The sequence below is a fragment of the Coenobita brevimanus genome, chromosome 81 (genome assembly GCF_032717465.1).
Source record: "Coenobita brevimanus isolate Jiangsu-jjx chromosome 81, ASM3271746v2, whole genome shotgun sequence".
Classification (NCBI taxonomy): Eukaryota; Metazoa; Arthropoda; class Malacostraca; order Decapoda; family Coenobitidae; genus Coenobita; species Coenobita brevimanus.
The window spans coordinates 23290722-23362810 of record NC_137034.1 but is presented as its reverse complement, the minus strand read 5'-3'; the positions used below and the strand labels follow the sequence as shown (position 1 = coordinate 23362810).

The 72089-nt window shown below is 42.5% G+C and overlaps 1 pseudogene; it reads left to right on the top strand.

The window, feature by feature from the left end:
• Window positions 1–27576: 27576 nt before the first annotated feature.
• On the top strand, window positions 27577–29557 carry LOC145409507 (uncharacterized; annotated as a pseudogene).
• The last annotated feature ends 42532 nt before the right edge of the window (window positions 29558–72089 follow it).

The window sequence follows — 72089 nt, the reverse complement described above, 5'->3', positions numbered from 1 at the left end:
TGGTATGACAGCAAACAGTGCTACAGTGTAAGCTGTGTGAACTGTGATTATATCAGGTATGGCGATGAAAGGTGTGTTAGTGTAAGGTATTGTAGTGTAAAGTGTTGTAGTCTAAGATGCGGTAGTGTAAATTGTGGTATTGTAATGTATGAGTGTGTATGTTGTGGTATTGTAATGTATGAGTGTGTATGTTGTGGTATTGTAATGTATGAGTGTGTATGTTGTGGTATTGTAATGTATGAGTGTGTATGTTGTGATATTGAAATGTATGAGTGTGTATGTTGTGATATTGTAATGTATAAGTGTGTATGTTGTGGTATGTAATGTATGAGTGTGTATGTTGTGGTACTGTAATGTATGAGTGTGTATGTTGTGGTATTGTAATGTATGAGTGTGTATGTTGTGGTATGTAATGTATGAGTGTGTATGTTGTGGTATTGTAATGTATGAGTGTGTATGTTGTGGTATGTAATGTATGAGTGTGTATGTTGTGGTACTGTAATGTATGAGTGTGTATGTTGTGGTATTGTAATGTATGAGTGTGTATGTTGTGGTATTGTAATGTATGAGTGTGTATGTTGTGGTATGGTAATGTATGAGTGTGTATGTTGTGGTACATGATTGTGTATGTTGTGGTATTGTAATGTATGAGTGTGTATGTTGTGGTACTGAAATGTATGATTGTATAAGTTGTGGTATTGTATGAGTGTGTATGTTCTGGTATAGTAATGTATGAGTGTGTATGTTGTGGTATGATTATGTAAGGTATGGTAGAGTAATATGTCAGCATATGGTATGGTAATGTAATATGTGGTAGTATTGGGTGGGGCAGTGTAATGTATAGTACTGTAAGGTTTGCTAGTGTTAAGTGTGGTAGTATACACTGTGGTAGGCTCGCTTGCTGCCCTGTGCATGTATAAATAAACAGTATTAACTGTTCATTTGTACCTCCTGTTTTAATAATAATAATGATAATAATAATGATGATAATAATAATAATAATAATAATAATAATAATAATAATAATAATAATAATAATAATAATAATAATAATAATAATAATTTTCATTCTCATCTTAAATGTCGGGATCAACTGCCTAGCCCCGGGCTCTTACGCTCCTCATGGAGCAATGTAGGATTGGATGATGGATGGATGGATGATAATAATAATAATAATAATAATAATAACTAGAAAGCACTAAGAGAGTGCATACCTCCGCCAATGCCATTTCCATTAATAGGCTAAGGATCCGGGTCCGTATCCGCCCCAAATGTAATCAACCACCGGTATTTCTTGGTCCATGGCCCACGTTTCCACAAAATTTCATTGAAATGCATTAAGAACTTTTGGAGATATTGTGCTGGACACTCCAGAGCAGAATCGTCCCCAGAATTCAAATGTTTCTTCTTTGGCCCATGGCCCACCATTCCACAAAATTTCATCAAAATCCATTCATAGTTTTTTGAATAATTCTGCTCACAGATCCGTGGATATCGGATCCGGATCCGGATCCGCCCCCAAATTCATTTTTTCCTTAACCCATGGCCCACCTTTCCACCAAATTTCACCAAAATCTGTTCATAAATTTATGAGTAATCGTGTTAACAGACAGACAGGGAGACAGACAAACCAACCAACGCGGGGTAAACATAACTTCCTTGGCGGGGGTAATAATAACTAGAGGGGCACTCAGTGGAGCGCATCTCTCCGACAAGGGCAAAGTAATCTCTAAACCACTCTTCATAATGGGTTAGGTTTTTTGATTAGGGTTTCACAAAAGGTGTTTTCCGGATTCAGAATCTGTAATATGATCCGGATCGGTCCCAAAAGTTAATCAATTGTTCCCTTGGACATGAGCTATCAACCCACCAAATTTGGTCCAAATGTCTCGTTTAGTTTTTGAGTAATCCTGCTAACAGTTAAACTAACAAATAAACAAATAGGGGAAAAAACATACTCTCCTTGTTGGAAAGAGTAATATTAATGATAACTAGAAAGCGTCAGAGACGCATACCTCCGCAAATGCCATTGCCATTAAAAAGGATCCAGATCCGCGATTACAGGATCCGATTCTGGATCCGCCCCAAAATATAATCAATTCTTTCTTTGTCAATGGGCCACCGATCCAAAAAATTTCATTGAAATTCATTTAGAACCTTTGGAGATATTGAGCGAGTTACTCCGGATCCGGATCCGGATCAGCCCCCAAATTTAATAATTTCTTCCTTGTTCCATGGCTCACGCTTCCACAAAGTTTCATCAAAATCCTTTCATAACTTTTTTTAGTAATCCCGGATCCGGATCCATCCCCAAATTTAATTAATTCTTTCTTGGTCGATGGCCCACCTTTCCATAAAATTTCACTGAAATTCATTGGGAACTTTTGGAGGTACTGTGCGGGACACTCCGGATCCGGATCCAGATCCCCCCCCAAATTGAGTATTTTTTTTTCCTTGGCGTATGACCCATCCTTACACAAAATTTCATCAAAATCTGTTCAAAACTTCTTGAGTAATTCTGGAACAGACAGGAAGACAAACAGACAGACAAACCAAAGCAGGGTAAAACCTAACCTCCTTGGAGGAGGTAATAATAATAATAATTAAAAAGCTGTCAGTGAGTGCATACCTCCGCCACTGACATTGCCATTAAAAGCGATCTGGATCCGCACGCAAATTTAATGTATTCTTTCTTGGTCCATGGCACACCTTTCCACAAAATTTCGTTGAAGTTTATAATGAAAGTTTGGAGATATTGTGCGGGATACTCCACATCCGGATCTGCCACAAAATTTAATCATTTCTTCCTTGGCCCGTGGCCCACCCTTCCACGACATTTCATAAAAACCCGTTTATAACTCTCTGAATCATCCCGGATTTGGATCTGTGGATGTATAATCCAGATCAGGATCTGTATCCTCCCCAAAATTTAATAAATTTTTTCTTGGTACATGGGGCACATTTCCACAAAATTTCATACAGCTTCATGGAGAACTTTTGGAGATATTGTGCGGGATACTCCGGATCCGGAGCTGGATCTAGCCGAAAATTTAATAGTTTCTTCCTTGGCCCATGGCCCACCCTTCCACAAAATTTCATCAAAATCCTCTGATAAAATTTTGAGTAACCCTGTTAACAGACAGACAGACAGACAAATAATCAAACAGACAAACCAGTGCAGGGTAAAACATAACCTACTAAGACGAGGAAATGAATAATATTAATAATAACAATAACAATACTAATACTAATACTAATACTATTATTAATACTAATACTAATACTTCTACTACTACTACTACTACTACTACTACTACTACTACTTTTTTTATGCGAGGAAGAAGGAACCAAAGGCCATGAGCCCGCAATAACAGTTCCCTCCAAGAGAAAAACAAAATACAAGAGAGAGCCAAATTCAAGATCCATTCATTTCGAGATGCCTGGACACACTGCGTTTGAAAGACTGGAGATCATAGGCAGCAGGAAATACAGACAGAGGGAGACAGTTCCAGAGCTGACCTGTTGCATATGTGAAGGACTGGGAGAAACGGTTAACTCTTGCATTAGAGAGTTGGACAGAAAAGGGATGAGAATTTGCTGCCAGACGGCTGCTAAACACCCGTCATAGAGGTGGAGGAATGCAAGCAGACAGTTCAGAGGAGCAGTGACCATTAAAGTAGCGATAGAAAAGAGATAAAGATGCAACAGTGTGGCGAAGAGACAGAGGTTGAAGAGAGTCAGTAAGAGGAGGAGAGTTTATGAGACGAAAAGCCTTTGACTCCACCCTATTGAGAAGAGCTGTATGTGGGGAGCCTCCCCACACATAAGAGTTGTACTCTACACAGGGGCGGATAAAACCCCTGTATGGAGTCAACAATTGTCCAGGGGTAAAGAAAGAACAGAGTCGGCTTAGCACACTCAATCACTTGGAAGCAGATTTTACAAAAGATGTAATATGATCTTTCCAAGATAAGTCCTGAGTAAATGAAACCCAAAGCATGTTCAAGGATGATGCAGGATTAAGCTGAATATTATTAAACATGGGTATACCTGTGAAAGATTTTGACGGGTTGATAGGTGTAAGAACTGAGTCTTAGATGCATTAAAAACAACCAGATTATTTTTACCCCAGTCAGAGATACGAGCCAAGTCAGACATTAGGTGTGCCATAGCCTCATCCCTTGTTTGTTGAAGTAACTGCTGAGATGGGCGTTGCGGGAACCGAATGGAAAGGTGAAGGATGGAGTCATCAGCGTATGAGTGGATAGGGTTAGATGTACAGCTTAGAAGGTCATTGATGAATAAAAGGAAGAGAGTTGGTGATAGGACAGTGCCCTGAGGAACACCACTGTTGATAGATCTAGGAGAAGAACGATGGCCGTCTACAACAGTGGCTATAGAACGACCAGAAAGGAAGCTATAAATGAAGGCACAGATAGAAGGATAGAAACCGTAAGAGGGCAGTTTGGAAATTAAAGATTTATGCCAGACTCGATCGAAAGCCTTTGAGATGTCAAGTGCAATGGCAAAGCTTTCGCCAAAGTCCCGAAAGGAGGATGACCAGGAGTCTGAAAGGTAGGTGAGATAATAATAATAATAATAATAATTATTATTATTATTATTATTATTATTATTATTATTATTATTATTATAACAACTAAAGCAATGATACTACTACTACTACTACTACTACTACTACTAATTATAATAATAATAAATAATAATAATTATTATTATTATAACAACTAAAGCAGCACTCAGACAGCGCATACCTCCGCCAATGCTGGATCCGGATCTGCCCCCAAAGTAAATCAATACTTTCTTGGCCCATGGCCCATCCTTCCACAAAATTTCATTAACGTTCACTGAGAGCTTTTGGAGATACTGTACGGTAGGATCCGGATCCATATCCACCTCAAAATTTAAAGAATTCTTTCTTGGCCTTTGGCCCCCCATTGCACAAAATTTCATTGAAATTCACTGAGGACTTCAAGACACTGGGCGGTAGGATCCGGATTCTCCCCAAAATTTAGTCAATTATTCTTGGCCCATGGCCCACCCTGCTGCAAAATTTCATTGAAAATTTTTGGACATAAGTTGTGAACAAACAAATAATTCCTGATCACAACCAAAATCTAATCAATTGTTCATTGGGCCATACCCTACCCCCCGGAAAATTTTCATGAAAGTCCATTTATAACTTTTTGAGTAATCCTTCTAACAGACACACAAACAAACAAATAAACAAACAAACGCGGAGTAAAACATATACCTCCTGGCGGCGGTAAATAATGGTAAAGTAATTGGGCAAAAGATACTCTGTTGATGAACCTAAACAGGTAAATTCGTTTAACATTAATGAAGGTGTATGTCATTATTGTTTTATTTCACAGGATGGTCCACATAGCCTACCTGTAAAATAACAATTGTATTCCTGCAACTCATGTATAATAATATGACATTTACTGTACGAGAAGACAAATTTATCGGCATAAACATAAACTGGCTTTACACAGTACAAACATGGCTGTTATTGAAGATTTTAAAAAATGTATTAGATGTGACGGACAATTATCACTGTCCATACCTTCATCATTAGCGACTAACTCGTACAAGTATAAAGCTGGCTCATACCACAGACACGCTTATGCAAAAGTTAACCATCACTCCCACCCTCTCATGTATGCAACAGGTCAACTCTGGAACCGTCTTCCTCTGTATTTCCAGCTCCCTATGATCTCCAGTCTTTCAAACGCAGTGTCCAGGCATCTCGAAGTGAATCGATCTTGAATTTGGCTTTCTGTTATCTTTTTTTTTTTTCCTTGGAGGGGAACAAATTGGAGGCTCCTGGCCTTTGGTTCCTCCTTTCTTGCATTAAAAAAAAATCAGAATAAACATAATTTCTTCTGGGTGAGACAGGAGCATGGATATTATAGGTCACTGGGATTGCGGTTCATGTCAGCTAATAAGTGGTTCAGCCTCCCGCTGAGTTTATGACATCGTGGAGACGTCTAAAAATAATGGTAAGCAGATCCAGACACACATCCCTTAGTCAACGGATACCAAACCTTACCCTCCAACACCTTACACTGCTACACATCATACATCCACATTATACACTATGGTCCACACATTACACCGCCGTACTTTACGCTGCCACGCTTACCATACCTTACACTGTCAAACCTGAAAGAACCATGCGTTATACTGCCACAACTTAAGACACCACACCTTACTTCACTGCATCGTTCACTACTATTTCACTACTACAACCTACACTACCACATCTTGCGCTAACACACCTTCCATCCAACAGTTTCCAGTACTAAACCTAACTGGGTTTCACATGTTACTACAGCTCAGATTTTACACCTCACACTGCAAAACTTACACGAAGGCACATAGAGCCACATCTCATAAAGTCAGAACTCATCCCCTATTTAACAAAGAGGGTGGCACATAAGCCCGTCTCTTGTGCCACCTCCTTGGGGGTATCCCATCCCCTTATTTTCCTCCAGGAACCAATTCTCACATTGACCAACTTCAACTCGAGGCCATATTCTTCCCATGGACCTATTTTCAATATTGGCTTAATTTCATAACTTAGACCTGTTTTTGGTATTGACCTATTCTTCCCTTTAGACCTATTTTCCCCTATGAACCCATTGTCTATGGACCTATATTCTGCCATACCTATTTTTCCCAAGGAGCCTATTTGCCTTCCATAGACCCATTATTCTTCATCGACCAATTACTCCCATGGACGTATTTCAAACAGAATAGGTCGTATTACCAAACAAGGCGGTATTCCCAAGCCGGATGGAAAGTTGGTGGCAGGGAGAGCTGGAGAACCCGTTTCCTCATCCCTAGGAACTAGCTTCAGACAATCCCCGTTTGCTGAAACTTCAGTGTTTCAGTGACACAGAAAGTAGGCCAGCATAGTGTTTTACACATATTCCTCTAACTGTGAACATCAAACTACGTGCATATTGCACACCACAGCTCCCGTTCCAAAATTAGCAAAAATAGCATCTGAACACCCAGCCAAAGGAGTCGCTTGAGGGAGGGGGCATAAAAGCTCCCACCAACTACCCACCTCCCAGTGACGAACAAGTAAGATGCATGGAATGATTGTCTGACTAACTTTCAGTTCATTTCTACATTTACCGCGTTTCCTCTAATTTTCTCTCCATTGAACACCATATTTTTATAAACTTTACCTTCTTTACCTTACTGAGGCCCAACTCTCTGAGGGGACTGATGGCAAAACCCTCACTGTATCCTCCTTTAATTTCAAAGCCAAGGGTGGCTGTTGTGTGTATGTACACAAAAACATATCTTGCTCTTGTGTTTCTGAACTAGAATACCCTGAATTCTCAACACTATGGCTTCAACTATCCTGTCATTTTCTGATGAAATGTATTTGTGCTGTATAATTTTCTCCTAATTCTACCGAATATGAAAAATTCTTTGGCTATCTTACTTCTGAGACTGAACACGTTCTATCAGTTCCTCTTTTCTTTGAAATATCAATTCTATGAAATTTCAGTGTTCACAATCACCTTTGGCTCTCCTCTCAAATCTGGTGAACAGTCCTGCATCTATTCTATCTTAAATGACCTAGAGCAGCTTGTGCAACACTCTACCCGTATCCCTGACTGCCTTGGAGAGAGTTCTAACATACTTTACCTCTTTCTTACAACTAATCCTCCTGCTTACTCTGTAAATTTTTCTCTACACTGGGCTCTTCCTATCACAGTATCACCTAAACCTGACCTATCGTCCCAGCAAGGTCTGTGGATCATCCAAAGAAACACCAGCTGTGGCACTTTGGAGCTGTTGATTGCAAGCCTTTCAGACTCATGCTCATCGTCCTTTCGGGACTTTAGCCAAAGTTTTGCCATTGCACTTGACATCTGAAAGGCCTTTGATCGAGTCTGGCATAAATATTGAATTTCCAAGCTGCACGTTTATTTTGTCCATCCTTCAATCTATGCCTGCATCTCTAGCTTCGTTTGTGGTCGTTCTATAGTTGCTGTTACTGGCGGCCGCCATTCATCTCCTAGAGCTATAAACAGTGGTGTTCTTCAGGGTACTGACCTATCACCAACTCTCTTCCTTCTATTCATTAATGGCCTTCTAAGCTGTACATCTAACCTTATCCACTCTTGCACTGATGACCACCCTTCAACTTACCATTCATTTTCCACAGCTTCCATCTGAGCAGTTACTTCAACAAAATGGGGATGAGGCTATGGCACACCTTACGTCTGGTTGGCTCATATATCTGATTGGGATAAAAGAATTCTTGTTTGTAATGAAGCAAAAACTTCATTCTTATAACTTTTAACCCATGAAGATTTCTGAAGGAGTATCCCTTAATTATCTACAATATCCAGCTCAAAACTGCATCATCTTTGAACATTTCCCTCAGGAATCATCTTGGAAATATTATATTACCTCTCTTGCAAAATCCGCCTCTACGAGATCAGGTGTGCTAAGCCGACTCCGTTCTTCTTTACCCCCACACAGTTGCTGAATTTATTAATATATTTATTTAGCTTCTGTGTAGAACTGTAAAATTCTCATGTGTGAGAAGGCTTTCCACATACAGCTCTTCCCAACAATGTGGCATCAAGGGCCTTTTGTATCATTAACTCTCCTCCTCTTAAGGGTTCCCTTCAATCTCTGTCTTTTGCTGCACCATTGGATCGTTATCTCTTTTCTATTTCTACTCAACAACTCTGAATTCTCTGCTTGCATTCCTCCATTAGGATGGTAGGCGCATAGCACCCCTTTGGCAGCAAAGTCTTGTCACTTTTTCGTCCAACTCTACAAGGGTTAACCGATACTTCCACTCCTTCTGTATGCAACAAGTGAACTCTGGATCTGTCTTTCTGTCTGCACTTCGTACTGCCTATGCCCTCCACTCTTTTAAACGCAGTGTCCAGGCATCTTGAAATGAACAGAATGGATCTTGAATCTGGCTGTAAGTCTTTCTTTTTTTCTTGGAGGAAACAATCTTCCATGATTCTAGCTTTTGGTTCCTTCTTCCTTGCATAAACAAGGATGTAATTTCCTTTGTGACCCTATTTGTCCTCATGTTATTTTCATCCAATGGGAAATCACCGAATACCCATAGGGACCTATTTTTTCTCATCGACCTTGTTTCCTCCAATGACCTATTTTGACCCAGTGGAATAAACGTATATTTCCACTTGGGTCAATGTCCTCAAGAGGGTCATGCTGCTGCTGGAGGGGATTGATGGGCGAGTGAGTGGGTGGACACGTCGGATGAGTGGGATAGGTGGGCGCGGTGGTTGGAGAGGGTTGAGGATGAATTTGGGGTGGACAGACTGGGTGGAAGGAGTGGATGGGTGAGTAGGCAGGGTGGTTAGGGAGACTAGGTAGGTGGCTTTCATGGTGAGAGGGAAGGTGGGTGAATGAGGGTAGGTGGGTTGAGCAGAATGGATTGGTGGGTAGGTGAGGTGGACAGGAACGTGCATGGCAAGGTGAGTTGGTGGGTGGCTGGGGAAAAATAAGTTCTGGGGGAATAGTTTCATGGGCTGAGAAGCTTCAAGGATGGAATACATTCATGTAGGTAAACAGGTCCACAAGAAGAGGAGGCTAAAAAACAGAAAAGAGAGTGAGAAAAGAGTGGATTAGAAGTTTTGAAGAACTCTAAATGTAAAGCTGAGAACATAAGAAATTGTTATGGAAACAGGTCAGTAAAATTGAACAATAAGGAAAACACTAGAGGAGAGAATGGCACTAGTGAGAGAATGTTAGTGGAGAGGGAAGAAAAAAAATGAACAGAGTGAATGCTTTAACGAAGTAATGGACGTAGAGAAAGGAAGTAGGCTGAGGAATGGCTGTGAGAAGAGACGCGAATAGGGAGGAAGAGATCAGTAGGATGGAAGTATTTGAAGCAATGAAGATATATAAAAAAAATGGAGAGAGCCCTTAGAATGGATGGAATGTGTGGTGAAATGGTGAAACACGGCGAGAAAAGGGAATAGACTGGATACGGAAGATGTGCGGATTGAAAGAGGAGGAAGGAAGGGTTCTGGAGGACTGGATACAAATGTTCCTATATGCAAAAGAAATGGAGTACGTGGTGTGCGGCGGTCACCTACGCATTTGTCTTCTTAGTGTAACAGGAAAAACTATGGTCGAATAATTATTGATATTATTGGAAATGTACTTTCTTTTTTTTTTAAGCAAAGCAAGTGGATGCCTATATCAGATATTTATTCTTGTATGTTCAATGGAAATGTATCAGGAGAATGGAACCTGTGTCCTGCTTTCATTAATCTGAAGAAACATATTACAGAATAGATAAACAACATAAGTGGAAATTATCTGAAGTAAATGAAGTATAGAGAGGAAGCTGATGAATGCAGTAAAGAGTATGTATGAGGGCGCTAAGGCTGCAGCACTTGTAGATAGTGAATTTAGTGAGTTCTTTGATCTTTTTTTTTATGCGAGGAAGAAGGAACCAAAGGCTGAGACCGCAAAACGTTCCTTCCAAGAAAAAAACAATAACAATACAAAAGAGAGCCAAATTCAAGATCCATTCATTTCAAGATGCCTGGACACACTGCGTTTGATAGACTGGAGATCATAGGAAGTAGGAAATACAGAGGGAGACAGTTCCAGAGCTGACCTGTTGCATAAATGAAGGACTGAGAGTAACGGTTAACTCTTGCACTAGAGAGCTGGAGGGGAAAGGGATGAGAGTTTGTTGCTAGGCTGGTGCTATGCGCCAGTCGTAGAGGTGGAGAGATGCAAGCAGACAGTTCAGAGGAGCAGTGACCATTGAAGTAGCGATAGACAAGAGATAAAGAGGCAACAGTGCGGCGAAAAGACAGAGGTTGAAGGGAGCCAGTAAGAGGAGGAGAGTTGATGAGACGAAAAGCCTTTGACTCCACCCTATTGAGAAGAGCTGTATGTGGGGAGCCTCCCCACACATGAGAGTTGTACTCTAAACAGGGGCGAATAAAACCCCTGTATAGAGTCAACACCTGTGCAGGGGTAAAGGAGGTACAGAGTCGGCAGATTTCACAAGCGATGCATTATGATCTTTTCAAGATAAGTTCCGTGTGAATGAAACCCCAAGCATGTTCAAGGATGATGCAGGATTGAGCTGGGTATTATTAAACATTAGTGGGTATACCTGTGGAAGATTCTGATGGGTTGTTAGATGTAACAACTGAGTCTTTGATGCATTAAAAACAAGATTATTTTTACCCAAGTCGGAGATATGAGCCAAGTCAGACATTAGGTGTGACATAGCCTCATCCCTTGTTTGTTGAAGTAACTGCTGAGATGGGCGTTGCGGGAACAGAATGGAAAGGTGAAGGGTGGAGTCGTCAGCATATGAGTGGATAGGGTTAGATGTATAACTTAGAAGATCATTGATGAATAAAAGGAAGTGAGTTGGTGATAGGACAGTGCCCTGAGGAACACCACTGTTGATAGATCTAGGAGAAGAACGATGGCCGTCTACAACAGCGGCTATAGAACGACCAGAAAGGAAGCTATAGATGAAGGCACATATAGAAGGATAGAAACCATAAGAGGGCAGTTTGAAAATTAAAGATTTATGCCAGACTCGATCGAAAGTCTTGAGATGTCAAGTGCAGTGGCAATGCTTTCGCCAAAGTCCCGAAAGGAGGATAACCAGGAGTCTGAAAGGTAGGTGAGAAGATCGCCAGTGGAGCATCCCTGACGGAACCCATACTAACGATCAGAAAGAAGGTTGTGATAGGAAAGATGCTTTAAAATTTTGCTGTTAAGAATTGACTCAAAAACTTTTGAGACACAGGATGTTAAAGCAACTGGACGATAGTTAGAGGGTTGGGAATGGTCACCCTTCTTTGGGACTGGCTGAATGAGAGCAAACTTCCAGCAAGATGGAAAGGTACAAGTTGAAAGACAAAGGTGAAAGAGTTTACCTAGGCAGGGTGTAAGCACAGAAGCACAGTTCTTGAGGACAACAGGAGGGACTCCATCAGGCCCATATGCCTTGTTAGTATTGAGGCCAGTGATGGCAGAAAATACATCAGCTGAAGAAATTTTAATGTCAGCCATGAGGAAGTCAGAGGGGGGAAGTGATGGAGGAACAGCACCGGAATCATCTAAGGTGGAATTGGAGGAGAAAGTCTGAGCAAAGAGATCTGTTTTATCAGTAGAAGAAATAGCTACAGAGCCATCAGAGTAGAAAAGAGGAGGGAAGGATGATGAGGCAAAGTTGTTAGAAAGGTTTTTGGCAAGGTGCCAGAAGGAGCGGGAAGAATTTGAGTTGGAGAGTTGAGAGCATTTAGTACGGATGAAATTGTTTTTAGCAGAGCGAAGAACAGACTTAGCACGATTCCGGGCAGAAACGTTTTCGTTTTCGTTTTTGAAGGCTCCAACATGCTTGCATGCATCGGCCTTGGTCACCTAATGGCGGCTTTCCATGCTGCATGATCTGTTGCAGCCTCCCTGTTCAGTCCCTTAACCCTGAGGTCACACTTAATGACCTCGTCCCACGTCTTTCTCGGTCTACCCCTCACAGCCCCACCCCCAGTATTAACACTTCTCATCTTCTGCACCTAATTATCATTCCCCATCCTCTCCACATGCCCAAACCATCTCAATCTACCTCTCATCACAACACCAATACACTCCAGTCCCATCCTACCTCTCAACTGTTCCATCGTAACCCCCCCCCAGGCCTTGCACGCAGGGATGCACTGCACATCCACCTAATCATTGTCATTTCTGTACGACTGAGTCTGCAAATATCCTCCTCCTTTACTGCCCAGGTTTCACTACCATACAGCATTACACTCCTAACACATGCTGCATACAAAGACCCCTTAGCACGTAGGGAGAGTCCTCTCAATGTCAGGAGAGGCAACAGCTCCCTGAACTTTTCCAACCACTTCTCACCCTAGCCACAGAGCTTGCTCCAGCCCCACCTCCGACACACATGTCTCCCAAATAATAAAACTCTTCCACACACTCAAGAGATTCACCAGCAAGTTCAATCACTTCACGCCTGGCAATCTCCACCTGCTCTCCCCGACACGCCACACACATAAAATCAGCATTATCTCGTAGTCTACCTCTGATACCACTACATCTCTTGTGCACCCATTTATCACAAACACTACTCAAGATGGAATTACTTCCCATGCCCTTGTGGCAAACTGCACATGGCCACTCTCCCTTGTCTTTGACAGTACCGCCACCAACCCTAGATATCATCACTTTTGTTTTATCTGCATTTACCCTTAAGCCCTTATGCCCCATACCATCTCTCCACTTTCTAAATCTTTCCTCCGCCTCCTTTTCGTTCTCTGCAATCAACACCAAATCATCAGCATTTAACATCCCCCACGGGAGTTCGTTTCTGAAGTCCCGTGAAAGGGCTTCAAGTACCATGATAAACAACAAGGGGCTCAAAACTGACCTCCGATGCACACCAACATTCACGGAAAACTCATCACTCAAATCTCCATTCACTCTTACCTGGGTGTGAGCACCCACATCCACGGCCATAACCACCCTAACCAGCCACTCCTCCAAGCCAAGCTTTCTCACTGCCCACTTCACCACCTCTCTAGGGACTCTGTCAAAGGCCTTTCCCAAATCAACAAAAACAAAATACAGATCCCTTTTCTTCCCGATATATGTTTCTTGAAGCTGTTGAACAATGAATATGGCATCAGTGGTCCTCCTGCCTGGCATAAAAAAGAAACATAAAAAAGATGTGATTCAGGGGTGGGTTGGCTCCAGTACCTTTTATAGGCTCTCTCCTTGTTGCGGACAGCATTAGAACAAGGGTGATTAAACCAAGGCTTTCTTGTATTAGTCAAAGGATATGAGAAAGGAATGTATGCATCCATGCCCGAGAGAATAACCTCCGTAATGCACACTCGGCTCCCGGCCATGGAAGCAATAATCATTCCAGGGAAAATCAAAGAAGTACTGCCTGAGGGCCTCCCAATCCGCAGCTCCAAATTGCCACGGATGACATTTCTTTGGATGGTTCACAGGCCGTACCGGAGCGAGAGGACAGGTTAAAGTAATAAGGTTATGATCAGAGAAGTCCAACGGAAAGACAAGATTAACAATGTAAGCAGAAGGATTAGTTGTAAGGAAGAGGTCAAGTATGTTGGAGCTCTCTCCAAGGCGGTCAGGGATACGGGTAGGGTGCTGTACAAGCTGCTCTAGGTCATTAAGGATAGAAAAGATGTAGGCTTGTTCACCAGGTGAATCAGTGAAAGGAGAGGAGAGCCAAAGGTGGTGGTGAACACTGATATCTCATAGAATGAAGATTTCAGAGAAAGAAGAAATGGATAGAATGTGTTCCATCACAGAAGAAAGATGGTCAAAGAATTTTTAATAGTCAGTAGAATTAGGGAATAAGTAAACAGTGCAGATATATTTAGTCAGAGAATGACAGGAGAGCCAAAGCCAGAGTGTAGAGAATTCAGAAGAAACAAGTTCAGGAACACGAGAGCAAGATAGGTCGCTGGGTATATATACACAAACTCCACCTTCAGCTTTGAAATGAGTATAGAGAAAGTAGAAGGATACAGGAAAGGGTTTGCTGTCAGTTGCCTCAGACAGCTGAGTCTCAGTAAGGAAGAGAAGGTGAGGTTAAGAGGAGGAGAGGTGGTGTTTGACAGGGAGAAAGTTAGAGGAAAAGCTGCAAATGTTGCAGAAATTAAATGAGTCAGACAGTGGATCCAGGCAGCTCAAAGAGTCGTCACCGGGAGAGGGGTGGATGGTGGGGGAATTCATGGTTCCCCCCCCCCCTGGGAAATCCGAGGCATTGTATGGGTGCACCATTTTCCTTTTTTCTTTTAAATTTTGAAAAGGAAGTGTAGTGTGTACTGTGCATGTAGATTGATGTTGACGGTTTGAGAAACTTGTATTGGAGAGCATGCTGGCCTACTCTTTGTGTTACTGAGACATTGAAAAAGTTCAGCAAAGAGGAATGGTCGGGAATTTGTCCCGAGGGCTGATGAAACGGGAGCTCCAGCTCTCCCTGTCATCAGCTTTCCATCCACCTTGGGAGTACTGCCCTGCTCGACTGGTGCTACAGTCTACACCTCAAGGTGCGCAGATTTTTCCTGTGAATGTCTTATTCATGTCTTCCTCCTCCTCACTTTGCTCAAATCATATTTATCCAGCACCTCCTCCACATTGCCCTTGTGTTACCCTCTTTTTATTATCTTCCTGCAAGTTTCTACTCTCACTACAGCACCTGTTTCGTCCCGTCTTTCTCTTTGTTTACCAATTTTTTTTTTTTTTCACGTTTACTTTGGACATGACTATGTAATGATCAGATAATCCACTCCCCCAACCTCCGTGCACTCTCGTGTCCATCTTGTATATTGTCATTCACACATAATAGCTCACTGCCTTCCGTTCATCCAACTCTCCACCCATCCTCCTTATCAGTCGCCATGTATACCTTTGGATCATTTTATGACTAAAGAAGGTAATGTTATTTCTAAGCATTTCCCCGAACCAATGACCACGAGAGGACGACCATTGCCACCCACATCAATGTGTTCAACCCACTCACCGACCACCTCATCTAAGCTGACATTCCCCACTTTTCCATTCATATTTCCAATCCAAAGCTATCTCTGACCCTTCCCAAACTTTTCCAAGCTTGCTTCCACGTCTATGCAAAGCTCATCTTTCACTCGAGTTGCTTGGTCCTCCATTGAGATATATTCACAACCAATCTTCCCACTTTTACCCATAAAATCTGAGATCCATTTGATCCATACTCCCATATATTCTCCTTCCATCCCCGGTATATAGCAATATTTACACCTTCTTTTTCCCTCTCATTCACATCTAATCCTGCATACAATCATTTCTTGCTAAGCAGTAGGGTTGTGCCAAGTGAAAACCTATTGCATATTGATTGAATGCATAGTGAGGTCGATATAATATACGTTCAATAGGGTTAAGGAGAGTGACCTCGACCGCGGAACCTAAAATGCTCTCAAAAATCTCGGCCACCCACCTGAAGCTTGTCCTAGGCCTGTCTGAGTTGTTCCCAAAGGTCCTCCTCCCCAAGCTAGGGAACAGCTGGAGGGCTTGGACTATCACTTCAGGTTCTTTAGAGGAGGTGAAGAGAGATGGGGAGAGCAATGTGGTAATGCAAACGGAGAATGATGCGGTGAGGCCAATGGAGAATGATGCAGTGAGGCCAATGGAAAGTGATGCAGTGATGCCAATGGAAAGTGATGCAGTGATGCCAAAGGAGAGTGGATCAGAAAGGTTGAGGGAGAGTGTGGTGACATGGCGTACGGGTGTGTCAGGCGGTGATGAAGACGAGACACATGATGGAGGCAGATGATGCAGAACATTGCATTAGCACACCACTTGTTGATGGTATTGGTTCTTCCTCGGAGCTGTGGCAGGGAAGATGATAATGGTTCATACCTGCCAGGAGGTCCCTGTGTACACCCTCCCTGCAGGTGTTGCTCAGTGCCATGCATTGATGTGTTAATTCTCGCCAGGTTCGGGTCCTTATTCTTGATGAATGCAATGCCCTTGTCCATTATCGCAAGCAACTCCTTCAATGTCACGAACACAAAAGTGCCTATCCTCGCCACCATCCTCGCGACTTTCCTGTGCTTCTGCCGCTCATATCCTGAGCTCAGCAAGTTCCTCTGTGGACAACTGCTTGGTGTGGGTGTCTAGAACGTCTTGCACATCCTCCTGCTCAACTCTCTCAAAGCCACCCTCGTGCGAGAGGTTCATGGTATATTGACGGATGTTTTCAACTGCCGGGAACCCCGTGAAGGAGTACACACACTTCAACCACACCCTGTGTCACACGGTGTTCAGTGTGCTTCTCTGCACCTCCTTCCATGCCACCCTAATACTGTCAATGGCATGGTTTACATTACATTTCTTCCAAGGGCGCCGCACCACAACGCTCTCTCTAGAGTCACATACATACATAATGTTGAATGGTTATTGCATTCTGCCAAGACTGACGACGCTGGTCTAGAGTGCGAGCTGTTTGCAGAATCGTTTAATCTCACACAACTGGTAAAGCAACCAACCAGAATACCTGATAATCCCGACCATAATGCCCATCTCTTGGATTTATTCTTAACAAATAATTCAGATCAATACAGAATGGAGGTACTCTCACCACTTGGATCCTCTGACCACAATCTCATCAAAGCCTCATTAATTAACCCTCCCACACCTCCCCGTTCTGAACCTGTCAGGGTGACCCGATGGCACTTTGATAGGGCAAACTGGGATGGATTTAGAAATTATCTTGCTGACATTCCATGGCAGTCTTTCTTCTCTAGTGATCCCGATTCTACCCAGTCCCACATTTGCGACTTGATACTAGCTGGTATGGATTTATTCATACCAAGTCAACAGTTCACTAAAAGATCGAACTCTCCAGATCGAACTCTCCAAAATGGTTTGATGGCAACTGTGCCAGAGCAACAGCCCAAAATTCATTAGCAAATAACTCTTACTTAAAATAAAAATAAAAACATCTGAATCACTCTCTAAATTTAAAATCGCTAGAAATCGTGCAAAAGCTGTATTAAATCTAGCTAAATCAAACTTTCTTCAAAAGCAAATATCAAAACTACTTAACTCTATTGACAATAGAATATTCTGGTCAGCTTTAAATTCTTTCAATAATAACTTTAACAAGTCATCTTCCATTCCCCCACTAAAATCTTCAGATGGCGACATTACAAATGACCCACGTGGGAAAGTGGATATTTTTGCCAGTATATTTGCCAGAAACTCTACCATAGACGATACCAGCCAGAATGTCCCAGTACTAGAACTTGACTCTCTCGAAATTGCCCCACTTAAAATACAGACAAGATACGTAAAATCCATCCTAGACAATTTACCTACCAACAAAGCTCCAGGCCCAGATGGAATTCCACCAACTGTTTTGAAAAAGTGTTCCCCTGAACTTGCCTCTGTTCTAGCTAAATTATTCAGACTATGCATACGTAATTCTTTATTCCCAAATTCATGGAAAGAAGCCAATATCCACCCAATTCCGAAGAAAGGAAGTTCCTCTGACCCCTCTGATTACAGACCATTAGCTGTCACGTCTTCTCTTGGTAAGGTATTTGAAACTTTAATTAATAAGTACATTGTTAAACATCTTGAATCCAACAACTTAATTAGTGATAGACAATACGGTTTTCACCACGAAAGATCCACCATTGACATACTCAATCTCTTAACTCATACCATCCATCCATCAATTGATCTTTTTGGAGAAACTCATGCAGTAGCTCTTGATATCTCTAAAGCTTTCGACAGAGTATGGCACCGTTCCCTGCTGTCCAAACTCCCTTGCTATGGACTAAGGTCTTTTGTTCCTTTGATTTCTTCATATCTTAGTGACAGAAGAATAAGAGTAAAAGTAGAAGATGTATATTCCAATTTCCCCTCAATTAACGCCGGCGTGCTGCAGGGGTCAGTTCTGGCCCCAACCCTATTCCTGGTTCATATTAATGATCTCTTATCTGTCACCCACAATCCCATCCACTCATACGCAGATGACTCAACACTACATAGTTCATTCACACTCAGACACCCATTTACAAAGTCTAATATCTCTACCTCTCAACTCACTACAGCCATCTCCATAAATCAAGACCTATCTACGATCAGTGAATGGGGACAAAACAACCTTGTCTCTTTTAATGCTAGTAAAACTAAATATATACAATTTACTAATAGATAGATATTGCCAGATTCGTACATTACCTTTAGTGCCACTAATATTCCCATCTCCAAAAGTATTGAAATTCTTGGCGTCTTATTTAACAATGCCCTCAGCTGGACCTCTCATGTCAGATCACTTGCTAAAACCGCCTCAAAGAAACTTGGATTATTGTACAGAGTCCGTAGCTTCTTTGCTGATGAGCAGTTGGCTATAATTTATAAGAGTCATGTGCGCTCTTAGCCTGAATATTGCTCACTCTTGTGGAATGGTTGTGGAGAGGTTGCATTAAAACAACTAGATAAAATTCAGAACAATGCAGTTAGAATTATTAACAACCTTGCCATTACAAATAAACTACCTCCCCTGCAAGTAAGAAGGAATGTTGCCTCCCTTGCATTATTTTACAGATATTTTTTTGGCAAATGCTCAGACGAAGTTGCGTCCATGGTGCCACCTCTCCATGCCCTCCCTCGTGCTACGCGGGCATCTGGTAGCGCTCATGACTGGAATGTCACTCAGCCATATTGCAGAACTTCTGCCTATCAGAATTCTTCCATTCCCCGAACTGCATCTCTCTGGAACTCGCTTCCCCAGAGTTGTTTCCCTCCAAATTTCAACCCACAACTGTTCAAGTCTAACTGTTACAGATATTTTATGAACAGAGGACACCAGTACTCTAGTGTATGGATTTTTTTTTTTTATTCATTTGTTTTTCCTTCCTCCATTCTGTTAAAAATAAAAATGCCCTCACCATCTGCTCGATGGTGCGATGGATGCAATAAGCTTCAGGTCACAATGACACCCTGGTCCATAGGTTGCTGCAGTGATGTGTTTGGGGGCAGGTGCACCACTTTGATTTTATCAACCCAGTCCTCCATGCACTCGGGGTGCCTTGGGGTGTTGTTCACTAACAGGAGGAAATGGGTTCCAAGGTTGTTCCTGCTGGCATAGTCACACATTCGGGGGACAGGTACGATCTGCAGAGTGTGGTGGTCAACCAGGTCCTGGGATACTTCTCCACATAACCCCAAGTTTCTCCTTTAGAAACTCTGCTAGCACTCAGAGGTTCCCCTAGTGATACACAAAATGTGGCTTAAGCTTCAAGTCTCCCTCTGCATTGACACCAAGGAGGAGGGTGAGGCAGTCCTTTGCGGCCTTGAACCCAGGCTCACGTCATTCATCCTGGCTGGAAAAAAAAAAAAAAAAACTGCCATTGAACTCATCCTTGTCTTCCAAACCTTCCTTTTCCTTAAAATCATTGCACAGAACGAGAGGCTTAGTGCAGATGAAGGAGCGATGAAGAAGCTGCGTTGTTTGGTTCAGGATATTAACTTACAGAGCCAGGATATGCTCCATTTCCTCAACGATAGGCTCCCTTGCTTTAGTTAGTCGTTTTGCAGTCAGGGATGGCACGTTCTGTGACGCCATAATTATAGCCTCAGATTTCTTTATGATTGTTGAAACCACTGACTTGGGCACTTTTAGGGCATCAGTGATTTTGTTTAGTCCCTGCCCCTCCTTATGTTGCTTAATAATGTCTAATTTCACGTCAAGGGATAGGCAATGCCTTGCCCTTTTAACCTGTCATTGGCAGCAGTAGTAGCATCACGCTTTCCACTGGGGGTAGCAGCAGACATGATTGCCAGGGCCAAAGTTTCACTTATTTCACATTCAAAGTTCTCTCTCCACATCTGATTGCACGCAGCACTAATCAAAGCGTACTTGCACTGTCAATTCGTGTTACCAATTGCTTTGTGAGTGTCTTACACAACCAAGAAGTTTAGGTAACTCGAAGAGCGTGAGGGAGACAATCGCTGGCACAGAACACGTGAGTGAGTGGGCGAACAAGACTTAAATGGTTCATGTGAAGGCTGCTGTCTTCACACACCCGAGATGGGGGTTCTGCTCAGATAAACGATGGGCGGCCATCTTGGCTTTGGCAGTTGACCGTCGACTTGTGTGTGTGTCACTGAAACCACGTGAGATTCCCGGAGACGGCTTTCGAAAATATCGTTCTAGAGATATCGCAACCAATATTTAGTTGTTATTCCAAAAAAGATATAACTTTTGAATTACCAGTCTTGCAATTTATCACATAGCAAACAGTCGTATACAGAGACCAGACTGATATGTGACTGATATGTTCACTCCATACTCTCACTCCCTCACATACTCACCTCGCCATCTGTTCTTGGTTAGCTGAAAACTGTCCACTTTTCCTTCCTCAAGCACTAAAATAACCTCATTCACCTCTTCGTTTGTATCTATAATATTCCAATTTGCCATCCTTATGTCCTCTGTCTACTTCATGATGTCAATTATAGATCTGTCTAGGTCTGAGCTTTGATGTATTTTTAGTTAGCATGTCAATATCCCTCACCCACGCAGTTTACTGACACGTCAGGAAGACGAGTGAGGAATGTATAAAAAATATATGACGCTGATTTGTTTAACAGAGAAGAATATCAGGGGAAGGAAAAACAAATTTTAAAAATCCTTATACAGACTCCAGCTGTCCTTCATTCAACAGAAGCCTGTGGCAGTTCGACTTGAAAGGCTGTAGGTTGAGGTATGGGGGAAAATTATTCTGGGGAAGCGAGTTCCAAAGAGAAGTAGTTCGGGGAATAAAGGAATTCTAATAGGTTAGATGTTCTGCAATATGGCAGTGTTATAGTCCAGTCATGAACACTACCATTTGCCTGTGTAGCATGGGCAACGGTGGGGAGATGCCACAGTGGATGCAACTTCGTCTGAGCTTTTGCCATTAAAGTATCAGCAAAAAATTCCAAGGGAGGCAACATTCAGTCTGACTTGTAACGGAGGTAGTTCACTTGTAATTGCTGGGTTATTAAATATTTTTACAGCTTTGTTCTGAAGTATGATCCAGTTATTTTAGTGCAACCTCTCCACATCCACTCCATAAGGGTGAGCAATATTCGAGCTGAGAGCGCACAAGACTCCTGGAAATTATAGCTAACTGGTCATCAGTGAAGAAGTTATGGATTCTGTTTCTTTGAGGTGGTTTTAGCAAACGAACGAAAATGAGAGTTCCAAGTGAGGGTACTGTTAAGTGAAACACAGAGAATTAAAATACTTTTAGAGATGTAAATATTGCTTGCACTGAAGGTAATATAGGAATTAGGCAATATCTGTCCATTAGTGAAAATGGATTTATTTGGTTTTCCAACCATTAAATGGACAATATTATTTTGTTACCTGTCAGCAATCTTAGCTAAGTCTTTATTTACTGAGATTACTCTGCTGAGTTTGGAGTCAGAGATGTCATACTTTGTGAAAAGATGTATATGTGTGAAAGAACTGTGAAGCGTTGAGTCATCGACGTGTGAGTGAATTGGTTATGTGTGACAGACTAGGGATCATTAATATGAATGAGGAACAGGGTTGGAGCCACAACTGATCCTTGCGGTACGCTGGCATCAATGGAGTGGATGTTGGAATATACAACATCTACCTTTACTCTTATCATTCTGATACTGAGATATGAGGAAATCAGTGGGCGAAAAGATGATAGGCCGTAGCAAGGGAGTTTGGGGAGCAGGGAATGGTGCCCCACATTGTCAAAAGTTTTCGAAATCTCAAGGGCTACTGTATGGGTTTCTCCATGTAGGTCAGTTGACTGATGGATGGTATGAGTAAAGAGGTTGAGTATGTCACCAATGGATCTTTCGTGGTGAAAGCCATACTGTTTGTCACTAATCACGTTGTAAGATTCCATATTTCTTACTTTGCTCAGTAATGACAGTTTCAAATACTTTACGAAAAGATCATGCGATAGCTAGTGGTTTATAATAAAAAAAGATCAGACGAGCTTCCTCTCGTTGGAACTGGGTGGTTGTTGGCTTCTGTTCAAGAAATAGGGAATGAAAGACGACGTGCACATAGTCTGAATAATTTAGCTAGAAGAGGAGCAAGTTCTGGGGAAGACCATTTCAAAACTGTTGAAGGAATTTCATCTGGACTGGAGCTTTGTTGGTTGGAAAATTGTATAGAACACATATTAAGCATCTAGTCTGCGTCTTTAGTGGAGCAATTTCAGAAGAGTTGAGTGCTAGTACAAGAACATTCTGACTGACATCATCTACGGTAAACTTTCTGGCAAATATACAGGCAAGAAAGTTAGCTTTTCCACGAGGATCATTTACAATGTTTCGTTCTGAAGATTTTAGTGGAGGAATGGATGATGTCTTGCTAAAGTTACTATTAAAGGAACTGAGAGGTGGCCAGAATATTCTACTGTCACTCGGATTGCTTAACAGTTTCGTTGCTGGGTTGTGAAGAATATTTGATTTGGCGGGACTTATTACTGTTTTTACGTGGGTTCCAGCAAATTTAGGGGATTGAGGGATTCGGTACTTTATTACTTTAAGTCTTAATTATATGCTAAAGACTCTTGGCTAAATGCTCTGGCACAATTGCAGTCGAACCAGTTTAGTAAGTCTGATCTGTTAGTAAATTGTAGACGGGTATGAATAATTCCACATCACGTTGTATTAAGTTATTTATGAAGGACTGGATAGAACCGATGTCAGTCTGCCCTATCAAAGTGCCATCTGGTCGCCCTGACTGGTTTAGAATGGGGAGGTTTGAGAAGCTGTTAAGGGCTGTCAAGAGTATGTATGAGGGAGGTATAGCTGTGGTGCATGTGGACAGTAAATTCAGTGAGTTCTTTTATATGAATGTTGGACTGAAACATGGATGTGTTATGTCACCATGGTTGCTCAATTTATGTATGGATGGAGTTACAGAAGTCATAACGACGTAGGGCACTGGACGTTGCAGTGCTGCTAGTGGGAGTGGGTACGGTTTGAAAGTTCCTGTAATACTGTTTGCTGACGATACTCTGTCAGGTAAAGATGAATGGGAGCTTGAAGGGTTGGTGGACGAGTTCGGAAGTGTAAGAAAGGAAATCTGAAAGTGAATGTAAATAAGAGTAAAGTTATGGTCTTTGAGGGAAATTCAGTTTCCTAATGCACAGTGGAGCTGGATAATGAGGAACTGAAGAATATGATGGCATTCAAGCACTAAGGTAGCGTGGTGAGTAGGGATGGAAGTTTCGAGGATGATGTACTTGAAAGGGCACAGCTGGGAAGAAAGGTTGCTGGTTCACTGAAACAGTGAAGATTAATAGGGAAGTAAGCATGGACGTATAACACTGTGGAAGCGAAGTTTGAATCATGTTGGAAGAACACAAGACAATATTGACAGCAGTGGAAATGAGTTAGTTATAGGAGCATGTGGCCTTACACAGAAAGGCAGAGAGACAAATGAGAATACAGAGGAGTGAAATGATATTGATGTAGATGTGATGAAAAGTGTTAAAAGAAATTAATCATCTTTGGTGTTTTAGCCATGTGTAGAGAATGGAGAGTGAGGAAGTAGTAAGAAAGTGTATGTGGCTGGGGTGTTAAGGAAGACCAAGGATGAGAAGGAGGGGAGAGATATATGACAATGTGAGTTGTGAGTTGGAAAAAAGGCAGGCAAATGGCAGACGACAGGGCGACATGGAAGAGAATTTTGCTGCTGGCCATCCCTTAAGGAAGTAAAGGCTAAGGATATAGATACATAGGCAGCAAAGTTCCATGACAGAAAATGATGCGTTTAATTGTACACGACCAGGAATTAAGTGCCTTTGGTGTGTCACATTTATCCCATGGGAAAGCTTGTTTTTTATTTCAGCAATTTACAAAGGAAAAATTTATTTGGTTCCCATGTAAATTATGCCTATTCCTGTTAAAGACATTAACATATTCCGTGATATACTATGGAATAAAGTGTTGTGGAGCTGTCTTTTTCGCAGTGATAAGAAGTTCCAGGAAAATTTTAGTATGATAGGGGAAAAGGTAGTATGCAAAGCGACTGTTACGGGGCACAGTTATGTATCAATTGGTGGTGAAGGAACATCGCCTTTGATGTGTTCAGTGAGGGTGGGGGACACTGAGCGTGATGTATTTAGTGTGGTGGACACTGAGGGTGATGTGTACTGAGGGTGTTGTGTTCAGTGAGGTGGGGGACACTGACCACAATGCATTCAGAGGGTTTGTGGAAACTGACCGTGATGCTGGCCAGACTAGAGCGGCAGCGAGTGATGGTGAGGGTGTAGCCATTCCGTGTGACGCCCTTCAGCAGCTGGTCGACCACCAGAGGAGAACGCATGTTGCTTGGGTGCTTGGGAGCAAAAATTTCTGTTGGAAAAAAAAAAAAAAGTCAAGATCTGAGGCTTACTGTTACGGAAAATTATTGATCGCCACCTATTACCATATGTGGAGATCTTTGCATCTATCATTAGTAAAAACTGCACATTCTGAGGAGTTCTAATTAATGCTGTAGATATTGTTTCTTTTTTGGGGGGGAGATGATCTAGTAGGCTGGCATTCCAACACCGAGATAGAGACATGAAATTTTCAGAAATGATGTATCTTGGTTGCAGGCTTCTTTTGGCAGAACATTTTTTTCTCCCTAGCATTAGCACCCTCAGTGTTATTTTTTTCAATTTTTGTTCTCCTGCACAGAAAAAACTACCGAATCCATGTTCCAGTACGTATTAAACATATTCTAGTGCAAATACTTTTTGAGATATTGAGGAAAATCAAAATGGCCACCTCATGCCTGAAAGTGCTAAATCGGGAAGAATTTGGCCGATTTTGACCAAACGTGGTAGAATTGTAGTGGGTCAAGAGTGAAAATGATTTGCCTAGTATGATTGGCTTGACCTTGATGTCAGGGTCACAGGTCAAAATCCGTAAAAAAAAACTGAATCATACCAAAAGTATTAGGTCAACAGTGATAAAAGTATTTCCAGAATCTTAAGAGTGTCCACTTTTTAAGATTTCATAACAGCAGTTATGGCAAATCAGTATTTTTTGACACATTCTGACGATTTTTGGATTGTAGAGTTCATTGAATACTACTTCAGAAATGTCAGAATTTTAGTTTTTATTACTGATCTCCACCTATTACCCTTGGTGGAGATCTTTGTATCCGTCATTATTATTGTTACGTCCCCGTCCCACATTGCCACAGGCTCCAACAGCAGTAGCTCAGTACAGGAAGGACGTTGCCCAGTGGGTTGTTCTTCCTATGGTCAGCCTTTAGGTGTACAGAGCACAAGATCAGCTGAGACGAAAATAAATACTGGCCTCTTAAGTTCACTGTCTTTATTTTCCAAATAATTATACTTAATGCTTTCCAACTTCACTATTTTCACAAGCACCGAAGATACACAAACTGCAATAACACTTCACTGTTTGCCAACAACACTTCACTGTTTTCACAAGGACCAAAAATATACAAACTGCACTGACACTGAACTACACACAAACTGAACTGAAACCTGACTGAACTGCTCTTGTCTCTTCTTCATCCTTATATAAGCCTGCATTGTTCGAGAATTATCTACATTGTAGGAGACGCAACAGTTGCCAACTCGGAGATATCCAAAACATACCAGAGTTTTCTTACATTACATAACACTGTACATTACTTAGCATACAAACTTAAATTACATAATTTAACAAGCAGTCACATAAATAAAACATCATTGAGAAAAAACCATCAGAATTAATGTACAGCTTACGAAATAACTACGCTCACAATAGTAGGCTAACTGACAACTGACTCGTAATGGAACTACGGAACGAAAACCATCGGGAAACAGAGGAAAACTTCTTGACTACCTAACTACCAAATTCCGCTTCTCAACATTATTATTTTTTTCTTTTGATCGCCTAATACCTTCCGTGGACATATTTGTATCTGTCATTGGTTTTCTTAATGAGCTCCATTTATTACCATAAGTGTAGATCTTTGTTTCCATTATTATTATTATTATTATTATTATCATCATTTTTCTTATTATTATTATTATTATTATTATTATTATCATCATCATCATCATTTTTCTTATTATTATTATTATTATTATTATTATTATTATTATCATTATTCCGTCACTTTTCGCCTCAGATTTTCATCATACTTATAGAGGATGTACAGTCGTCAGCACAAATTCGCTGCAAGCCTGCTCGTGTGATGTGGTTGTTTTGTCTGGCAACAATGTATAGGAACTACTATCCATTTCAGAGGCGGAGTTGCGCTGTTTTTCGCAAATATCTCCTAAGCGAATCGTTGGATCAGTATGATATTTCAACACAGTACTTTTGACATCCGGGCCTAATTTATGACCCTTAAACCATACTGCTACATATGTTACATTAGGAGTTTACTGAAGGATATTAAGCCTAATCCAGTCATCAAATCTAAGGTGTTATACAAAATCGGACGAGTGCGACTGTGTGGGGTAGCTCCTCCACTAACACCCTGAACAACCCTCTGACCATTCCTTCCCTACCCCCCAATATCGCGTTCACCCCCTCCCCGTTTCCCTCTTCACTCCCAGTCACACCATCCCTCTCCCATCTTTGCACTTCCGTTTTCTTTTTTCATTCTAATTGCATACATAATATTTGAATATGACAGTATGTATATACTTATCATACATTAGTAATATTATTTAACACAGTTACCTACTGTTGTGCGTGGCCATGAAAACCAGAGTGGGTCAAACGACCATAAAATCATTGGCTAATTACGTTGTTATGGCCGTATCATTACCGATGTGTCTACGGTTACCAAAAATATGGCCAGTTTTGTTTTTGGGCAACCAAATAAAATCGTTCATGGTTGCTTTATTTGTTCATCTTTTATTTTTAATAAGCAATTTATGCTTTCACTGAATATCCTCAGTCTCCCGTATCACTTCCCCCCTCTCTGAGGTACCCCCCCTTCCCCTTCCCCTTCCCGAGGTTATGACATCAGCAGGTACAGGGGATAGATCATTGACTGTCGAGGCACGCCCACTAACAACAGTATCTACAATGTCTTCCCGTTGCCCCCGTGGATGCAGGACAGCTTTTATCATTCGTCTTGCCACTTTGTTCAAGAGGGAAAGCACCCGTGGTCGAACTTACATAAGTTTGAATAGGTGAGTACATAGTTTTGTCCATGTTTATAGTATATGTGCTGTGTTTCTTTGAATACGGCGGGCATAATAACCACCCACTTCACTTTATTTTGTTCGAGCATTTGCTAGACAATGGTATAAAAAGTAAAAATTACACAAAAAAAAATTCAATCGGTACTGTTGCTATATAAGTGTATAATAATGTTGGCAGAATCACTGAAAAAAAAATCATAATGATCTCATGGATAACAATTATACCAATAATCTTGGAGTCAATTATTTATAGGGGAGAACGAGGTCTCTGGCTGTGAAAGCAAAGTAAGATGCTGCTGGTTCATAAGGCTCTGGGTAAAGATTGAGCCACAAGACCCTTTTCCTTCAAGTCTTTATGTCTATAACAACCTACCATCTTTTGCATTATGCGAGTATTGATGTAATAGACTTTCCTGTGTAAGTGAACTTGCTATCTATATCAAATTTTTTTCTGTTTTATGTTATGTGTACACGTTTCTTAACATATATAACAGTAAGGCAGACTGTATTATGTCGCAATGTCATATTATAGAAGAAATGCAAAATATAACAACACTGATCTTTATGCACACAGGCCTTAAGAGCGAGTTGCGAACATCATGGGCACGAGTGTGTCAACAGTGAGGAGCATTGTCAGCAAAGCCGCCACATCCTCCCCTTCCACACCAGCACCACCGTCCACAACCTACACGGGATGCTTCGATAACTTTACTGTCGGTGCAATACGCCGCCACATCCACAGAAAGTTTTCAGAAAGACAACATTTCACACTCAGTGTCATATCAGCTGATCTGAAAACAGCTGGTATTATCCCCAAGGATACCTCTGAAACAACAGTTTGGCGGATCATGCACACCATGGGATTCCAATAGAGAGTGTCACAACGCAAGATGTATGTGAGGAGGGAATCGCTGGAGGTGGTGTGTCGTCGGATAGCCGCTCTCCGGGCTCTACAACGCCACCGGAAGGAGAGAAGAACGGTGGTGTATGTGGATGAGACATGGTTTACCACCAGGATGGGCCACAGTAGAGAGTGGGTGGATACCACTCAGGCTCCCATCAGCACCACCTACAGTCGTCAGGTACCACCTGGTGAAGGGGAGCGATTTGTGGTGGTCGCAGCTGGCACGGACGAAGGTTTTGTTGACGGTTCCTACCTGTGCTACCCAGCCAAAAGTAACCAGGGTGACTATCATGGGGAAATGAACTGAGAACTGTTCCAGCGATGGCTAACAACGCAGCTCCTTCCGTCACTGCCAAACCCATCGGTGCTTGTACTGGATAATGCACCTTACCACAGTCAGCTAACAGAGGAGAGTCGATGCCCTACCACAGCCACCAGGAAGGCGGACCTCATCAGATGGCTGGAGCAGCACAAAATTTCCATCCCACCTGCTGCCACTCGCCCTGAGCTGCTGCTCCTTTGCCAGCAGAACCGCCCACAACCCCAGTATAAAATCGACAACACCATCCGTATGTGGGGCCACGAGGTCATACGGTTGCCACCTGGCCACACCGAACTCAACGCCATCGAGCAAGTATGGGGCTGTATGAAGCGCCATGTGCGCTCCACACTACAACGGTTTACCCGGACGGACCTACAGGATAGATTGGAGGAAGCCAGGCATATGGTACACAAGGACGTGTGGACGGGGGCTGTTCAGCACTCCCGAAAATTTGAAGAAGAATACTGGAAGACTGACAACATACACGAGGGAGTGGAACCCATTATTATCAACATCGCCAGTGATGATGAAGATGATGACGTCTTCTTTGAAAGTGATGTTGAATAAATTTTGTTATATTGTTTACATAGTTTTATTCCTACAATATGATATATTGCTCCAACTTAATAAATGTAATGGAATGTATGTAATAGTATTTACAATAAAATGACGATGTATGTATGTATATATTAATGAATATTACGCATCATATACAATAGAGCATTGGAGTTTATAATTTTGTAATAATATAAATAGAGACAGGTAAAACAATATATATCAACTGGACCATGTTCACATTTTAGAATGAATACACAGTATTGTAATAATAGTAATAACTTCTCCGAGAAGGTTCAGGCAACAAGTGATACAATTCGTAGTTCGTGAATTTCAATGGTTGACCATAAACACTGCAAACATATAGGCATAGCTTCTATTACATGTACGTAATCATCCTGATGTACAGTACTTTCTACGCGAAATACGACTTGCATCCATTGCAAATAATCATATCAATACGTCTACAACTACATAACATTCTTACATTATAATACAGTGCTGGGATAATGAGGGAGGGACACAAGAGTGATGAAGGAGGCGAGGAGCTCGGGGAGAATAGGAGGGATAACGAGGACGAGAAGGGGGAGAAGTAGGGGTAGTTAAGGAATAGTTTGGGAGGGTGTTGGGGGGGCAACACTTTCCTTCGAATGCGTCAACATGACTAGTCGACTTTGTTATTTTTCACGAGTAAACTCCTCACATAACATAAATAGCAATATGGTTTAAGGGTCATAAATTAGGCCCGGATGTCGAAAGTAGTGTGTTCAAATACCATACTGATACAACGATTCGTTTAGGAGATATTTGCGATAAACAGCGCAACTCCGCCTCTGAAATGGATAGTAGTTGCCACACAGGCTTTTATACGCTTTAAAGACGTGTTTGTAAGAATTAGTGCTATAAATCGCCCAGAATGCAGTAGTCTTTATATCTGATTAGCATAAAAATGAGCAAAAGACAACAGAAGAATGTTGTAGAGTGATAAAACTTCTGCTCTCTCCCTCGTACCCACCCCATGTCCCTCCCCACCCTACCTCTCCCCCCCCCCATGCTCCTTCATTTCCACTCCCCTCTCTCCGCACCCTGTCTACCTTAACCACGGCGCAGATCTAGGTAATGAACTGCACTCTTCTCCATTTCTTGTCTATTCCTGTAACCTTTTAGCTCCTTACATTCGAGAGTATCTTGCCATGCCTCAGTCTTTTACACCCACTCTACTCCAAACGTGATACAGTAGTTCGAAACATGATGGGTTCTGATCCTGCTTCATGAATCAGTGAACAGTATGAGCAGGATGGGAACATTTTCCTTGGAACGAGAGAGAGAGAGAAAGAGAGAGAGAGAGAGAGAGAGAGAGAGAGGAAGTACGAGGAATGGGCACAAATGTTTGTTTAATTTCGCCTGCTGAAATAATAGCCACCAACTGCCAGGCTCACTAAACACACACACACACACACACACACACACACACACACACACACACACACACACACACACACACACACACATACAGTAAAGATTACATCACAAGAACGAGACCTCAAACGTTTCTGTATCTAGCGGCTGTTGGTAGTGACAAGGGGTAGAGAAAAGAATGACAACTGGAATAAAACGAGTGGGAATCAGACGGGGAGGGTGAGAATGGGATTAGAACAGGAAGGAATATTGGTAATTAGCCTTGGATACATTTTATTAAAACTTTTCGAGCAATTGAGAACAGGACAATATTGGTTTAGTAAACAGTCAAGAGAGAATTGTGATGCACCAGTCGGGTTAGTGCCGTCGATAAATGAATGAAGGTAGAGAGAGCGGGGTGAGGAGAAAGTGGAGAGGCATGAACGTGAGTGGGGAGTAGGAGAGGGAAGGAAGGGTGGGGGGACATCAGAAGGAGAAAGGGGGAGAGAGGGGAAGGGAGTTTAGACACGGTTATGAGGAATGTATGAGTATTACACTCATACGTCATTTCATAACATTCTGTCAGCTTTTGCGCTTTTTTTATACTAATTAAATACGGTATTCATAATATTGTATTCTAGTCAGCCTCTAGTACCAGGTTTAAAAAACACGTCGTTAAAGCGTATAAAAGTCTACGTGGCAACTAGTCGCCTTACACTGTTGCCAGGCAAAAGGACTCACAACACACGAGGGACTTGCAGCGAATTTATGCTGACGACTGTACATCACCATGATCCTATTATACTGACCCTGTTGCACTGACCTTGACCTAGTTTTCAAGGTCACAGGTCCAAAAATGTAAATAAAATAATGACTTCAACCTCAGTTTACTCTGAAACTATTATAGATACATGAATATGAAAGGAAGTACAGCCATAACTATTTTACTGAAAAAAAAAAAAAAAAAAGAACTTCATTTATGAGTGACATTACGATATTTCATACACCCCATTTTCGCCACTTGTCAATCGCTGTCCCATACAGGAAAACCAAAACATAAATGATGCATATCTTTAAGTTTTATCTTGTCCTGGACCAGGTCTGTATACTTTTGGTGGCAGTTTGACAATCGGTTTTTGAGTTACTACAAAAAAAGTAAGTTGTTTCTGTCTAAAACTTGACCTAGATCGCATTTCCAGCAATTCAGCAATATTCTCATAGGTGACCAGTAACTGTCTGTGACATAGTCCTCTCTCTCTCTCTCTCTCTCTCTCTCTCTCTCTCTCTCTCTCTCTCTCTCTCTCTCTCTCTCTCATTGGTGCCTGACCTAGTTATTGTATGTATATAAGTAGCATAACACTGCCACGGATGATGACCCAATGAAGAGGACAATTTAATGTTGTTTAAACAGTACTGTGGGTAAATTAAAAAATACTTTTGGTTTTCATCACCACAAACACGAGTTAGATAATTACTGCTATGAATTTTTTAGGATATGCAACCTTGTATATAAATATTCCCGAGATTTTAGTGGTGTACGGTATTGATTCTGAAAGCTATCATACTGACATAGTACAATATTATTTAGTTCTGTTTTGTTGTTTCTATAATCGTATTTTTGTTTGGTTTGTGGTCATTTATTGTGTAGCCATTCCCTTTGTTTTATGCCATTGCCCTCTTTGTGTTATCGTTCAGACAGCATCAGACAGAAAAGATAAGGCAGAACAAGGATACTGAAAGCAAGACTAACAATTAGAGCACCACAATTTTGTGGGGCCTTGCCGCCAAGTCAAAATGAAGGAGGGGCACAGAAGAATTGGACAGAGAGGAAGGAATATTTAAGTGGAGCAACAAGTGTTCTTAGCCCAACATGTGAAGCAATATTTCCACAACAGGGGAGACTCAGAAACATAAAAGCATGACTGAGAAGGTGGGGAGCCAACATTCCTACAGAATATGGAAGACAATTGTCACTTTACAATCTGGGTTCTGGATTCACAGAACTCTCCCCAGTTTACCCCGTTCAGGTTGATTTATCTGAGTTCTGATGCTATTGCCCACGGTTAGGGCAAGACACCACATCCCTAAGTTGTGGCCACTGTAACTCCTGTACAGCAGCAGCTGACACTGGGTGCTTGTTTAGCTATGCAAATCACAGTGCTAGCACACGGCAAAGGAAGGGGTTACAGTAACGAGTTAAGCCGTGTTTACCTACAACTGTGAAAAGGCCCTATGTGATACTCTTCATTTCTCTCATAGAGAAATTTGAGTGTTCCAGAGGCAGTGCAACAAACAAGTTGTAAAAGACACAGATACTGTGCATGGGAACACCTGCCGAGTCACTAATCACTCAAAAATGCAATTGCTATATAAGAACTTGTGAATCACTTGTAGGTGAATGTGTTTAGAGATGACTTGAGCCCTATATGATGCTAGTTTCACGTATATACTAAAAACTTCATTATGCGGAATTGCATTGAATCTTAACAGATGTTCATCATTGACTCGAAGATGATCTACATTGATCTCTTTATATTCTCTTATTGTTTATAAACTGACGCCCATAGAGATAAGCTACCATATATGCCATCATTTCCTGGCCTAAAAGCCGGACTGTACTGGGGGGCTTGTTACCTTCCATCCTTGTTTGGCTTCTCAATAATTTGGTGCTGCTCCTCAGTATAATTCTTTATTTCATGTAAGGCTTCTTGTATAGTACTTCCAACGCAAATGAAAAACAAATCTTATAACATACTCCTTTTTTATTATTGTTAATACTTTAGATGGTTCATGTGGATTAATCAGTTACGGACAACCTAACTCTTCTAGGGACCCACAAACCTATCAAACATGAAAGGTATATATCTTTGGATTGTCTGTGCAATACAAGAATTCTCTGGAGGCAGCGGGCAGAGATAACTATGATATTTTGGCTGGCGTCAGCTGAATACACAAGACAATACTGCACTGAAAATAAAATATAAGGAGGGTCACACTTCCTCACACTCGAATGTGTTTTTTGGTTACCAGTTCATAAGCGTACTGTAGCACAATACGATAACTAATACCTAATAGAAATTAATATTAGCCATCCCAGGTATGCTCTTGGTGATTGACCTTCAGGTGGACAAAAATGGGTTGGCTGTTGTTCCTCACCTGGAAAAGTTTTAATGCAATGCATAGAATATCACAGTAGAGATATTTTTTAGACAACCTATAATCTTATACAGTCAACTCCCTGGTATCCAGCTTAAAGCAAGCTGCCAGTGAGGTGGCGGTAGTTCACGAAATGACGGATAGTGACATAATACCCTCTCCAACCCCCATTACCAAAGCTTTTGATGCCATCCTGCGCCATAACCTCACAAACAAAATATTCGACACAAACATGCACAATAACACAAAAAGATGACTGGCAAACTACTTAGCAGGCAGATGTGCACATGTAACATTTGCCGGTCAATCATCGAACATCAGAAACTTCCCAAACGGCGTTCCTCAAGGATCTTTGTCCCCTACACTCTTTAACCTATACTGTACATGCACGACATACGCACACCCCACACACCACAGATACACATAGCTTCCTACACAGATGACATAACACATGTACACAACAAAATGAAAACACAGGCGCACCAGTCGAGCAGGGCAGTACTCCCGAGGTGGATGGAAAGCTGATGACAGGGAGTGCTGGAGCTCCCGTTTCACCAGCCCTCAGGACTAGTTCCTGACCATCCCCCTTTGCTGAACTTTTTCAGTGTCTCAGTTACACAGAGAGTAGGCCAGCATGCTCTCCAGTACAAATTTCTCTATCTATCTTCACCAAACTACATGCACAGTACACACTACACTTCCTATTCAAAATTAACCAAAAATGGCGTTGATTCACCCAGCCTCGGAGTCCCCAGGGGGGGGGACCATAAATGCCCCCGCCATCTGCCCCTCTCCCGGTGACGACTCGAGGTGCCCGGAACCACTGTCTGACTCTCTTCTTCTTCATTTCTGCAACAGTCGCGGCCTTTCATCTAACTTTCGCTCTGTTGAGCACCACCTCTCCTCCTCTAAACCTCACCTTCTTTTTCTAACGGAGACTCAGCTGTCTGAGGCAACTGACAGCAAACCCTTTTCTGTATCCTCCTACTTTCTCTATACTCATTTCAAAGCCAAAGGTGGCTGTTGTGTATACATACGCAACGACTTATCTTGCTCTCGTGTTCCTGAACTTGATTCTTCTGAATTCTCCACTCTCTGGCTTCGGCTTTCCTGTCATTCTCTGACTAAATATATCTGTGCTGTTTACTTATCCCCTAATTCTACTGACTATCAAAAATTCTTCGACTATCTTACTTCTACGATGGAACACATTCTGTCCATTTCTCCTTTCTCTGAAATCTCCATTCTTGGAGATTTCAATGTTCACCACCACCTTTGGCTCTCCTCTCCTCTCACGGATCCACCTGGTGAACAAGCCTACATCTTTTCTATCCTTAATGACCTAGAGCAGCTTGTACAGCACCCTACCCATATCCCTGACCGCCTTGGAGAGAGCTCCAACATACTTGACCTCTTCCTCACAACCAATCCTTCTGCTTACTCTGTTAATCTTTTCTCTCCGTTGGGCTCCTCCGATCACAACCTTATTACCTTAACCTGTCCTATCGCTCCAGTACGGCCTGCGGACCCTCCAGGGAAACGTCGTCTCTGGCATTTTGGAGCTGCGGACTGGGAGGCCCTCAGGCAGTATTTCTTTGATTTTCCCTGGAATGATTATTGCTTCCATGGCCGTGAGCCATCTGAGTGTGCCTTGCGCATTACGGAGGTTATTCTCTCGGGCATGGAAGCATACATTCCTTTCTCATATCCTTTGACTAACGCAAGAAAGCCTTGGTTTAATCACGCTTGTTCTAATGCTGTCCGCAACAAGGAGAGGGCCTACAAAAGGTACCGGAGCCAACCCACCCCTGAATCACATAATCTTTACGTTTCTGCCCGGAATCGTGCTAAGTCTGTTCTTCGCTCTACTAAAAATAATTTCATACATACTAAATGCTCTCAACTCTCCAACTCGAATTCTTCTCGCTCCTTCTGGCACCTTGCCAAAAATCTTTCTAACAACTTTACCTCATCATCCTTCCCTCCTCTTTTCTACTCTGATGGTTCTGTAGCTATTTCTTCTACTGATAAAGCAGATCTCTTGGCACAGACTTTCTCCTCCAGTTCCACCTTAGACGATTCCGGTGCTGTTCCTCCATCACTTCCCCCCTCTGACTTCCTCATGGCTGACATTAAAATTTCTTCAGTTGATGTATTTTCTGCCATTACTGGCCTCAGTACTAACAAGGCATATGGGCCTGATGGAGTCCCTCCTGTTGTTCTCAAAAACTGTGCTTCTGTGCTTACACCCTGCCTAGGCAAACTATTTCGCCTTTGTCTGTCAACTTGTACCTTTCCTTCTTGCTGGAAGTTTGCTTTCATTCAGCCAGTCCCAAAGAAGGGTGACCACTCCCAACCCTCCAACTATCGTCCAATTGCTTTAACGTCCTGTATTTCAAAAGTTTTCGAGTCAATTCTTAATAAAAAAATTTTAAGGCATCTTTCCTATCACAACCTTCTTTCCGATCGTCAGTATGGGTTCCGTCAGGGACGCTCCACTGGCGATCTTCTCACCTACCTTTCAGACTCCTGGTCATCCTCCTTTCGGGACTTTGGCGAAAGCTTTGCCATTGCACTTGACATCTCAAAGGCTTTCGATCGAGTCTGGCATAAATCTTTAATTTCCAAACTGCCCTCCTACGGTTTCTATCCTTCTATCTGTGCCTTCATCGCTAGCTTCCTTTCTGGTCGTTCTATAGCCGCTGTTGTAGACGGCCATCGTTCTTCTCCTAGATCTATCAACAGTGGTGTTCCTCAGGGCTCTGTCCTATCACCAACTCTCTTCCTTTTATTCATCAATGATCTTCTAAGCTGTACATCTAACCCTATCCACTCATACGCTGATGACTCCACCCTTCATCTTTCCATTCGGTTCCCGCAACGCCCATCTCAACAGTTACTTCAAGAAACAAGGGATGAGGCTATGGCACACCTAATGTCTGACTTGGCTCATATCTCTGACTGGGGTAAAAATAATATGGTTGTCTTTAATGCATCTAAGACTCAGTTCTTACACCTATCAACCCGACAAAATCTTCCACAGGTATACCCACTAATGTTTAATAATATTCAAATTAATCCTGCATCATCCTTGAACATGCTTGGGGTTTCATTTACTCGGGACTTATCTTGGAAAGATCATATTACATCTCTTGTAAAATCTGCTTCCAAGAGATTGGGTGTGCTAAGCCGACTACGCTCTTTCTTTACCCTGCACAATTGTTGACTCTATACAGGGGTTTTATCCGCCCCTGTGTGGAGTACAACTCTCATGTGTGGGGAGGCTCCCCACATACAGCTCTTCTCAATAGGGTGGAGTCAAAGGCTTTTCGTCTCATTAACTCTCCTCCTCTTACTGACTCCCTTCAACCTCTGTCTCTTCGCCGCACTGTTGCATCTTTATCTCTTTTCTATCGCTACTTTAATGGTCACTGCTCCTCTGAACTGTCTGCTTGCATTCCTCCACCTCTACGACGGGCGCGTAGCACCCGTCTGGCAGCAAACTCTCATCCCTTTTCTGTCCAACTCTCTAATGCAAGAGTTAACCGTTACTCCCAGTCTTTCATTTATGCAACAGGTCAGCTCTGGAACTGTCTCCCTCTGTCTGTATTTCCTCCTGCCTATGATCTCCAGTCTTTCAAACGTAGTGTGTCCAGGCATCTCAAAATGATCGGATCTTGAATTTGGCTCTCTATTGTATTTTGTTTTTCTCTTGGAGGGAACTGTTACTGCGGGCTCATGGCCTTTGGTTCCTTCTTCCTCGCATAAAAAAAAAAAAAAAACTTACCTCAACACACTACACAAATGGTTCACCACACACTCAATATAGCCCCAGCCAGATCTACAGTGACCCTTCTCACAAAGTGGACAGCAAAACATAGTCACACTCCACACCTCACCATAAACAGCACCCTCCTACAACACACACACACACACACACACACACACACACACACACACACACACACACACACACACACACACACACACACACACACACACACACACACACACACACACACACACACACACACACACACAATCCTTGGTGTAACATACAATACATCAATGTCACTTAAACAACACATTCCAAACATTAAAAATAAATTAACACCAAGACTCAACGCCTTAAGGTCACTTGCCCATACAACATTCGGACACAACAAAGAAACCACCACCACAGTATGTAAATAATATACAGGATATGTTTAGTGATGAATTATGCAAGCCCTGCTTGTGCTTCTAACCTCACTAAAACACACTACAACACCCTGCGGACCATACAGAAGAAGGCCCTAAAAATAATCACAGGCTGTATAGCTACTACACCTACAGACCACCTACACCAAGGAAACCAAAGTCCTCAAAGTCAAGGATCATCTACACGAGAGGTACAAAAATTCTTGCCGCAGCCTCCACAAACCCGCACCATCCACTACACTACATGGCAGCACATCCACACACACCAAGGAACATCAAAACAACACCCAGCACACGATATCTTACACAAATACTGTCATCTCCCCTCCTTCGCCCACCTTAAACTAGCTTCCAGAAGTATAGCCATCCTCAAATCACTCGCCGCTCCATTCAGTCACACAAAGACAACACACAGCTGCATCCAAGGCCTCTTATTATCCACCCTTTTCAATCCTACCTCCCTCGTGAGGACAGGGTTCACCTGGCCAGGCTGAGATGTGGGCATCATCCAGTCCTCTTGAGTTATCAGAAGAGGCTGGATGACTCCGTCGCTGATGCCTGTCCAGGATGCAACACAGCGCCCCATACTATTAAGCACATAATGGAAGACTACATTGCACACAATCACCTGCACCAATAACAACATACACTCCTTCAGAGCTCAGTGGGAAAGCCAGGTCTTGGCTGTGGCCTTCCTTATGGACTCGGGGCTGTTCGGCCAGACTGCCTAGGGAACAACTACTACTACCCCCCATGGGGGTTTAACCCCCTTTAAAACCCTATACCTCTATTAAAATTATATAGACATAGGAAAACAACCTTAAATACTGTAATAACCATTATAAAATGCCACTGTACCGTACAGGGGGTTCCTGATCGTACAAAGGGGGTTCAATGTCTGAACACCACCAACATATACATGTAATTCTATGTAAAGTGATTATAAACAAGATAGGTTAGTTGCATCTAAAACACACATACTGTAAGCCTTCCATGCTTACCCGGTATGGGACAGTACAGTAGCCAATTTACGTGGTCAGCTGAAGCATGCAAACCAGTCCTGTGTATGCAGGGATACGGTTTTCCCTGGAAAAGCTCACATTAACAGACCACAAACATCATCTGTGTCTCCTCGCTCCCCTCTATTTTCCCCCAACTTTTCCTCGCCCTTTTTTCTCCTTTGTTACCTCTTTCCTTCCTCTTTCTTTACATTCCTCCTCCTGTTACTTCTATCCCTCTCTCTCTCATTCATTTTGTAGTCACATCCACTGGTTGTAAAAGAAAGTAATGGAAAGAGAAAATAAATACATAAACGAGAGATATAACAACTTGCGTTCCCATGTCAGTGGCTGAGACAATGGTTACTTAGGCTGACACAGGCGATTATGACTCCAGCATAAACTTCAACTCTCTCTCTCTCTCTCTCTCTCTCTCTCTCTCTCTCTCTCTCTCTCTCTCTCTCTAGGTAAGTGAAAATGAGGGCTAATTCTCTCTCTCTCTCTCGCTCTCTCTCTCTCTCTCTCTCTCTCTCTCTCTCTCTCTCTCTCTCTCTCTCTCTCTCTCTCTCTCCAGTGATGAAGGCGCATGTGGGATGAAATTTTTGCTATTTTCTCGAAGAATTACAGTGATGATGATGCAGGGGAGTCACTGAATGGTGATCCTGCGAACACTTTGTTTTTCCAGGTAGGAAATATTCGTGAATTAAACTCAGTATGTTTGTTCATTCGTTTCAGTAATAATAATGCCCAATAAAAGTAATATTGTCGATCCTCAAATCACATGTTTGGATTCACAGTATTAGCACTGCAACATGAGAAAAAAAGAAAGCAATATCAACCATATGCAAACTAAGACATATTCTGCTTGCATCTGTCTGATTCATTTCGTCGGGGAGGAAGAACGAAATGAAGCCATCTGTTGTGAGACAGAATTTAAAGCTTTAAGTAAAAAATGCCAGGATTATTGTTTTTTTTTAGGGTGATGGGACGAATGGCGCGAATTTCGATTTTTGGGCTTCCCAGGGAATTTTATGAAATTCAGTCATCTGCTGTGGCGGATAATGAGGCAGGAGATCCCAAGGAAGTTGACTAAATTCAGCCCGTTGCTGTGCTGGATGATGACTCATCCCCGGTTATGTGCTAACGTGTACGGAGTTTGGTAAGTGTGTGTGTGTGTGTGTGTGTGTGTGTGTGTGTGTGTGTGTGTGTAGCCAAAACTGGAAAAAGACTTTTGATGAAACTTGGCAGGAAGGTTGGATTTGGGTCGCAGATGAGCCAATTTCAATTTTAGGTTGATTAAATTCGTCTAAAGAGGCGCTTTGCACCCTACTAATTGTTCCCATTGGGTTTACAATATGCCCAGGTGGGAGAGGCGGCGCGGCATTTCCCTACAGTTTCATGCGTCTTTGGAGAGAGAGAGAGAGAGAGAGAGAGACTGAATGTACTACTGGCAACATATAAACCTTGTACAGTATAAGAGTGTGGCTTGGGTCTGGCAGTTGGTACCCCTGCAGTCCGTGACGTATTCACACATTGTTGTGTCTGGGAGGATGAATGAATGGGTTGCCAGTCTCTGGTTAAAACTGACATGTAGCTACAAATCATATATTTAGAGGACTGTTAGTAACCACACGTCTTCTGTTAATGTCATTGCCCATTTTGACGATAGAGTAAACGTCAACTGCAATGATATTCAAATAGTATTCAAAGGTTTCGTATAATAAACTTATCCAGTGGGTACTAACCTTAAAATCGCTCCTGCCTTCCGTTGCCAGATGGTGGAGCGCAGTCTGTATTAATGCTCTGTTTCATACAAAATGTCAGATCATTTCCATAAATTGTATAATGGTAAAATCTGTAAAATAATAAGTCATATGCAGATGTGGTTACTGGCTGTTACCACCTTTACAAAACACAGTCCTCCTTTTCCTTTCTGTCAGTTCTTTCAGTGTTGGAAACTCACTCCCATCTTCCCCTCCCCCACTTCTTCCCCTGACCCCCCTACCCCTCTCACTCTCCTCTTCCCCCCTCTAAACAACCAGTTCCCCTCCCCCCCAACCCCGCATTTCCTCTGACTGAGGGAGGTGGAGGCTACAGACTCTGCTTTCCTCACAGCTGAAACCCATAGTGCTTATATGCCTTAAGGACCCCTTGTGCCGTCGATAAGCTATTATGACTCTCTCTCTCTCTCTCTCTCTCTCTCTCTCTCTCTCTCAGGCCACCTCACTTCAGCTCTAACCCGAACTGTGTGTCGCCAGTCTGTAGTGGCACAGGGCACTCTGAGGAAAGGCGAGGATAGCGGGGAAGCCACTAACCTCTAAGTCGCTGTGTCTCTCACAGGTATTTGTTTATGTGTAATTAGAGCCACATTGATCTTAATCTAGTATGAATCCTGTTTTCAAGTAGTTTTATTGGCTACATGAGGCCTTTGCGGACTGGTAGGTTAGATATAGGTTTATAATTCTCCTCGTTGCTCGAGGTTCTCTGTCAATAACAACGTCTGGAAGTAAGAAAATTAAATATTATTGACATCACCTGTCAGAATGGGTTTGCAGACGTTGTGTAGTCGACAGGTATAAATTGGTTTCGATTAACCAGTTAATTTGTTTATACAGTATAACAACCTCCCACTGTCTCCTTCATTTCTTTCCGTCAGTTAGGTCACCTCACACCAGGGCCCCGGCTAAAGCCATGTGCTGTCCGCGCGTCTTCACAGGGGCCTTGTCAAATAATGGCCCTTCACCAGAACCCCAAGACTTCCTAAAACGCAATATATCTCTAATGGCGAATGCGGCCTCGAACTGCGACCCTACAGACGTGTCCACAAAGGTCCTCACTTCGCACGAGTTACCTAGTTAAACTCCCTACCAGTAATTTGTGATAAAGTTCTCTGACTTATATCTGTAATGACAGTGAATAAGCCAATCACCAAATGCTGAGACAATTCGTCTGCTGATGGCAGTGCCGAATAAAATCATCTGCCGGCTGCAAGAATATATAAAACGCCAAAGAGCTGGGGGTGTTACGGAGATTGCTTTAAATTTGATACACTGCCTGGAACGGCATACTTGGTGCTGTGGACAATATACCGTATTTAACACTACCAGTAACCTCGTAGAACCTCTGATATTTTGTTCTGGCCTATTCCAAGCGATTTTGATAAGAAAAAAGGCCCTGCTCAATAAAGTAGTTGAACAGTGTTTCACTGTGATGGTAGAAATTGGTCATTGTTCTGACTACCTCATGATAATTATATACCGAGAGAGACCAATATCTACCAAAAGGTAGGACAAGATGGTGTATTCTGGTGCAAGTACATCTGTCCGAAACAGGTTTATTGACTAGGGACACCAAGCCTTAGAGCTTCAGTCATGGTTACGACTTCGTCTGCCCGACAATACAAATCCTGGGCTATCCAGTGTCTCGAACAAGCTTGATTGCACCCGTGCATAATAGCCTATCTGAGACGTCTATACCATATTATATAAACTGCTAACATAATCTCGTTTCTAACATAATTACGAGTATATCATCAAATGAATACCAGTAGGCATTATCTAACATTTGCCAACAGACATGAAGCATTATACAAACAATTACTTGCTTTACAAGAACGCTCTCAATAGGCGAACCTCGCTCTTATGGCAGACCACATTGTAGATGGTTAGGTCTGACAAATAGGATGTTCTATATTACAAACAATAATATACGTGTAATATAATGCTAGACACACTACATGGATAACAGCCACCAGTATAATCTATAAATGACAAAGAATATTGTTTATCTTTATCAATGGGAGGATAATATTTTTCACGTAGGTTAATGACCGTTTGAAGTAACCTCTGTTGCCATTTTAAGACGTTACCAGTATTTATGACAAACCAAGATGTCGAGGCAACTTACAAACCTAGAACGGTGCAGAAATATAAAGGATGAACCGGCAGCAAGACACTCTCGTTCTTCGAGGTCGAATTATTGGCATGCGAGAGAGTGGAAAATCTATAAGAGAGATTGCCAATACCTTAGGCATCTCGAAGACAAGTTTCATTATGGCTACCGCGCTGGCCAGAAAGTGGAGACCTAAACAACAGAGGGGACGACCACCAAGGAAGACAACGGCTGAAGACGATCGACTGATAAGAGAAGCAGCAGAGAATAATCCCTTTACCAACGCAGTTGCCATACGAGAAGAACTACAGCTGGAGGTGACTGCTCAGACTATGCGATGAAGATTGCATGCCGAGGGCAATCATTGTCACGAATTCGCGCGAGTGTATTTATACAAATTCGTGACTCTGTATTTTGGTGAGAAAACCACGAACTCTAGTGGAATTCCCACTGGGCATCACTCAGTTCAACCTTCCTTGTAGGCACTTCGGTCGGGATGGTTTTCAGAACATTTGTCACTGTTTCATAAGTGACCATTCTTCTGCACGACATTGGTGCTTTCACTGAGTGATTTTACTGTGTGTCTATATCGTTCGCCCTCTCTCCATTGACTGCTGAAGTTAGGCCACGCCTACTTCTGGCGAACATGGCCATCTCGTACCCCCCTTCCTAGTTTGAACTTAGCAAGCTTTGGGTCGCCTCGAGGATAGGATCGTTTGTGTCCAGCGTAGAGCAGCGTCTCCGTTGTACAGCGAATTCCTGGATCTTCACCTAGACGGTGATCGGCAAAGTGATCTTGCAGCGAATAGCAGCGCTTGGTGTTCATCACGCTTACGCCCAGTCTTTCGTTCGGCTCCGTCCCTCCACTGACCAGTATTTCTGTTCGTTTCTCTAAGCTTAAGCTCGATTAGCTTTTGAATGAGCGAGTGAGTGCATTTCCTTTGATATTTGAATTCATGAGTCCCTCAGTGACCGTGAATTCCCCTTTTGAATTCATTTTGAGATTCATGTAACGTAAATTTATTCTATTGTAATCAATAAATTTACAGTTCCTTTCTTTGAGCTTAATGTAATTAGAATCGTGTTTTATTTCTCCACATTAAGCTTACTTTAGTTGCCACTCCTAGTTTGCACAAACTCCTTACATTATTCATAACTGGTATTTAGGCCAGTTCTTTTGTATCAAACTTAAATCCGTTGTGCCAGCCAGGAGTTAAGCACCGGCAAGAACCTGTCTATTATTGTTAGCATTAGTTATTGATTGTCAGGGGTGGAGTCACTTTCTCAAGAGGCTAACAGTACTAACAATCAGCATTCGTGAGCCATTGGTCTCTGCTGTGTACTGTTGAGAAAGTTTATAAAATTCTCGTCCTTAGAGAATCGGCGAAGTAAGCCGGAATAAAGTAAAACTTACTACTTGATTTTCACAAGTCAATTCCTTGTCTCTACTTTCAAGTAATATTTAGCATTTCTAATTCTTAAATTCACATCCCCCCGTGACATTCATCACAGGACACCGGCTAAAAAACACTTAGGCATCGTGAGGGTAGACGTAGATTTGCTGAGAACCACGTGCATGAAGATCTTAATTACTGGGCTCGAGTTATATTCACCGGCGAGAAAACATTCTCCTCTACAACACACGGGCAGATAAACTGCTGGAGGAGAAATAACAACAGGTTTAGTATTACAGAAGGCATTACTGGCCTGTTTATACACAAGTAAATATAATATGTGCATTCCACTTACGTATAAAATAACATTTGAAACTTGAGTAAATCAGAACATATTACAGGTGCATGCAAAAATGGTTTCAAAGTAAACAATAAGGTGAGTTCAGAGTGCAGCATCTGCGCCACACAACTTGTCTATGGTCGTAACTTTTAACCCTACCTTGTAACCTTTACCTTCGACCGAGTACCATAAAATCCAGTTACTATACGTATGGGTGACCCTCAGCTATTGTACGAATATTGATTTGAAATTAATTAAATCTAGTTAGGTTTATCTTGCCTTGTGACACTAGCCATTTAATCATTGTAATCGAAAGAGAACTACTTCATCCTTGTGTGATCTTAACCCCTCTAAAGCTCTGTCCAAATCGAATAGCTAGCTGAGACAAAAGACCGAATAACTGCCATTCCCCTGTGTCTCTTACCATTGTCCAACAGTTCTAAAATATTATTCACTTCATCCCATCCTGACCCTCAACTTTATTACCACATTCGGTCTATATTTGAAAGAAAAAGCCATGCCCTTGAAATATGACCTTGTTAGACCATAATTCAATACTTGTTCTGCTTAGTCTCCGATATATTCCTAAATTATGATATTCTCTGCAGTAGACTTTTCATAATATTGTCCCAGCAGAAGGACTGATAAGCACACACCAATCATTTGCTCTGTTTTCCCAATAACAGATACGACGCCCAAAACATCATTGAGGAAGCACGTAGTGGGCACGTCACGTGTAACGTGTTGGGCTGGGTATGTTTCCATGGTGTGGGTTGCCTCTCACACATAAACGGACGCTTCACAGCTGCGAAGTATCTTGAAATTCTTGAAAAGGAATTTCTACCTTCACTCCGGGCTCGCGTCAACCAGGCCTCAACAGGACAAATACCCCTGCGGCAAGTGATTTCGGTGGATGGAGGACAAATTCCCCTAACTGGATTCTCCGTCGTAATGCAGGTAGGCTTTCTACTGTATGTCTTATTGCGTTGTTGAGTCATAATATCCCACTCACATCCACGTAAAAATGGCAAAAATGAGGCAGCGACATTGCACCGTCTCGTCTACAGCACCCCGAGTGTGAATGGTGTATACATGATGAGTGGCACTAGGCTTGTTTGTGTTGAAACTTCTCAAGTGGAGCATTTACACGAATCTTCGATCCCAGTTTTCCCATACTGGTAAATTATATAGTGTTCCAGCATTGTCCGATTCATGCCAACATCAGGACATTTATTTAATAGTAGGTATAGTGAAGTTTCATAATTGCCTCTTTAGGCAATTGTAAGCCTCTAGTTATACCTGTGTTATGACTTATTCAATATTCATGGTCAAGGTGAATGACGGAGCTCAAAATAATCTTATCAGTCAAGGCCACAGCTCAGCATATTGTCCATTACCAAGGACAGACGAAATTTTGCTGATAGCAGACCGAAATGGCCAGCGAGCAGCACCAACGATCAACTTGCTGCGAGAAATACGCCTAGTTTGACTCCGCCTTTAGCTTGTTTGGAGGGATCACGAAATGTTGCCAATCACACATCAGGGAGAAGTTTCAAGTCAGCCAATCATAAGTGGAGCGAGGTGATGTTTGCACCCATGATATTATCGTTGTCAGTCTACCACCACTTTTATGCATGGTCGTGGAGAGTGAGGTTGTGTGCTGCTGACCTCTCCTCTAGCTTTCTAGGGCTGCCTCACCGGCAAATAGCTTTTTTTTTTTCACCTTTCTGGTGTGCGTTAGGCTAGCTAGTTTCTCACTTTCCTCCCCTCCCTGTTAGTTTGGAACAGTAGGTGTCTGTTCCTGTATACTGAGATTGCCTTTGCTTGCTGCTCACGGAGGGTCCCCCCCACTGATCGCTCTGGGGCGTGAATTAACACGGTCGGGCCTCCCTGGAGTGGTTTGAGAGGGCAATTTCAGCCTTAGGTGTTTGGTCCCTGTGTGTTTTGTCCCTTGCTCGTTTTCGTCCTTCTTCCCACTTCCCCCGTTAGGGGGGGGTGGTTACTATGTCGGACGCCCCTGCCGCCTCCCCCCCCTTTAGGGGGGGAGGTGGTCCTGACGAACCTAGGACTGTACCACGGACTGACCGCCCCCTGACTGAACGGCCCCAGACTCGTACCGATCTGGACATTAATGTAAATAATGTACAGTTTGTAACGCTCCATGCTCTCGGTTCCACTCCCTTGAGCAGTATCAATCCTTTCATCATCAAGAAAGTGATTGATTACTGTGCTGGGGAGGTGGAACAGGTGAAAAAACTTGCAAATGGAGACCTCCTCATCAAAACCTTCAACTCCCCCCAGGTAAAAGATTTGATGAAACTCCGTAAGTTCCATGAATATGATGTCGAGCCGAAGATCCCGCACGCCATGAATTCCTGCAAAGGTGTTATCACCTGCAGGGATCTTATGGTTATGGAAGAGGACGAGATCATACGGGAACTTGCTCAACAGGACGTAATCAATGCCCGATTTATAACCAGATTTTCTGAAGGCATGAGGACGAAGACTGCCACTATTGTCTTGACTTTTGGAAAAGTTTCACTCCCAGACCATGTCAAAGTTGGATACGAAATTGTTAACGTAAGAACTTATATCCCTAATCCACTTCGTTGTCTAAGGTGTCAATTGTACGGGCACGGCGATAAGACTTGTCAGGCTTCCCAGTCAGTGTGTGGCAAATGTGGAACACAGGGACATGATGCTGAACACTGCACATCGGAGATGGTACGTTGTTTTCACTGCAAGGGCGCACACTCCACTTCCTCTAGGGATTGTCCCAAGTGGAAGGAGGAGAAGGAGGTCTGCGTAGTGAAAGCAACTGAGGGCATTTCCTACTACGAAGCTAGGAAAAAGGTGAAGGAGTTGCATGCAACTCCCACGCCGAATAGGTCCTATGCTTCGGCGGTAATGTCCCGTCCCGTGATGTGTTCTGTTGAAACACAGACTGACCCTGAACCCGTTCCTCTTACCACACACTCTACCTCTCCATCTGAGCCTCCTATCCAATCCACCTCTCAAACTGACACCCCTGTTGCACCTTGCTACTCTCAGGCTGCTGCTGCCTCTCAGTCAGTAAAGCCTAAACAGAAGTCTGACAACTCAAGTAAGAGTAATATGACCACCCTTACGAAACAGCCACGTCCTCATGTCCTTCCTGCTCCTGGTCCAGCGAGGGAGAGAAGAGTTAGCTCTTCCTCGGGGGGCTCTGGGAGCCTAGTTATTGATGAGCAACATATGGTGGTTTTCGTTAGTAAGCACCGGGATAGGTTCCCCGGTAGCCACTTGTCCGGCGGTGGGTGGCATAAAAAAGCTAAGCACACTGGCCCCTCTCGTAAATCTTAAACCACCACATTCACTGTGTTACAATGGAATTGTAGGACTCTTGGGAATAAATTCCACAATATAGCAATTTTGCTATCTATACACAGGCCAGACGTTGTTTGTTTACAGGAGACGCGCTGGGTGGATCACCCAGATCCTCCACAGTTCAAACACTACCATTCGTATAGAAGATATGATGGTCACGGAGTCGCCATATACACCCATAAATCACACCCACAAACGGAAGTGATTCTAAGCTCTACTCTGGAAGCTGTCGCGTGCAGAGTAAAATTTAATAACACGTATCTGTCTATTTGTTCTATCTACTGTCCTCCCCGTGGTCCCATTGATGGTGATGCTTTCACTTCACTAACCCATCAACTTCCGGGTCATAAGTTAATTTTAGGCGATTTTAATGCCCATCACTGTCAATGGGGAAGCTTGAGGAGTGATAGCAGGGGGGAGCAAGTAGCCGACCTCATACTGCAGTCAAACCTCTGTCTTCTAAACAATGGTAGAGCGACTCGTGTAGATGACCGCACTGGTAACATGTCATGTATAGATCTATCCTTGTCATCTCCCGATATACACACTAACATCTCTTGGGACCCATATGACGACTAGATGGGTAGCGATCATTTTCCAATCTGTCTTTCTTATGCACGCGACGATTCTCGGCCTCCTCCACACCCTAATTTTACTTTTAAGAAAGCAGATTGGGGTACTACTCACGGGTCGCCAATCTAGATATATCGGGAGATAACATTGACGAGAAAGTTTCACACCTACAGACTTCCATTATACACGCAGCTGAGGCTGCTATTCCCAAGACATCTACAATTCCAAACAAGCGTAGAGTTTCGTGGTGGACACCAGATTGCCGACAAGCACTCACAAAGCGCAATAGGAGATACAGGATTTTTGAGAAACAGCCAACAGAATCAAACTTTATTGCTTACAAAGCAGCTAAGGCTGAGGCAAGGAGGACAATTAAAGCGGCAAAACGGACTAACTGGCGTAGTTTTGTGTCCACGGTGAATCGCTCCACCCCACTAAGTCAGGTCTGGTCCACCATAAATGTACTAAACAACAAGTACACCCGGTCACCAATCACCACACTTGAGGTGGCCGGGAATGTAATTGACGATCCCGTGGATATTGCCAATACTATTGCCGACCATTTTGCCCAGGTAAGCAGCTCAGCAAACTATGATCCTCGCTTTCTCCGCCATAAGCATACGGCTGAGCTGCAATACTTAGACTTTGCCACGGAAGATGGAGAGACCAGCTACAACTCCGAATTTACGTTAGATGAACTTCTCCTTGCCCTTAAATCCTGTAAAGGCTCCAGTCCCGGTCCATCCACCATTACGTACGGTATGATCCAGCATCTTACTCAGGCCAACCTGAGTAAGCTGTTAGCGGTGTACAATGAGATTTGGGCGTCTCGCACGTCCCAAACTCATGGCACTACGCACACATCATACCGATACCTCGCCGAGACGGTCGCCTTACGAGTCCCAGCTCGTTTCGACCTATTGCTCTAACTGACTGTCTGTGTAAGGTCTTTGAACGTATGGTTAATAAAAGGTTACTTTTTGTTTTAGAGTCGAAGGGTGTGTTAAATGATCAACAGAGTGGATTCCGTATATACAGGTCCACTCTGGATCATTTAGTGCACCTGGAGCATTGCATAGCCGAGGCTTTTGCCAATCGCGAATTCATGATAGGAATTTTTCTGGATATTCATGAGGCTTATGATATGACCTGGCGAAACGGAATACTACGTAAACTCCACGCTTATGGTTTAAGAGGTAATTTGCCCATTTTTCTTCAGAACTTCCTTACTGACAGAATGTTTTCTGTCAGGTTACCCTGTAACGTAACTTCGGACATATTTGTCCAAGAGAACGGGGTACCACAAGGAAGTGTGCTTAGCCCTACTTTGTTCAGCATTGCCATTAATGACATTCTGTCGTCCGCTTCCGTCCCCAGGACGATTAGATACTCACTCTATGCTGATGATTGTGCAGTGTGGCAATCTTCCCGCAATGCACAATCCTCGGCACAGCAGATTCAACTGGCACTTGAATCTGTTCAGCGTTGGGCCCTGGAGTGGGGATTTAAATTTTCCGTCCTGAAGTGTGTCGGTGTTGTTTTTACTCGTAAACTTAACGTACCTCCTTTGCATTTAACTTTAGATAATCAGCCGATACCTTTTCAAAATTCAGTCAGATTCCTGTGTCTACATTTTGGCAGTAGGCTCAGTTGGAGAACACACATTAATCATTTGCTTGCTTCTTGTAGTAAAAAAGTAAACGTCCTTAAGTTTCTTTCCGGTAAATCGTGGGGAGCAGGCAGAACGTCTTTATTGATGGTGTATAAGTCCCTTATCCGTTCCAAGCTTGACTATGGCTCACAGGTGTATGGGTCGGCATCGGATGCTGTCCTCCGTAGACTGGATGTGCTTCAGAACGTATGCTTGCGTATATGTCTCGGAGCCCTTCGGTGTACTCGTGTGGAGCAGTTGGAAGTGGAGGCTAATGTGCCTCCCCTTCGTCTACGACGTGACCACCTGTTATTTTCTTATGGTATCACCACCCACCGTAAACGCTCACTTGGTCTTCCGACCTGTCGGATCCTCCTATGTGGGAATATTTGCTGTATGCGGCCCTCAAGCCGGTGGCTGTGAGGCTTCACTTCCTCTGTGAGGCGTTAGGGTACGACCTTTCTAATGGGGATCAGGTTTTAACGTCAAAAATAGCGCCCTGGGAGTCACTTGCCACCACATTCAACAATGACTGGCTCCCCGTCGCAAAGTACAAGGCGCCGGAGGTGGAGGTACGACAGTTGTTCCGGATGATCCTCATTAGACACCTAGCGTCATTCCACTTGTACACTGATGGCTCTAAGATGGATGAATGTGTGGGTGCGAGTGTGTGGTCTATGGAGTGCCGCATCCGTTTTCGCTTGCCCCCCCATACGTTTGTATTCACTGCTGAATTATTTGCCATAGATCAAGCTATAGACTTTGCTTTGCGTTCAGATCACAACAGTTTTGTCATATTTTCGGACTTTAAGTCAGCCCTTCAGGCAATTCATTCATGTAGGACTGATTCACATGAGGTCCTGGGCCGCATTATCAATAAGCTGCATACATGTGCTAAATCCTTCACTCTGATCTGGGTGCCTGGTCATTGCGGTATTTACGGCAATGAGCAGGCTGACATACTAGCTAAATCAGCTGTAGAACTCGAGGAGACTTGGGACGTTCCTCGTGAGCTATAGTCTGGTCTCTCTTTCGGAAAGAAATCAATTAATCTTCTGTGGCAAAGTCAGTGGACCGACCTGGCAATTCCATCTGTCAAAAGGACCATATGTGATTGGTCCAGTTCCTCTCGAGGAAACAGACGGGAGGAGGTTGCTTTAGCCCGCCTCCGCATGAATTCCACCCTAATAACACATATGTTACCATCTATTAACAGACAATTTCCACCGCGTTGTACCACCTGTGACGCGGTGTTATCTATTAGTCACATCCTTTTGTACTGCAGTAGGTATGCTGGGGAACGTACCTCTCTGGCTGCCTACTGTAGGACAAATGCGCTCCCTTTCACACTTGATTCTGTCTTGGGTGATGGGGACGTTGGTGTGACTAATAAATTGATGACTTTCCTGAAAGAGACCAGATTACTCAGAGAGTTGTGATTTATTTTATGAACTTGGTTGTGGTTTCCTTATTTATTATATATATCTTTTTTTTCTCTCTCTCTTTTTTTTTTTTGTGTATATAGGGATATGGTTTTTGTTCATATGTAAATACGTCAATACACTTTTATATATTTGTGAACCGCAGGAGGAGGTTACATTTATATAAATGTGTATTTTTTTTTCCCCTTTTGTTCAGGACCAGTAAATTTGATTTTGTTTATTTTATTTTTTATTTATTTATTTATTTGTTTATTTATTTTTTTTTCGTATATATATAAATTTGATAAGTATTTGATTATTTTGTAGTAGAATAGTAATGAGTCTACATATGATGTATAGATGGAAGTATTTGTCCTGGTACTATCCATATATACTGATGTATTCTTTATTGCTTATTATGTTTCATAATCATGAATAATAACTTAATATTGGTATGAAATAGATGCAAATATTTCATATCATTATTTTGGCTTTCATGATTATCGATTCTTGCTGGCCTAATGCCCCTTCAGGGTGATGGCCAAAAAAAAAAAAAAAGTCTACCATCCAATTCAAGATAAACAGGCAGCAGAGAGAAATGATTAAACGCGCACAGATCATCATTCTTCACGAGGCCGATCATTCAACACGGGTGATAGCGCAGAGACTTGCCGTGTCCCGCACAACAGTTCAAAAGTGGATACATCGACATGAGGAAACTGGAAGTGTGGCTGACGCTGGTATGCAGATTCATTTGTTGCGATAGTTACTAATGAAGTTACCAAATAATAACATATAGCAATGAATTACAATAAGTACTTAGTTTTGAGGCTGCCGTTGACCAAAAAGGAAAATGAAATTTAAAAAAAACTCGACGCTTTAATCATCCAAGGTTCCTGGTAGCTAACGTCAGTAATTCGTAGTAGAGTTAAAACTTAAAGTATTAATTATGGGTAGTGGATCTCCCTGTATTTGTTTTATATCCGGAATGTTATAAAAACGAGTATGCTTTTAGAACGAAGACCTCTACCTCGATCAACGACCCGTGAAGAAGACGAAAACATCCGACGAGAGGTGGAGGATGCCCCTTTCACGAACGCTGTCGCCATAAGGGAACGTCTGCAGCTGAATGTGACCGCGTAAACTGTGCGGAGGCGTTTAAGGGAGGTGGGTTTCCAGAATTCCAGCCAAAAAAGGAGCGCCTCACAGACGAACATCGGGCACGCAGACTAACCTTCGCCCGTCAGTATGTGGACAAAGGAATTGACTTCTGGTCCAGGGTCGTCTTCACAGATGAGAAGACTTACAACAGCACAAACCACGGAGTAATCCACAACTGGAGACCTGATAACACACGGTAATAAAAACGTAATGAATATTCAATCATAAATGCACCGACATTGTGGTAGGTAACGACCAAGTAATATAAATAACTCGTGTCTTATATCTCATCAGTGTAAACAGTACAATAGGTATTCGTAAAAATACAGGTAATACTTTTATTATTTACCTCTCTATTTTAGTGTATATTCATATTAAAACAATAAAGCACTACGACGAAATTTATCAACACTAAAGTCTGCCCAGTGATCTTTGTTTATAACTTTTTACTGGTGTTTAAAATAATTAAAGGTATATAGGCCTATACCTTTAAGTATGAAAATGTCCAAACGGTGAGCACCAGACCCTACCACTGTAACAGCCTTAATGATGAAATTGCAGTGCAATATTTTTTATTCATCAGATACGACCGTAGAAACATATATGAGGAGGCCAGGAGTGGACACGTCACCGTGAACGTTTGGGGGTGGATCTCTGTTCACGGTATGGGTGACATCTTCAGGATAGAGGGGAGATTCACTGCCGCAAAATATCTTCACATACTCCAGAACGTTTTCCTTCCCTCGCTACAGCAGCATAACTATCCATTCCCTCCTGGCCCTATCATTTTTGTTCAGGACCGCTGCTCCATACATACAGCCCACACAGTACAGGAGTGGTTCAGACGTAGAGAGGACCTGGAACTGTTAGACTGGCCGTCTAAGGGTGCAGACATGAACCCCATCGATAATGTGTGGGCCAATATGGTAAACAGTTGGGAGCCAGGGATGGAGCAGACGCCGGAGACACTCGTGGCTCACCCCCAGGCCCAGTGGGATATGTTCCGGAACAACCCACAGCTCATCCGGAATCATGTTGCCTCCATGCCCGACAGGTTAAGGGCTGTCATAGAAAATGAGGGTGGATGGACGCGCTATTAGTTCTGCATTCATCATCATGCATCATAAATCGGCTTTCATTATTCATCATTCATCATAATCATCATCCATCTCATCATTCATCATCATTCATCATCCATCCATAATCCATCATCATCGTGCATCATTCATCTCATTCATCATCCATCGTCAATCATCCATCATCATCATCCTGACCTCCCCCCGCTAGGGCAATGTGAGGAGTTACGTTGCCAAGAGAGCCACAGTTTGCCAATTTCATACTTGGCCACGCTTCCATTCACTCATAGTTCAAGCCCACGGGATCCTGACTCCTGACTCCATCTGTAAGGTTGATACTAGGGAATATTTGTTTCAATAAATATTATGGGATTATCAGTGATAATTATATTATTTAATACCTTGGTTATATTGTGTTAGCAGAAAAAATGTATTGTTTTCTCGTCCGTAATGGAATATTTGAACCTACCTGGTAATTGGCCCATGTGCTACAAATGCTTAAAAACATTATATCTACAGATACCTAAATGCATTACATAAATATGTGAAACACTACTTTTCCGATTGCAACAGAATAGGCTTACTCAAGAACATATTCCGACAACCATCGAGTAATTTCCAACATCAGAAACGGTAGTCACAGTACTGTCCTTATCATCACAGTATCTTTAACCAGTCTTTAGCCTATAGGTCTCTACATCCGGTATAGATTTCTAATCAAGACAAAGACACGATACAGTATCTAGCAACTTAGCATTGTATAACCATTTAACGAATGGCGGCCTACTTAAGGATTTTACTCTGGCAAACGCCAGACGCTTTTACTCGTCTCATGAACATCCCTGGTCTTCTAAAGTGTTAACTGTTATAAATTTATGTAATGATAGTTTTTGGTGATGTCGAGGGAAATCTATTCACGAGCACTGATACGTATACGGTAAGATTGAAATCCTTATTAGTAAGCTATGATATAATCGGTGCCATCTTTTATCTTCATTCATCGCGATGTTCAATAGCAGGTATACTGCGGTTAGTACAGATATATTTGTTTAGCTAGTGTCCATAACATGGGCTGGCGGACGTATGCCTAAGTGTAGAACCAGTCATGAGTAGGTCTATGTATTGCACCTGTTAATATATTTTTAAAATAAATAGGTCTGTTACTTATTAATACATGCATCGTAAGAAAACTGGTGCATTCAGTCATGTAAATGATGAGAACCATTATCATAATGGAAAAGCAGATGCAAAAACGTCAGTAACTATGTAAATGTGTGTTGTAGACGCGTGTGTGTGGGAGGGGGCAGGGCGTGATAAGTTTCATGGATGGTGGGATCGATGTTTTATAGATTATGGTTATGGGTGAAGATGGGGGGAATTGAGAAATAATGGCCACATATCTATCCCATAGACACTCTCACTCCGTTAATAACATTCACATTTTTTTGTTTAAATATGAAATTTAAGATTGTAAAGGCAATAGCCTACATGCCAGTATTGACTTGTGAGCACTTGCCAACCTGGTTTAAGGCAAATGAAACCAAACTCTTCGATAACGTCTTAATAATATACAAGGCTCCAAATTTTCATCATTTACTAATGCTTCATAACATTATAAAGGGTATGGACTTTGGGCCTGTCTTAACTGGACATTCATCAGCACTGCTTATACATATGGTAAGGCAGACCCTTGACTCAGCCTGCAGAAATAGCCTCTGCCTTTGTTGCCAGTGCATTGTGGACGTCTTTGGTTTCCACATCATCTGCTCTCCGCCTCTTCGGAAATGTCACAAACAGAATTACTATTGATTCTGAAACATTTGACGTATCATGTTCACCGGTTTGTCTTTTGATCAGTCCTTAATGTATATATGCCACTTGCACTTACAACTTGTCAGCAGTTTTAATTAAAAGACAAATCCTCTTTAATCTGTGCTGATAATGCTATCTACTGATTACTTAATGACCTGAGAGAGAGAGAGAGAGAGAGAGAGAGAGAGAGAGAGAGAGAGAGAGAGAGGGGGGGATAAGTTATGGAGGATATCCAATCATCGTGGAATATATTGTAACGGGTAGCAATGCAACAATATTTCATTTTTTTTATTGTTGTCAGGAATACAAAGTGTCAGTAACCTGAAACGATCCACAATAATGACTGGGAAAACTATTATCATGTCCAGTACAAACAACCTAGCTGTTGTTCCCCCCAACTCCGACCCACCTCCCGTCTCTCCCCATAACCACACACCGCCATCTATGGAGTGAACTCAAAGGCCGATTCACGTTCACAATGGAGTGAGAGAGTTGACGATCCGAACATTTTTCGAGCATGTACAAACGAACATACACACACACTTCTGCCACATCTACTATATCTCGCTACTGGGGGGCCCAGGCGGAACTGTTGCCGGCTGTAGTACAAGAGGCCGCCTACCATAATCATGAACGCAACACCCATGCTGGTATCGTTAATCGAATTCTCCTCAGTTCTCAAGAAGATTCGACCCCCAGCACAAGGATGAGGGCTACATTTTCAATTGCTGTTCTAGATCATAGAGTGATCGGTCCCACGTCAGGTAGGGTGCGTTGGACTGATCCCCTTTGGACATTGGCCAAGCAGCTAAGTGCCGCGGTGAGGTGGAGGGTGAGTGGCAGGCTCTCGTTACCGTGTGTAGATGGTGCACTTGTTTTCAGTGGGACGCAGCAGCGACTGATTACAAGCAGGAGTCATGAGCAGTGTAGTTAATGAACTGACAGTATTGCTTATATCTATCTATATATATATTATCTATCTATCTATCATCTATCTATCTATCTATCTATCTATAGTGGTTTATTATTATTGAGTATATTACACACTTTAAACCTGGAGTTGTCTCTTCACTGAAATATATTGTTGAAATGTCTCATCATAAATGTACATTATCATTATTGCATAATGAACGTGGTAGGTGGTGGCCACCATTATCCTCTCAATTGATGAAGTGCTGCTTACTTCGAACTTCACCTTAATCATTCTTTTTCTGAGTCTTCCCTCCTCTCTTCCTATTTCCCCTATCATTCCAATCGCTTCTTATTCCTCTTCTTTCTTTTTCGGGTGGCTTTACACTGAGTGACAAGCCTAATGGTTTCCTGTAAGACACGAAACCATTTACAAAGCTGAGTGGTAACCATGTAACCAACCCTCACGTGTTTTCTACGTGTCAACGAGTGGGGTGGCGGAGGGTTAGTGCCCCACCTCGTAAAATTACTAACTCAACGACAAACGGCCACCCTATACGGGATTATCACGTCTGGCTATACACAGATAGCCAGCATAATGAACATATACCTCCTGTGAATATATATTGCCCTTGAATCTCTTCTGCTAATGGATACCTAATGTCTGTTCTCATTTATTTAACCATATCGATAACCTTGGGTGAAATTTCGTCACATCCAGTAAATTATATCCGTTTGATTACACATATAAGCAAATAGCTTTCAGAGAAACGACTTAGAGGTTAGTGGCTTCTCCGCTATCCTCGCCTTTCCTCAGAGTGCCCTGTGACACTACAGACTGGCGACACACAGTTCGGGTTAGATCTGAAGTGAGGTGGCCTGAGAGAGAGAGAGAGAGAGAGAGAGAGAGAGAGAGTCATAATAGCTTATCGACGGCACAAGGGGTCCTTAAGGCATACAAGCACTATGGGTTTCAGCTGTAAAGAAAGCAGAGTCTGTAGCCTCCACCTCCCTCAGTCAAAGGAAGTGCGGGGTTGGGGGGGAGGGGAACTGGTTGTTTAGAGGGGGGAAGAGGAGAGTGAGAGGGGTAGGGGGGTCAGGGGAAGAAGTGGGGGAGGGGAAGATGGGAGTGAGTTTCCAACACTGAAAGAACTGACAGAAAGGAAAAGGAGCACTGTGTTTTGTAAAGGTGGTAACAGCCAGTAACCACATCTACATATGACTTATTATTTTACAGATTTTACCATTATACAATTTATGGAAATGATCTGACATTTTGTATGAAACAGAGCATTAATACAGACTGCGCTCCACCATCTGGCAACGGAAGGCAGGAGCCATTTTAAGGTTAGTACCCACTGGATAAGTTTATCATACGAAACCTTTGAATACTATTTGACTATCATTGCAGTTGATGTTTACTCTATCGTCAAAATGGGCAATGACATTAACTGAAGACGTGTGGTTACTAACAGTCCTCTAAATATATGATTTGTAGCTACAAGTCAGTTTTAACCAGAGACTGGCAACCCATTCATTCATCCTCCCAGACACAACAATGTGTGAATACGTCACGGACTGCAGGGGTACCAACTGCCAGACCCAAGCCACACTCTTATACTGTACAAGGTTCTTATATTGTCAATAGTACATCCACAGTCTGCTGCCTGTAGCTTCAATGAAGCAACAAACAGATGGTTTTATTCAACAGAATATTTTACTAGCTGTGGTGGTGATGGTGGTGGTAACTGTGATGCTGGTGGTTTTTGCGGTGTTATTTGTGGTGGTGGTGCTGGTAATGGTAGCTGATATGGTGGTTGTGGTAGCTGTGGTGATCAAGGTGGTGCTGGTGGTAGCTGTGTTGATGATGGTGGTGTTGGTAGTACTTCTGGTGATGATGGTGGTGGTGTTGGCGGTTGCTGCGATGGTGGTGGTGGTTGTGGTAGCCATGTTGATGATGACTGTGATAGCTGTGGTGGTGTTGATGGTAGTTGTGGTACAACTTAGACTACCTCCGCTCACAAATGCATCAAAGACTCAGTTTTACACCTATCAACCCGTCAAAATCTTCCACAGGAGTACCCACTAATGTTTAGTAATATTCAGCTCAATCCTTCATCATCCTTGAACATGCTTGGGGTTTCATTCACACGGGACTTATCTTGGAAAGATCATATTCCATCTCTTGTAAAATCTGCTTCCAAGAGATTAGGTGTGCTAAGCTGACTTCATGCCTTCTTTACTCCTGCACAGTTGTTGACTCTATACAGGGATTTTATTCGTCCCTGTTTAGAGTACAACTCTCATGTGTGGGGAGGCTGCCCACATACAGGTCTTCTCAATAGGGTGGAGTCAAAGGCTTTTCGTCTCATCAACTCTCCTCCTCTTACTGGCTCCCTTCAACCTTTGTCTCTTTGCCGCACTGTTGCCTCTTTATCTCTTTTCTATCGCTACTTCCATCGTCACTGCTCCTCTGAACTGTCTGCTTGCATCCCTCCACCTGTACGACAGGCGCATAGCACCCGTCTAGCAACAAACTCTCACCCCTTTTCTGTCCAGCTCTCTAATGCAAGAGTTAACCGTTACTCCCAGTCCTTCATTTATGCAACAGGTCAACCCTGGAACTGTCTCCCTCTGTCTGTATTTCCTACTTCCTATAATCTCCAGTCTTTCAAAGGCAGTGTGTCCAGGCATCTCGAAATGAACAGATCTTGAATTTGGCTCACTTTTGTATTTTTTTTTTCTTCTTGGAAGAAAATGTTTATGGGCTCCTGGCCTTTGGTTCCTTCTCACTCGCATAAAAAAAAAAAAAAATTGCCTGCAAACTTTTCTATCTCATCTCTCCCCCTCCTGTCTGGCCTTTCTCTGCTATCAAAGAAATTACCAATATGCCGGGAATCGAACCCGGGACTCTCAGGTAAGAGCCAGGCAGCATACCACTACACCACTTGCCCGAGTGCTAGGGGGTTGACTCACCCTCTTCATGCCCACAGTGGGGGGCGGAGGGACGTTGGTTACAAGATTATGACAACGTTAATAAACTTTTATCCGGTCGTGGTGTAGTGGTATGCTGCCTGGCTCTCACTTGAGAGTCCCGGGTTCGATTCCTAGCATATTGGTAATTTCTCTGATGATTTTTCCTGTGTAAAAAATACAGGTTCTCTCTTCTTTTTTCTCTGCTATGCTTACAATCCCTTGGAGCCCAGTCAGTCAGCCTCTTCTTCATAAGTTATCCCTTATTTCTGATACATGGCCTGCCCACCTACATTTCTGTTCTTTTGCAAATTCTATAATGTATTTGATTTTAGTCTGCTACCCAAGTTGATCTTTTCCTGTTTTTCAAAGATATCCCCAACACTGACCTTTCCATTGCTCTTTGAGAATGGATTAGTTGATTTTCCACGGAGTTTTGTTAGTTTCCAGGTCTCTCTTAGCTGTGATTCCATATTCATTATATACTTTTTGTTCCATACGTCTTGACATGCTACTTTTCACGATGTCCCTATGTTTAGCGAAAGCTTACCATCCAATTGCAATGAGTTTTTTTGTTTCGGTGTCATGGTCTGTCCTCAGTTGTAATATTTGCCCTTAGCCTAGTAGTTGTTCTCCTCGACTTCTTCAAGAATTTCTTCTTTTATTCAGATGACATCTTTGGTGTATTTGTATTAATCCAGTTCATCTTTAGCCCTAATTTGAGACGTCCTCTCTTTAGGTCGTTAAACATCTCTTGCAATGTCTCTGCTGTTTCTGAGATTAGGACACTGTCATCTGCAAATCTTAAATGGTTTAGGTTTTCCCCATCTATGTTTACTTTCGTTTTCCCAGTTTTCTGAAAATACTTTCGGGTCATGCTGTGAATAATTTTGGAGAAACTGTATCTCCCTGATGCATGCCCTTCTCGGTCTTAATTTTTTTCATAGTCCCTTGCGTACAAGGGGGATTGCGTACTCGGAACTCGTGTACTGTGGGGATGTACTGTATATACATAAGTAAGCCTGCTTGCCCAAACACACTCCACACTTTCAGGTGTAGCTGTGGATGCCTATAACATTACTGTTTATCATGTACAGCATTTTGTATGCACTGAATGCAAGAACATATTTCAAATGAACATGTTGAAATAAATCTGGATAATAAAAAAGAAAGGTGACCAGAAAATGGTAATGACTGGATGTAATTTCAATATTCACCGTCACTTATTTCGCGTGCTGGTGTCTGTTTATAGTTTAAGAAGAATACATTAATGATACTGTGATCAAGACAGTGGCTATGGAAACACTCACTATGATAAGGACCTGGCTCCCTGAGGATAAAGTGGCCTCCAGGCCGTAACCAGTCCAACACTCGCTCGGTCATCACTGTAGCTTCACAATGACTTAAGTTGCAGTACATGCAGCTAGAGAACACCATGTCAAAGCTCTCTTTGGGCAACTCCATCCTGTAGACAGCCAAACATGAAATGTAAGTACTTATATTTTGGCTCATAATATACACACAGAATTTTAGGCACATATACACATATATATATGCTGTACATGCAGAAATATTCATAGATATATTAAACACACACACACACACACACACACACACACACACACACATTCACATCAACATCATCGTCATTATCCTCACTCCAGCGCATTAATTTATAAGAGTCACGTGCGCTCTCAGCTTGAATATTGCTCACCCTCGTGGAGTGGATGTGGAGAGGTTGCATTAAAACAACTAGACAAAATTCAGAATAAAGCTGCTGTAATTATTAATAACCCTGCTATTATAAATAAACTACTTCCCCCACAAGTAAAAAGGAATGCTGCCTCCCTTGCATTATTTTACAGATATTTTTATGGCAAATGCTCAGCCGATGTTGTGTCCATTGTGCCACCTCTCCATGCCTTCCCTCGTGCTACATGAGCATCTGGTAGCATTCATGACTGGAACGTCACTCAGCCATATTGCAGAACTTCTGCCTATCAGAATTCTTTCATTCCCCGAACTGCATCTCTCTGGAACTCGCTTCCCCAGAGTTGTTTCCCTCCAAACTTCAACCTGCAGCTGTTCAAGTCCAACTGTTACAGATATTTTATGAACGGAGGACACCAGTAATCTGGTGTATGGATTTTTTTGAATTGATTTGCTTTTCCTTCCTGTGTTCTGTTATTAAAAAAAAATATATATATATATATATATATATATATATATATATATATATATATATATATATATATATATATATATATATATATATATATATATATATATATATATATATATATATATATATATATATATATATATATATATATATATATATATATATATATATATATATATATATATATATATATATATATATATATATGCCACTGGGATTCGTAGGCCCCCCTCTTTGCAGAGTAGTAGCCCCTCTCTGGTGGGGGTATCATGGGAACCCTACTCCCACTCATTGTTACCTAGTTTTATGGCTTGTAATTGCTGCCAGCTGTATCCTTCTTCGCATCTAGATACACTTGCCTGTTGTTTTCAGTGACCTTGAGAAGATACTGCCGTCGATTGTCGTTCTTGGTCAACACTGGATTAACCCCCACATGCCGGGCAACATTTAACGCAGTTGTCATCTCACTATGGGCAATTTATCAAAAAACACTGAAAGTTGCTTGTTTTCAAACCTTAATATCTCAGAAAGTATAGTGCTTAGGGAAACACATTAACAACCATTTTACTCATCAACTCTTCTTCTTGCAAATGAAAACATCCCTAGGTCTGTAGGTCCTTGCATTGAGTAATGACGTGAGGAAGAGAAAAAATCTTCGGCACGAGAGCGGCGTGAATGCAAGACATGTTCGTGCATCTGCTCACGGCGCCGATTATGGCTTTGCTCTCAACATGATAACTTACTCTTCTACTAGATAAACTAGAAACTGTTGCATCCAAGGCATGCCTTATGGCACTATTACTGATCCCTTTTCTTGTATCTTTAGAAAGAGGTTTAACAGGGGTGGATGATGCAATTTGCTACAGTCAGCGCAAATGGTATCAGACAAAGGGGAACCTGAAGAAAGCATTGTACACCTGGCAGAGGCAAGGGACGGACTGACTCTCACCTGTGTGGTACACAGAGACTCCTTCCCTTCCCTTTGGTGGCAAGATGAAATGGCAGCCATTTCAAACAGTGCTAGGAAGACACTTGCATGTATACCGGTAGCTGCTACCCGGCAGACCCCTGGAAGCCAGACTATGATGTGTACAGATGTTATCCGGCGGATGAGGGTTAAATTCTTGAATCAGTCCTACCCCTCTTTCAGCAAAGTCACTTGTTACCTGTGGCTCCTGGACGATGTGCTCATCTTCCTTGTAATCCTCACGACTTTCCCATGTGGATGGCTCAAATTCTAGGAATTAATGAGGAAGGCCAAGCAGTGTTAAGATCATCTTGGTGCTATGGTAAAAAAAACTTGAAATTGTTTTCTGATTCAGTGCTGTTGCCTCAAGTTCAACTGTTGCTCTCCCTAGTTGATCTTTGCTTCCTTCTTCGTAAAGAGCTTTCACAATTTTTTGCTTCTCTTTAGGGTCAATAGTTGGATCAAAAATGGCCAGTCCAGCTAATTGCTCTGACAAATACCACAAGTGACAACCACATGCTCTCAAGCAGACTTGTGAGATGTCCTTGTCAGGATAAAATGAAAATTCCTGCAGAAGCCTCAGATCATTTTGCTGGAGCTAGAGCTGCTTTTGTTGCCATGAACCATGATTTTGGGTACTGCTTCATGACACACAACAAACTGCTTTAATCCTCGGTCTTGCTTCAGTGTGATGCTTGTCTGATGATGGAAAAGGTAGACTTTGATGCTGTATATAACTTTAGCCATCCATCTGGCATGGTGGCAAGCACCAGGGCACTGGAACCGTGTTCCACGGGGCGTCCCAGGACAACAACGGACAGTTTTAGCATTCTCGATAATCATCTCGAGGTTGGCTTACTTGCAACTGTTTCATACAAAATGCTATGAGCTCATCACATTGCTCACTATCAGTCACCGGCATTTCCTCATTGTCATTCATGGTCTGAAAGCATTTTGTGTCAATAGTATTCCACTTGGCTTTGAACTGCTTGAATATGTGAAAGTTGAGACCAGAGGACGGTCGAAGGCAAATAGTGAAGGCCTTTTAAACAAGCATCTCAGTAATGTGATGCCGACAAGCCAGGTGGAGGAGGTCCTTGTAGGACTGTTGTATATGGGAGCATCCCCCTGCCCACCACCCGGTATTGCTGGCAGTGGTGTCGAATGTCATTCATACCACACGTTCAGATATACCCCAGTCATTCAAGATTTCAGTGATGACATTGGTCATGACCTTTCCTGTCCCTAATTCCAAACTGCATACATTCAAAAGCTTTGAAACTCCATCACCTGAGACGGGAATTGGAAGGCGTTCAGTGACATTTGCTCCTGTTACATCGGGAATTATTTTTCCATCCCAGTGCACTACAAGTGGCACAGTTGGATGGAATGATTTCTTCATTCATTCTGCAGATTCCCTCCGACTCTTGATTCGATCTCGGCGGATACTTTGCCAGTTGATAATATACATTGTTGGATCTTGTCCACAGACAGAAAGGGTAGCAGATGGACTGAAGCACGGTCTGAAGTCTTGGTCCCATCTAAATCAGCAGCAACTGGAGAAGTGACAACTGTTTTTTGTGCTCGTTGGCGTTTCAGAGGAGGAGCTGCAGCCGAAAATGAAGGACCTGCTATGTCTGTGTAATCGTTACCAGTTTCGTCTTCATCACTTTGGGCTTTCCTGCAGCTTCACTGTTTCATCTCTTGCTGCTCTATGACATTCCTTACACTCTCTCCTCTCCTGTTCAGTGATCTCTCTCTCTCTCTCTCTCTCTCTCTCTCTCTCTCTCTCTCTCTCTCTCTCTCTCTCTCTCTCTCTCTCTCTCTCTCTCCACTATATATGGCGGAACTTGTTGAGTCATCCTGCTGCAGCTGAGACACATTGCATTACATAGAAAGGAGGTGAGTTGTAGGGTGAGTGGATGGTTTGATGGGTGTGTGTCTGATGGTGGAGGTGAAATAGGTCCTGTGAAGAATAAGTCAGTGGAGAAAGTTGGTCCATGGAGGTCCTAGGTATGGTAACCCGCTGGGGAAAATAGGCTCATCAGAGCAATAGATAAGTCTTCCCGTGGGAGTAAAATAGTCCCTTGGAAAAACAGATAAGTTACCATGAGGGATTTCCAACGTTACCATGAGGGATTTCCAAAGAAAGTTCATGGAGAAAGTGGTATATACCCCTCATTCTAAATATAATAGCCCATGTTCAGGGTAAGTCATCACTTGTTTCATACAGAAATTGGGCCAGTGCAGGGAAGAGGAAAATTTAATTTACTGGAAGAATTTAAGTCAATGGTGCAGTAAGTATGGCCAAGATGGGAAGGAAAAAGGTATATGGTATTTATGAGTCCCTCTGGTGATATATATCCATGGAGAGAAATGGACCGAAGAGGGATAACAGGTTCAGGCAGTAAAAACAGATCCCTGAAGGAAATAGGTCCATGGGAGGGAACTGGTCCATGTTAGAAACAGTTCCATGGGAAGTGGGTCTCTGAGGGAAATAGGCTCATGGAGGGAATATGTTCATGGATGAAAGGATAATTGCGTCATCTTGAAAATATGTCCAAGGGGAATATTGGTCCATGAAGAAACAGGTTCACGGGTTGGAAATAACTCAGTAAGGGTTTACTCCTAAAGCTTGTTGCTAGAGACAAGCATTATTGCTAATGGTAATAGTACACCAGGATATGTACTCTTGTTAACATTGATATTTGTGAATTGCAAAGTGAAAAGTCACTTTCTCTCTCTCTCTCTCTCTCTCTCTCTCTCTCTCTCTCTCTCTCTCTCTCTGTGTGTGTGTGTGTGGACAAAATACTTAAGTTATTTTCATCATTTTATCACCCACTTTGTTTCAACCATAAATGGTCTTCCAGGGAGTTGACATACTTTATTTTTAACATTAGATTAAAAGTAAAAACCACAGGGATAGGTGAAATTTTACTTAAACCGCTGCCTGCCAGTGCCGTTTTAAAACAGTCTGACATAATTCTGCGGCCAGTGCCTGTGCCGTTTTAAAATGGATTAAAATAAAAAACTTCACTGTGACCACATTTTTCAACATTCGTGGGTAAAAATTGGCAGGAATGTAAGGTAACTGCTCCTTTACCATCCCCCAGGCTGTCAAGGCCATACACTCACTCGCTCCTCCCCTCACGCTCGCTCTGCCTCACTCTGCCTGTGTGCCTCACCCAGTGCTGTACATAGTGAAGGCATTTTGTAAATATTTTCATGTAAGTGTAAGTTGTAAATATTTTCTTGTAAGTGTAAGGACTATATAGTGAAGTCAAGTTGTAAATACCTTCTTGTAAGTGCCAGAACTGTACATAATGAAGTCAGGTTGTACCTATCTTCAAGTAAGTGTAAGATAATGCATTCACAGTGAGAAAGACATGCAAATTGTGATAGATGCTGAAGTAATAAGTAATCAGAAAAGTGTACTGAACATTGCTATACCTTCCCAGCATAAATACCTGGGTATACCTTACATGGAAAACGGCTTTCTCTCACATACGTGGTGAGCATGAGAGAGCGGCCCTACCTGTATACGAGTATGCCAGACACAATAAAACCCATTTCCGAGCCTCAGTGAGCATTTTAATGGCGAAATACATTGTTTCCACATCAAAATCTATCATTTTAGCCAAAAAAAAGGTCGAAAAATGGCCGGCACTGGGGTGACCCATAGGGCTAAAAATAGCTGACATGCAGCGCATTAAACTGAAATATAACAGTTTTACTTCGAATTATATATAACACTGTGGTAATGTTAGGGGTCAGGAGAGAGCAATGATGTTTGAGTCTGTGAAAATTCACTCAAAGGTCAAGGTAAAGGGCCATGGCCAAAATTCAGTATGAGTGTTTGTGTGTACACAAAATACCTAAAAGTGTTTGTGTGTGCACAGTATGACTAAAACAGTTTCATTATACACAAAATAACTTAAACATTTTGATCTATTGTCGACCAAGCTTGAAGGAAGGGTTGAGGATCTGACATGGTGCTGATTTTAAGTTTTTGAGGTGCATCGGTCAAAATTCAGCATAAAAACGTAAGAAGAGACTTTAACTGCAGTATACAGGTTGGACCATGCTATGCAGCTCCAGTAAGAGTGTGACTGGACTACTAGAATAAGACAAGGATAATAAAGATTAAGGCTCTCCTCTGCCCAACAAACCCTCCAGCTGATACCAGCAGGGAGAAAATTAACGAATACCACTCAGCATAGAAAAACTGTCATGGAAATATTTATAGGAGATGACGAAAGGAGAAATGAGACTTCTGAAGTGAAACATGAATAAAAAGTAATCATAACGAATTTGGAACTATGGCAACTATTTTATCCAACCCTTACCTCTCATATGCTTATGTAGCCAATATCTGAAACTCTCAATGGAAGAGGCAGCATTTACATCATCATAACATGGAATATATCAAGTGTGAAACCATTAGTTCAATTTCTGTCCTGTGTGTTAATTTATAAGACCTTGCTAATATCTCCCTTCTTCATCTGCTTAAACACTTCTTGTAGTCTCCCCTTTCTCCAGTCCTTTCTTAGATGTGCAAGCTTCATCTTTACTGTCTGTCTTTACATGGAAGATTCAGATCATTATGAATTATACTTGTCATTCTCTTGTGGACCTTTTCTTAGAAATTTATATGCACTCAATAGTATGACCACAATAATTGCACATCATAAGCTAAATGCAGCCCTACTAATGCTAGATGTCCTATTGTCCAAGCTTCTAGAAACATAATTTGATCCTAGTCCCTTATTTATTGCATCAAAACACTGCTTTCTCGACTTAACCCACCGTGTGCCATTGACTTACATGTACGTTGGCCCCTATATGCACAGACAGTGCCATTGACGTACATGTATGCATACGATTTGAAATATATGCCAAAATTTGAACATTCAAATTACACGCCAAAAAATCGGCAGGGATATTCCCGCGCCTCTCTAGGCCTCACCCAGCAGGTATGAGTCATCACTGCACACCTGTGCCCATGTGGGAGCATGCCACATCTCTCTGATTTTGACAGTGAGTGAGGATCATGGCGCGACACGGCCTAGCCCAGCACGAGATTGACTTTCTCCTTGAGGTGCCCTATGATGGGGAAAGTGATTCCCCATTAGATGACAATGTGGCTGACAGGGATTATGTTCAGCCAGACTCAGAATCAAACAGTGATGAAGAAGTTCCATCCCCCAGAAAGGCAAAATATATGAAGGTGACATCGTTGTCCTCCCAGGCAGTCCCACCAGCACCACCCGTTCCCACCACCCCCCGCCGCCCTCAATCGTATGACGATTCCTCTAGTGAGAATGAATATCAGGAGGATCCTGGTGCTCAGTACACTCATTGAAAGTGGGTAGGATACCCCTGTAAAGGGTCGAAGGCCAGGGAGGATTTACAATCTAAAAAATACAAGGTGATTAGTGCACTGTTTTACTCACGTGGGATGTGAAGGAGTGCGCTGCCACTGACCTCACAAAGGCCTGAGTCACCTCAGCCCATCACCTCAGCCACACGTGACCTTCTGCATGGAAATTTCCCACTTCATGTCAGTGCTTCCCACTCCCTTATTGGTAGTGTGGGAATGAAAGGAATGGGGAAGGGGAAGGGGAAAGGAAAAGGGAAAGTTAGGGGGAAAAAGGTGATAGTCGGGTGGAAGGTGAGGAGGAGGGAAATATTCCCCAGGTGACCTCCACTTTTCCTCCCCATCCTGATGACAGGGACGGTGGTGGTGATCGTGGTGATGGTGGAGATGGTGAAGCAGAGGATGAAGTGTAGTGGGAGTGGGGGGATGGGAGCAATTTTGTTTTCATTCACCAACCATTTACTCGTGGGGACACAGCAGGCTATACTGTCTCCTAGTTGAATCAATCCTCTAGGACAGGGGTTCTTAACCTGGAGTCCATGGATCCCTTGGGGGTCCATGGATTAGCTTCAGGGGGTCCGTGAAGGTCAGAATAATTGAGAACAATTTCGTGATGCCGTTTGGCATCATTAACTGACAAAAAAAAAAAATCGAGAGTCTTGAAGAATTCTGGTGTTCATTGACACAACCCTTCCCCCGTCTGGCACAGCGAGCTATGGGTGCTGTGATTCCGTTTGCTACTACATACCTTTGTGAGTCAGGGTTTTCAGCACTTGTTTCTATCAAAACGAAAAGTCGAACTCAACTGGATGTCAATGATGACATGCATGTTTCCTTGCCAAAGACCACTTCACAAATTCTTCTTATTCAAGCCAAACAACTCTGTCACTGAAATGAACTTCTGAGCAGAATTAATGTTTTGTTTTGTTTAATTTGCACAAGTTGGATGTATTTCATTTTTTTATCGAGTGGCCATTAGCTTTTTCATGAAAGAGTGGGAAACAGTTCTTTGTAATGACAGTTTTATACTTCGTGTATGTCATACACTGTGTGAGGCAATTTTCAATATAATAAAATACATTCATTGCATGCAAAATGCTGTGTTTGTGCTTATGTGCATTTTTTTAGGGAAGAGGTTCATAGTTTTCACTAGATTCGCGAAGGAGTCCGTGACTCAAAAAAAGTTAAGAACCACTGCTCTAGGAGATTGATTTCTTCAAAAACTTCTTTACAAATGAGTTGATTCTCAGAATTTGCATACTTTCTAACACGTATGCAGCATTCTGCTGTGGCATGGCCCCACAAACACCCCATAGCCAGCTGTTTGATGTCAACATATCTGTCAACGAGTTGTACCTGTTCCTGGCATTAGTTCTACTGATGGGACTGATAAAAAAGAATCAGTTGCTTTCATACTGGACTGTGGACCCCCTTATGTTAATACCCTTCTTTGGAAGAGTTATGGGGAGAAACAGATTCCAGTACATTCTCAGCCGGCTCCATTTTTACGATACTGAGGACCCCAGCAACGTAGGCAACATCGACAGGATGCGCCGAATTCGCCTAGTGTTTGATCACCTGAGGGCGCGGTTCTCATCCTCTTTCTCTCCCTACAGAGACGTGGTCATAAATGAGAGTCTCGTGTTGTGCAGGAGGAACATTGCCTTCAGGCAATATATCCCAAGCAAAAGACATTGCTTTGGGTTCAAAATTTTTGTCATGTGTGATTGCAGGACCTAGTATGTGCAGGACATAGTCCTGTACACCGGTGCACAGATGATAATTACACAGGATAGGACTGTTGGTTTGTCTGGTGCAGTTGTGAAAACAATGTTGCAGCTGTACCTTCATCATGGACACGTCCTGTACCTGGACAACTGGTACACTAGCCCACTTCTCGCTCAGTATTTGCAGCAGCAAGAGACTGGCATCCGTGGTACAATGAAGAAAACCAGGCGGCACATGGTACAGGTGGGCAGGAAACTGGAAAGGCAGGAGGTAGTGTTTTATCAAGCTAACAATATCCTCGCCACTACCTGGCCCCACAACAGCGAGGTAAACCTCCTTTTGACGGTTCATTGACCCCTGATGCATATCACAAAGACCATCGATTACCACAGTGAAAGACGTGTGCACGTCTGGAAGCCTGAGGCTGTGACTGATTACAATATCAATATGCGTCAGGTAGACCAGTCGGATGCAATGATATCAGCATCGAGTGTGCCAGACCCACGATGAAGTGGTACAAGAAACTCTTCTTTCACCTACTTGATGTAACAGTTTTGAATGCTCACCTCCTCCATGCCCACACCACAGGATCCAGCGACACTTCCGAGGACTTCATAAGGAAGCTGTGCAGGGAGCTGATTGGTACCCATGGCCGTGATCGTGTCCCAGGAAAACATCCACTTGATGGGGAAAATCCCATCGCCTCATCGGATGTCACTTCCCAGAGTTAGTGACAGTGTCAGGTGCAAAGAGGAATCCCTAGTGCAGGTGTCACATGTGCCAACACAGCTCAGCACGGCCCAGAAAACAGCGAAAGGACTCGCATTACCAGTGTGTGAGTGTGATGTGGGGCAGTGCCTGACATCCTGCTTTAAAGAATACCACACCCTACTCCATTTCTGAACCACGTTGTGTGTGCGATAAAAGACGCATGTGAAATATATATAACAGTAAATAATATGCAATGATAATTATCTCATTAGTAAGTGTAATATGATAAGAAACTAGTGTTAGTGATATTATAATAGTAAGTGAAGTAAAATAAGTTGCGTATGTATGTGTGTGTGTGCGAGAATATATACTAAGTGAAATGACACGGCATGAGTATCTTGCCGTGTGAGAAAAGAGAATGGTGGTGCATTGAGTGTGCAAGAAAAAATACCAAGAGAAATGACTTGGCGAGAATATCTTGCCGTGTGAGAAAAGAGAATGGTGGTGCATTGAGTGTGCAAGAAAAAATACCAAGAGTACACAGACTATGAAAAGAATTATAAGTTATGTGGAAAACAAATATAGTGTACAGTATAATACGTGTGGACACAGACTTTCTACCTCAGAAACGTTGAAAAAGAAATAATACGAACATTATATGGGCAATCTAACTCACTCACTTGCTTGTCACAATGCGCTAGCATACATAACTATGCTTGGGGAAAATTCCTATATCATCTACAGTATAGGCCAATACCCAACAAAAGTGTCCTTGGCTCGAATAGCATAGTTACCGATGAAGAAAAAGTACAGCTTCAGCCTCCCCTCGCTCTGTGGCGGTGGAAGGCGGTGAAGTCTGCGGGCATTACTCTGAAGTTTTCAGCTGCCTGCTCGTGGAGAATTGACCTCAAAATCTACCTAACTGGCTTCTATGAATACTTTTATGGTTGTTCTCCATGTTTTCTCATCGTTTCTAACCTATCAAGCAAAAAAATAAAAAGTCGATAATTGGCTGGCACCACGGCTCCATGAGGGTCCAAAGTCTGCCGGCATAGGGCGGGTTAAGGTCTCTGCTAACCATGACTTTAAGATTCCTCATGCATTCTGAATTATTAGTTTCTCTGTTACCTATTCCGTACCTGGTATCTCTGTTGGTTTAGCCGACACTGGGCAATTAACATTTGTCCACGTTGAATTCCATTTGCCAATCCTCGTACAATTTGTACCGTATAGCGAGGTCATTTTAAAAGCTATCCCAGT